Source organism: Aulonocara sp. 'chitande type north' Nkhata Bay, linkage group LG10 (genome assembly GCF_057382095.1).
Source record: "Aulonocara sp. 'chitande type north' Nkhata Bay isolate Kocher_YH1m ecotype deep benthic linkage group LG10, A_spYH_male_GT1.1, whole genome shotgun sequence".
In the NCBI taxonomy this organism is placed as follows: domain Eukaryota; kingdom Metazoa; phylum Chordata; class Actinopteri; order Cichliformes; family Cichlidae; genus Aulonocara; species Aulonocara sp. 'chitande type north' Nkhata Bay.
The window spans coordinates 32,949,261-33,017,879 of NC_141353.1; the positions used below are offsets into that span (position 1 = coordinate 32,949,261).

General features: G+C 40.2%; 2 protein-coding genes across 2 annotated transcripts; one reads left to right on the forward strand and one right to left on the reverse strand.

Annotated features, from left to right (window-relative positions):
• Positions 1–5,245: 5,245 nt before the first annotated feature.
• ammecr1 (AMMECR nuclear protein 1) lies at positions 5,246–33,834 on the forward strand. The gene is made up of 7 exons (XM_086309584.1): positions 5,246–6,812; positions 11,577–11,687; positions 15,173–15,287; positions 15,919–16,009; positions 16,128–16,224; positions 17,912–23,324; positions 31,812–33,834. Exons 1-6 carry the CDS (start codon positions 6,340–6,342, stop codon positions 18,024–18,026), a joined length of 1,002 nt encoding a protein of 333 aa, XP_086165710.1. The 5' UTR covers positions 5,246–6,339; the 3' UTR covers positions 18,027–23,324; positions 31,812–33,834.
• On the reverse strand, positions 32,694–55,911 carry tmem164 (transmembrane protein 164). The gene is made up of 6 exons (XM_086309585.1): positions 55,064–55,911; positions 44,335–44,384; positions 41,921–41,987; positions 40,210–40,288; positions 36,810–36,910; positions 32,694–34,107 (listed from the first exon to the last, which is right to left on the reverse strand). Exons 1-6 carry the CDS (start codon positions 55,499–55,501, stop codon positions 33,901–33,903), a joined length of 942 nt encoding a protein of 313 aa, XP_086165711.1. The 5' UTR covers positions 55,502–55,911; the 3' UTR covers positions 32,694–33,900.
• Positions 55,912–68,619: the final 12,708 nt, after the last annotated feature.

The window sequence follows — 68,619 nt, forward strand, 5'->3', positions numbered from 1 at the left end:
TGGCTGGAAGAGAAAGGTCATTACGCTGGGAGCCAGAGGGGGAAAACAGCTGAGTCCAGATAAAACGATGATGACAAGGTTTCTGCAGGGAAGACAGAGCTAAGCTGACAATAAGAGCAGCAGAAACTGGGGCACAGATTCACATTGCATTTATGTGTTTCTGATAATATGCAGTAACGTATCATTTTATGACAGTAACCAGTCCAACCAAACACATCAAGGAAATTTATTGAATGAATGGGACAAGTGAGCACATAATTGGACCATATGCAAACTTTGACCTCTGTCAATACTTGGAACTCCTTGGGTGAAGCATAAGCGCCAATAGAGCTTATCCTCACCAGCCAACACAGATGTCTGACTCAGCCCCACCCCTCCTCTGACTGAAGCTCTTGACCTCATATCACATTTTTGCAGTGTGATTAAATGAAATATAATAACACATATCAACCACGGGCATGTCCTATATTCATCCTAAGAATTAGCCACTATCCTGCCATTTCTAAAACCCTACAGTTACGACACACTGACAGTGCTATGAAATAGAGGTATTTTGCAATTGCTCACCATTAAGTGATTGTTTTGCTATTGAGTCGTTTGTCACAATATGTTGAAGGAGATTTGAGAACCAATGAATCCTTACTATTGATTTAAAAAACCAGAAAACCCTGGTGTTGCCCCTATACCTAACTCCATGCTTATGTGAATCATGTTCATCATCATGTCTCCTCTCAGCTGTGATCTCAGAGGCAAGTGAGTCCTGCTGCTGTGGGAAATTCCACCACAAGGCGTAATAACAACATGCCAGACAGTCCCAGCTCCCAGGAATAGAGCAGACAGTAAATGAATGGAACAAAACAGCCTAATCTTTCCATTTATATTCACATAATGATTAGTGCAGATACATGTATTTTTCTTAAAAAGGTAAAACTGCAGAGCCAGTGATAAATTCTCTCAGTGTGGGGGTTACTTAAAGCCATCACGACCTTGACAACAGTACACGCACTTAGACTGCAGCTAGAAGGGGAGGAAATTCAGCCTGCTTCCCCCTTTCCTGTTGCAGCTTCAAAAGATAATCTGGACGTGGTGGATTGCATTGCAATGACATCACCCGTGCCTCAGTTCCAATGGTTACACGAACAGGGTTTCAAAGAGAATACAGTCTGCTCAGCTGCACTAAGCTATGTGTACATACCAGCTTCATGCTCTACTGAGCTAAAAGCCCCATAATGGTGTTTGCCATTAACCACGGAAAGTTTAACATATGATCAAACTCATTTCTGTTTCACAAAAATGTATTAATAATTAAAAATATGCTAAATATCTGTTGAGTTGAGTAAACTTGAACAATTGCCTACAGAAATAAATCACTGAGATGTCAGCGAGATTAACTGACTGTGTAGAGGTCCATGTGACAATAAGTGAAATTATATGTTGCCACATAAGAAAACACAAGACAATTTTTACTTGCTTCATTTATTGTGTAATACAATAAATGCAGGCATCTGCATTTTTTTTTTTACTATTATTTTTCTTTTAAAACAATTTTTTACAACTGTTTTGTCTGCGCACTTCACATCATTTTTGAGTGCTTTCAGGAACCTGCATAGATACAAAATGTGAGTATATAATATGACTACATTTATATCCAATGTTAGGGTTACATGTTTTTCCCCATAAAAGGGACAACAGAAAAAACTAGCAAGCAATTCAGCCAAACAGGAAAATGGAAGCTTAGAACACTTAAAACCTGCAGTGCTCTGCACAAGAAAGCCTGTTTGGAGGCGAAAGCCGGAAAGGGATCAGTCAGCAGCACAGCCAACAATAATTAGTTGTACATTTTCAAAGAGGTTTGAAGCCTTATGCTGAGTCAGTCATGAGGCACTTTATGGGAGCGGTGTCTGTAGGTTACTGCTCTGATAAACAGAAATATGTCTGAACTTGACAGCCAAGGAGGTGAAGCCAAATCAAGGAAAATACTGTCAATGATAATATAAGTATAAGCATACTAATACTTTGGGCATAGGCAGCATTACAGAAATTGACATAAATTTTTTGGCTCTGGAAGAACCGAGGATGCTGTTGGGTTGCTACACTGGCATTGAACTGATGCTGACAGTAATATTTAAGGATGATATACTGATGTTTAATTTAAGCACATATGAAAATATTGTACTGTGTAATTATTCTTTTTCAGTGCTTTTGTCGTTACAGTTGGACTCTAAGGAACTTGACTGAATTTTGAGATTTATTTGCCATAAAAAACAAATAAAAAGACACACAACAAGCAAAGTTATATATGAATTTAGCTGATAATATTACTTAAATTATTTTTTTAAACTTTCTGTAGATACTATAATAATATTGTTTTGATTATTTTTCTTTTTTTGTTGACCATGGTTACAATAAAGTTCCTTAGAGTTTACTGATAACACAGCAACAGCAATTGATATTGGGGAATATGCCAGTGGAGTACTTATAGATTAAAAAACAGCCTTTGACACTGTTGAACATAAATGATTATTTTAAAACATACAGATGTATGGACATAAAAAACATGTGAGAGAATGTGAAATGCCAAACAGTCGAGGGTTAAGGCATGACACCTGGTTAAGAGAGTGTTAGTACCCGTAGCCATGTTTTGTAAAATGACAATGTTGTCGTTAGCTCTGAATATAGCAAAAATAGTTATCTTATAGGCATAGTATTATCATAGTGTTATTATAGTATTATGTGTTTAGTAGCACAAAAAAGGAACAAAGACTGAGTAACTTTAGTTTGATGTTGCCCCTCTGCTGTCTGTTCTCATATTTAGCAGACGACAGTTAGCTGTGTTGAACCTGCAAAACATCATCTTGGAGCTCAAAGTATGGATTTCATCTTATATCACAATCCAGCACAAAAAAATATAAGTCAAGTAATAATGTCACCAAATGACTATATAATGTTAAGGATAGCAAATGTCAAACTAGATGTTGCTGCTTATGTAAGTGAAAAAAAGACAGAAAAACACCTTAATCTGTAAGAAACTGCTTTCAGCAGCACCGTTTCCAGCAAAAAAAAAGAAGAAGAAAGAAAATGCTTTGGTAAGCCCACTGTAACACAGAACAAACAGCTGACAGAAAAAAAAGTCATTGGCTGCTGGAAAGTTAATCAGCTAAAAAGCCTAATATTGTTCTCGGGGTCTGATGGGACCCAAATCAGAGCTAAATTTAGCTCTGATGTGGCACAGATGTATCCAAGTAAATATGTTTTTCTGCTTTCATTCAACTTCACGTTTGTTGAATATTGACATTTGGTAAAGATGACAACTGTTAACTTTTTTAAAAAATTGCATTCATGTATTGTCTGGACATGGTTATTTTAGAATATAATTGATAATTAATTGCACTATTTCTGGGTTTTTGTGGGGGTTTTTTGTGGGGGTTTATTTTGTACATTTTAACTATTCAGAGTTAGAAAGTTGGCCAAATTGTAATTTTGTTTGAGTCCCTCAAATAGAAATTGTTTTGCCATATAAATTTAGTAATTCAGCTTTGGTTAAAACTGAAATTGATACACTTAAATTTAAAAGATTCTAAAAACTGTTGTTTATTCTGTTTGGGTAAATGATAATACAACACATATAAAATGGAATTAAATAAATTTATACTGACAAACATACATCTTTTTCTCCTTTTATCAAACACATCTTTTGTTCAAATTAATAACAAACAACTTAAAACTGGGGGGTTCCTCATGGATCTGTATTAGGACCATTCTTGTTCATTTTATGCATTAATGACATTGTGTAATTTCCAGATCACTACAAACAATATTATTTGCAGATGACACCAAACTTCTATGTTGTGATAATAATTTGGAACAACTTCTGAATGCACTGGGGAAAGAGTTAAGTAAATTAAAGATGAACATTTTAATTTAATGACCTGGTTGAGCTTAAAACTGTCCAAACGCACAAATATAAAGAATTTGTTTCAAGTTAGACAAAAACATCACGTAGTATCATAAAACTATATATTTAATAAACAAGCTGTAAGAACCTATGGTAAATATTTCAGTATTACAGTCAAGAGACTAAAACTGCGGAATAACTGCACAGAGGAAACAAAAACTTGCATGTCACTGCCTATGTTCACACAGCTGTATAAAAACAAAAAACAAAGAATATGAGGAAGAGCTGGCTTGGTAAATAAGTGGTTTGACTTCTCTGTTTTGCTGAGTTCTCACTGTGGTCATAATGATATTACTGTCGCCTGTTATTATTGTTATGTTCACATATCTATGAGAATGTTATATTTTTGTTCATTTTTGCATCATGGAGTAGGTGTTGATAAGACCTACACACAGGCAAAGCCCAAAATGCTGACTTTAATTAATTTGATCACATCTAAATTTTGCATGTAATTTCTTTACAAAGTACATTGTAAAACAAATGTAATTGAATCTGGTCAAAGCATCTAGTTAAAAATTTGGTTTTTTGACTCTGGTTCAAAGCAGCAAATGGTCTAAATAATACTTGTCTTAAATATGACAGACATCAGTGATCCCCCTTCAAATGAAAGTGAACCTAATGGCAGGTGTATTTGTGTAGCTGACTGCAAGTATTTTGAATATACGGGAGTGAAGGTGCTAATTTCACTGTCTACATCCTTTATCAGAGCCCGTAGAAAAGAAGATGTCCTTTCCCAACTGCATCTAAGCATTATTTCCCTCTGCTGTACATGCAGTGTTTAATGTCTACCCACTCCGTTCTTTATTGATATATTAATTCCTGACTGAAGGGCAGAATGGGAAGGAGGTGGGGTAAGAGAACGATTCAGGAAACACAGAACTCGACATTAGACGTGTGTGGATGTATTTATTTGTTTACTCTTCCAGGGTCCTGGATGAGATGAAGCCACGACATTTCTAGCAGCAGCAGCAGCCCCGAGAGCGGCCATATGATATGTCTGTGTGCCACATTTCAAATCGGCCACTCGGAATAGATTACATTAGAGGCAGTTTCTCAAAAGAACGTGCATCGGTGTGCGTAACTTTATCCGAACTCACAGCGCTGTGAAATCCAGACACTGTCAAATCAGTTTACAGCAGTCAGTCGGCTCCTATGCCTTTTATAACTTGGGGGGCGTCGGCACCGATACTTTACCATGCACGCACGCATATACACATACACACGCATGGACGTCAAGAGCGCGCATGCTTCCACGGCCCCGTGCACTTCTTCTGAATTGCAAATCTGATATCCCAGAAGCTACGCATTATGTGTAGCAAGTGGGCGCAACACGTTTTCTGAATCCGGTTCCGGTGTGCCGACGACACCGATGCCCGTGCCTACAGACTGATCACAGGGCTTTTACCCGAACGGCACCGAATTGTAGCAGCTGAGAGACGAATGCGGGGCTCGTCAAATCCAGAGGATTTCTCACGGCTCACGGACTAGAATGCTCTTCTCTGTGTATCCCCATGAACGGATGACAACCTCCAAACAAACCTATACTGAAAACTTTCAGCTGTCCGTTTGACGCGGGGGTGTTATTGAGATTTCTTCCCCCCTCCTTCTCACCAGATTCAAGAAAAAGGCATCATGCAGGTGCAAACTGTGGGCTAACGTTACTGATATGACTTGCTGGGCGCTGACGCGTTTCATTGTGCCATGACAACCCTGCATTGTCAGATGCCATTTTACTCTGCGCTATCCCAGCGTCTGGAATTCCAACATACTGGGCCTGTTGTGTAATTAGAAGTTCGTGAGGCAGTAGCAAACAAGCTGGTGCAATGAGGGGCTACGCTGTCCAAGACACTGTGCGCAATTTGTGCTGAAGCTTATGGGTCCTGCGTACTCAAGCTCCCGGCTTCCACTTGGAGAGGTGTGCAGCGGGGCTACAGCGCACTGGCTGTCGGCTTCACATCTGGACCGCTTGGCTACTGTCATCTGCGGCCTGTTCGGACCGTGCCCACCCTGAACTTGTGTGTTTTAAGGGGGACTGACTGTGATCTCCTCGGATGCGGATGGTGTCGTGTTAGGGAGAACGGGGGGCTATTAGGCTGGGAGTTGACGTTATAGGTGATCCACTGGAACACCGAGATCCAAAGCTGGACTGGCTGACTACTCGAGAAAAAAACTGCTTATCCCAGCTATGGATTTTCCGTAGCAAAGTCACGCATTTTTAAAGGCAACGCTAGGGTGACACTGCAGTCTTCTCGCCACATCGGTTATTTCGTCGTCCGACAAAAAATAAAAGAGTGAAAGTGGAGTATTGTCCGTCGTACGTATCAACGCAGTGGGATTTCTACGTCTGGCCGGCGTTCCCCCCCACCCTTCCCGCGGTGACGGTTATGGGTCGGAAGCGGTGTGTCGGTGCAGATTGTTCCAAGATGGCGGCCGGGTGCTGCGGGGTGAAGAAGCAGAAACTGTCGGGATCGCCCGGATCAGGGGGTCCCGGCGGGGTGGGGGCGGGAAGCGGGGTGGCAGGAACCGGACATTGTGGCTCGGAGCTGGGGATTGGCTCCTCCGCGACAGTTGCAGCGGCGGCGAACGTGAGCCGAGCCAACGGCCTGGGGGGACCCGGGGGTAACGTTAGCGGCAGTAGTAGTAGTGGTAGCAGCGGCACAAACGCTCTGTCCCCAGCCCCGGCCGGATATAATACATCCGGCCTCTCCCCGAATCTCAGCCCAGGACCTGGTTCGGGAAGTGGAGGCAGAAAAATGGTCGTTTCGGCGGAGATGTGCTGCTTCTGTTTTGACGTGCTTTATTGCCATCTGTACGGATACCAACCTCCGAGAACACCCAGGTTTACAAATGATCCCTAGTGAGTATTTTCTTGTCTGCTGTTGTTTGCTGCATGTCAAAGGCTCACTATGCTATTCTCCCAGAAAATGTATGTGGCAGCACGCTTCGTGGCTTCAGCTCCGGGTTCTGTTCAAACTGTCACTTCGAAACACCCTTTTGCTTCTCGTGAATTTACACCGAAAAGCTCGCGAATACAGCTTGAATTGGCCAAGTTGGAATATCGGGCCTTGTCGAAGAGACTGTCTACACTGGCCTGTCGCTAAACTAGCTGACCACTAACGCTACAGCGAATTTGATATAGTGCTTATAAAGTAATCTTTTATGTCACTGGATAGAGTGAAAGGTCACTCTTATATTTCCTGTTGGCACTTTGCGAAAGAAACCGTTTACAGTGCTGTCAGACGAACTCTTTAATAACACTGCTAACGTAAGCTAAGGGTGTTTGCTACTAGCTTTAGCTGTTACCAGCTAGCCACTTAGTCTAAAATCATAGAGGTTTGAACGAAGATAACGTCGTTGACTTTATTTTAGTGTAACACCGATAGCTTCGTTAGGTGAAACATACGACTCAACGTGTTAACTTTTAATATTTTGTATGTTAATATCAAGAATATTTTAAGTCGCCCTGAATGAACTCTGCTTTGCCACATACTAGGCTTAGCTTTGAGCTACATTAGCTTAGTAACGAAGTATTAACAAGCTTTTAGGAATTAAATTAATGGTAAATATGCTGAGAACCTCGGCTACCATGACTACGAAACCAGCCGGCGGGTTTCACAGCAAGTTTTTGTGTAGTGTGGACAAGACCAGTGTAGAAACACATAAAAATACCCGATTTTTGGCACCAAACAACAAAGAAAAGGTGGTGCTTGCTAAGTACTTAGCAGCACTAATCTTTGCTTAATTTAACCGGCGATAAAAGAAGAGCAGTGGCGGCGTTAGATAAATAGAGCTAAAAGATAGTTTAACTGTTTCGCTGTTTAACCATGCGAAGCATTCGTTGAACGAGGTGTTTTTTGTATTAATTGTTTAAAAAAAAATCAATAAATGTATGATTCCTGCGCCCTCAACCGAGACATTTTGTCTCCACCTTATGTTATAGCGTCTGGCTTGCGGTTGTTTAACCCAACATAAGCCTGTAAGACGGTTGTTTACATTGGCAGCCCTACCCAACAATTTCATTAACCATTATAAATATAATAGACCAGATGACTTTGAAATAACTTTTTGATCTTGTGTGATCATTACTAAAATAATGAGAAATCTTGTCTTTCCATTGTACTGTCACGTGACACAGAGGCATTCTTATCCCTTTAGACAGACAATAAATTACATTGCTGTATACATGTTGGGTGTATGCATGCTGTGGGTTGTTTGTATCTACTAGCTCAAACATTCCAGTGTTTATGGAAATCATTACCTACCATGGCAAACGGTCCCCTGTGTACACTGTTATACATATGTAACACACACACTGCTTTTTGCAAGTGTTTATTTGCATTTATTGTGTTGAATATGCAGAGATGCTGATTTTGACATCTTGACCTCTGAAAGGAAATCCAGCTTGCAGGAATCTTTAATGATAAAAGGGCATCCTCGAAGTCTGTCAGACATTTCCAAGTCTCTCTCAACTGCATGTCAGAAAACTGTAGGCAGAAATGCTTACACATTCAAATATACAGATTGCTCAAAACTCAGTGGTGGGTGTCACCTGACATGTCTCTGACAAAATAGATAGAGCTTGTTAGGCCAGAGTTTATGTTGCTAGACTTACCTAATGCACAATAAGCTAAATAAGAAATGCATTCTTGGTGGTAAAACTAAAAAATGTTTATTTTTCATATTTAAGTTGTAGTCATTTTTTTGCTCATTAATTCCAGGACTGCACTGACAAATGCAAAAATCCTTCATAAGAGAATTCTCCTCATGTTGGCCCCCATACTGGTCTTGCAGCCTATATAGGTGTTTCCAGTGATGATACACTCAAGCCCACATTTTCTGTTGTACCTCCCAATAAGAGACTATGGAGAAGGAAAAACTGTGAAAAAAAAATTAGTGCAAATTACTCCACAGTCTCTTGTCCACTCTTAGCAAAAAAAAACCCTCAAACATTAAGCGACATTGCGTTGGTAATCAGGATAAGTGCATCACTGCAAGTATGAGTGTGAGTATGAGTATTTGAAATGCCAGCAATGGGGCACAGACCTTGGTAAATCCCATATTTACTGAATATTTCCGTGTCCAGCAAAGTGTCATGCAGTTTAATAAATGGCGAGTATTTGGTGCTGACTTTCTAAATATTGCAGTAAGGGTATATTCTCCACAGCAGAACAAATTTACTGAAGTGATCATGCAATATTTACATTTGGGAGCCTCTCTTAAAGGCACAAATCTTGTCCATTTTTAACTCTGGCTGGCCAGTCTTTAAGGCTGAGCATTGGGCTAGGGCTTAACCTTCAGATTAAACCCAGACATGTACTCGTGTCTAGGAATGTAGCATGCTAATGGCCACACAGAAAAACTCCCACAGGTTTGAGCAACTCATGGTCTTGGGTGCCCTTGACATGCCCTTCTCTTGGGGCCATTGTCAGTTTGAATTATTTAAATGCTGCAACAATGCTGCTGTATTTGACATAGATGCACTGCTCTGCGCAGTTAGTCGATCAGCTCTGCAAAGTCACATTAGTTGTGATGATATCAAAATTTTGAGGGATAAAAATGTGTGTTCTGAAGACATAAACATGAGTTTGTTGTGTTTCCCGTGCATCCATTTCAATGATCAAACAACATTAAACATTGTCTGCATTTTTTTCTGTTTATCTAGTTTTGGATTTACAGCTATTTAGCATCCGCTTTAAATGTAATGAAATATTTGAGTGTATTTAAAATACATTTGCTGTATTTTTACTGCAAGGAGACTAATAAATTATGCCGTCCACCAGCTGCTCCCACAGTCATGTTAGCAAGGCTCGTCAGCTAAATTAGCTGACTAGCTGCTAGCTGACACAGCAGGAATATGGCGTGCTCGTGACTGTGACCGTTTTGTTCAGTTCTTTCAAATCATACCAGACCCTTTAGTCTGGGTGAGGTTAATTTGAAACTCCAGACCGGATGCTCTGTGCCGTTCCTGCATCTGACTTCCTGCCCTCACCATCTGGTTTGTGCAGCTTGACCCGGCTCCCATTAAAAATAGACTCGGCGTGTGTTGTTAGTAAAGCAGAGAGCTGGTTTTGAGATGCATCCATATGCGCTTTGGGAACTACACGCATAGTGGACCCCTAGTAGGAATGAGCAATGTTGAATGGGTAGGCATTGCTTAATAAAATGTTTTATTGGATACAAATTTTGTAAAAGTTTTGAAGTGAAGCAGCCACTGAAATTTAAGGTTTACAATTTAAAAAAATAAAATAAAATTAAAATGTAGAAATCATGCTAAGTTTCTGAGTGTACTGATCCACTGCGTTACCAGAATAAATGAATAATGGCTCCTTTTTTGACTACATTACCATCTAACGGAAGAAAATCATTCACTTCTGTTGCCAGCTGAAGCCACTTAAACTAGTTAAGTTTTAGTTTTTAAAATGTATTTTATTTTATTTTTTAGATAAATGAAACTTCATTGAACCAGGAGTCATTTTGATTTGTATAAAATATCATTTAAATGTTTTCAGATAAAACACACCCTTTTTTTTTCTTAGGCTTTGCGCATGTCCAATATTTTAGGAGTGAACTCAGAGATGCTGGAAAAGACTGTTCTGTCACTGAATAATTTGGCAGGGATATAATAATACTGTGAAACCTTTGTAGCTAAACTGTAAAAGTGTCATGCTGAATTTTGAATTGAATGCTGAATTATTTTTATCTGTACTTAGAATCTGACTGGTGGTTTTAATCTGGAAAGAGATCATTTGGAGCCCTACAGTGGCATGTGAGAATAAAACTTTACATAATCAAATGACTGTATATGATGCAATATACATATATAGTGTGTGTATATAAAATTTATGTATTTATTATTTTCTTTTCGTTTTTTTACAATGTGAAGCTATAGATGACAAAAAAACCCTTTAAGTATAGTGTTTCAGACACACATTGGACAGATGACAAAAAGGTATGCAGGGTAGATGGGGTGTGTGTTCTTATTTCCATAATTCTCCATGGGCCATACACCCGGTTTTGCATGGTTTTTGCCATGGACATGCCATGATGCCTTCCAGCATTGACTGTTGTACTCAGCAATGCTTGATGAATGTATGCAAACCAAAAGGAGGTGTGTACCTTTTACTGTCCTGTTCTCTGCCTAATGCACTTTTGGCTCCAGTGAAACAGCATGTAACTAAGTAATTCGGTGTTTTTCCACACAGTGAGTCCAATGAGGAATTTAAAAACAAACAAAAAACTTGTGTAGTTGGTTTCTTTTTTCCAGTATGTTTTTTGTTTTTTTTGTTTTTTGTTTTTTACCCGCTACCATAAAAGCTGGAAAATGTAGTAAGTGTAGAAAATCATTGTTTCAAAAAGAGATTTGGGTTATTCTGTTGTGGCTGGACATATGGCCCAGTGCTATGGGCTAAAGTCTTTGATGACAATTAATCCGTAATAATGTGAGACACTTGTCCCATTTCAGTCCAATGTGAAAAGGTCTGTCTTACTAGCTGCAAAAAACTCGGCGATGTGTACTTCTAATGAGCTTTTATAAGCCCTGAGTAGGCATTTCTCATCTTGTGTAAACACATTAATGTTCAACTACTTTAACACAGTATCTTGTTCGTCTGTTGTTTTTCAGCCCGCTGTTTGTCACATGGAAAATAGGCAGAGACAAGCGGTTGAGGGGTTGTATAGGTACATTTTCTGCCATGAATCTGCACTCAGGACTCAGGGAGTACACCCTTACCAGGTAAGCAAAAATGGGGACTCGCTAATTTGTGCTTCAGAGCTGCAGACCTCTGTCACAGAGAAGAAACATTCAGAAACGGCACAAAATGTTATTAGTGGGGAAAAAAGAGTAAATTGAAGTCATATTGAAGGTTATTTTTTTTAATTCATTTATTTTTTAAATTTCATTTGTGCTGCATTTTGAGTGGAACTGATGTTTGTCTTTGATTCCTGATCCTGGGGCTTGGAAAATATTCCACAATAATGTTCTTTAGTTTTCCGTAAAGGTTTGAATTAATGACATCTATTTGGGAAAAAAAAAAGTAGTGTGATTAAAGGACAAACATGAACCCTTGAATCCCAGGAATGCAGATCACTGAAGGGTGTAATAAGGAGAAGTCATCGTAGGCTTTTTGGAAAGACGTTAGTTCTTCCCCTCGGTTATCAGATGCCGAACACTGTGGACAGTGTTTTTGCTCCTATAGTAGACTTCCAAACACTGAGAGAATCAATGCCAACATGGACTGAAGCTGTTCTGGAGATACATGGAGGTCTCCTATCTTGTGACCACCTTTTCTTTTGGTATTAAAAACAAGCGACATAAAGATTTACCTTTGTCTAAAGAAGACAAATAAAAATACTGTTTAGGTTCTGAATGTGCAGTGCCACGATTGTGTTTGTCATTTTTCAAGCAGAATGCTACATAACCATTTATGCTCATGCAAAAATGCAGTTGTCTTGTCTCAGTGCAGGTGCCATAACACTGTCCATGCGACAAGGCTAAACAACACGAAAGTGCACCATTCACTAGCAGTTGTTAGGACATTTGTGCCACGCATCACTGTTCTTGAACTACACTGCCTGTGTGTGGTATGTGTTGGCATGTAATCTATCTCCATTAGGATCTTGGATAAGTTTAAACAGCTGGTCTTAACTGCTGTGTTGGTCTTTGCTAAGACGTGTCTGTAGAATGACACTCACATTCACCAAGTCTTAACTACCCCCGTTTGTGATGATTATGAATGACCAAAGCAAAAAAAAAAAGAAAAAGGCAAAATCGCTGAAAAAAGGCCTAAGTAGAGCTGGGCGATATGAGATTTTTTCATATCACGATATGTTTTTTTCATTTCAGGCGATAACGATATCTATCACGATATAAGCCAAATAACTATATTTGTAAGATTTAAATGTGCCGTTGCTCACAAGTAAAATGTGAAATAATCAGCAGCTTGTTTTTATTTAAATATTTATTTCCCATAATAAGTTCAACAGGGTAGATGTACTTAAGGAACATGAGACTTTTTCAGATAAATAAAAGGCAAATATTGCAAACTACACAAAAGACAGCCGCTAAAGCGTTTAAGTTTCAAAATAGAACAAATGAAACAGACTAAATTGTCAATTCCACTTAGAAACAAAATATTAATTCTAAAAATAAATCTTAGTTTGTTTTACAGAAGAACAGACAAAATTGACTAACTTTTCTCAATATCAAATAAACTGAGAACTAAAAGGAAATTCTCAATCTCTCCTTGTTGTATAGCTGAGCTTTTCAAACAGTTTTAACAGTTACTTTAGTCTGACAAAAGCCGAATGACGAATTAGCGCTTCCAGTCAGAGACTGAGGCTACGTCCACACGTACACGGGTATTTTTGAAAACGGAGATTTTCCGTTTTCGTTTTAAAAAATAATCCCGTCCACACATAAAGGCAGAAATGAAGGAAAACGCTGCTATGAACATGCCAAAGCAGCAGGTGGCGCTAGATTCCTAACCGTGCAGAAATGTTGGCCAATCAGAAGTCTAGAAGCCTCGGTGGGAAAAAGTAAACAAAGCTGGGGCATAGAAGCAGAACCGAGTCGTATGTGTGGACGGACAGTAACTGTGTGTATATGTAAGCATTTAAACACTGCAGAGAGTAGAATTAACAGTAACAGTATTGTAGAAATTCATTTAACCGAAACAATAACGTGGCGCAGTGTGACGCATGCACCAGTTTATTGTATTTCCAGACTTGCTTTCGGCACAATTTACAGTGCACGCTACTCTGTTTTTTTTGTCAGACTTGAAATAGCCGAAATACCTTCACACTACGGAACTTCTATGGCTCTTCCGTTCGACAATCTCTCCAGCATTGGAACCATCATCTGTTTTCTCTTCGGTCACGCTCGGTTGATTTTTCTAGTCGGCACACTCATTTCCTCCATTACGCGCTGGCTCCATTACCCGCTGGCTGCTTCCCAAACAAACACACGTGCGGCTTGGCACTTGTGCTGTACTAACAAGTCACGCGACGTGACGCTGCGGCTGTGATTGGTTCGGCTCTGCGCTACTTAATTTGGATTGGCTGACATTATTATTATTATTTATTTTTATTTTTTTAAGAGGACAAGAGCGGCGAGGTCTATCGCGATAGCTTAATTTCTCTATCGAGTAAAAGTTATATCGCGATACATATCGTTATCGTTCTATCGCCCAGCTCTAGGCCTAAGACAATTAAAAAGTGTGCAATCTGCACAAAAACTTGTCTGAGTGGCAAAAGATCAAGAAACCGTAGTGGATTAGGAAATAAATAGATAGAAAGTTGTTGGGAATGGAGCATCTTATGCTAAGCAAAAAATCATGGGAAAAGCGTCAGATCCTCCCAATCAATTCAAGAAAGGTGGGGTAATCAGACATATGGATCTTCCACTAGTGTTATCAGTAAACAGTGGTGTAATTCATGTTTTTGGTGAGGCTAAACCACCTTTTACTGGTTTTTGCCACTGTGGAAAGCAGCAGTACTGACCTGCTTCTGTTCCTTTGACATCCTTGTAGTATATACAGATAAATAGCTCATATAGAATTAAAACCTGTCAGTTAGCTTGTAAATGTTAAATATGTTCAGGAGATGGCTTTTCCTTTTCCTCAAATAGTCTGGTTTCATGAAAGGCAGTATCCGACATTCAACATGGCTGCAAGTATGCTTTATTACAAGCTTGTGCACTTGTATCCCCACTCCTAAATAGGCTTGGTTTGTTTATGGCCAGTCGTAGAAGAGAAGTTGAGTCACAACTAAACGGTGCAAGTGGTGTAACTGAGACTGCCTCGATTATACTCTGTTGTGGATGCGGACAGCTGGAGACCCGATGGCTAAATAGTCGTTCCTGTCATACTCCTTTGAAGAACGCCACCTGAGGTGCATGTGCAGTTGATACATTGTAATGTAAATTCTCTGTGGACAAGTCAACAAAAACAAAACAGGCCGGCTGGCCATCCGAATGGGTCTTCACATTCACTGTCTGATGAGGAAATTTATATCACACAGACTTGTGGACATGGAAAGTCCACTAGTCGTCCCCCCCCCCCCCCCCCAAAAAAAAAGACAAAACCCCCCCCAAAACAAGCAAAACATATTTCATTCTGTTGCAAAGTGTGCTACTATATCTGTTACATACCAGCACCCTGCATCCCTGTGCTGAGTCACCTCTTGTAATGCTGTTTTGCTTTTGTACTTTGATGTCTCCAGTGCCCTTAAAGACAGCCGCTTCCCCCCTATGACAAGGGATGAGCTGCCTCGCCTCTTCTGCTCAGTGTCTCTTCTCACCAACTTTGAAGACGTCGGTGATTACCTTGACTGGGAGGTAAGAGATGTTATTTGCTTGAACATGGCTGAGCACAGGCTTTTGCCCCCGCACTTTTGTGGTGCTTTGCAGCTTTGATGCAGACTCACGTGCATCTCATTCTTCAAGCTATTATTGTACACGAATGTGTCCACACGTTATTTCTGGGTTTGTCACTTGAAGGCATACCCAGCATTCTTGAAGTGGCAGCATAGTTCTAAAGCATTGTATTTATAAAAGAGAAAAGTCTGCTTTAAATTAAAGTTTTCTGGCTTTCAAAATTGGATTAGTTTGATTGGGTGCTGTATGCTTTTCCAAAACATCAGTAGATGTCTTTACCAGCTGTTATCTGTGAAAATAAATATGATTTGGAGCTACAGTTTGATCAATAGTACCATTTTTTAATTGTAGTTTTAATTTCCAGCAGAAGACTGAAAATTAAGAATAATATGTCAACAGAAAGGAGAATATCGTGTAATAAACTGGAGCTTCAACCATGCAGTACATTCCATTTAGATGAAAAATGTAAAACAGATTCCATCATTAACTTGGAAGTGCATTTTGAATGGAATAACCTGTTTCTCCACAGCTCTGTCTTCATTGGATGAAGAGATTTATAGGGATTTATTTTTGTGCCTGTCTTGAATTCTAGGTGGGTGTTCACGGTATTAGGATAGAATTTTTCAATGAAAAAGGATCAAAACGCACCGCCACCTACCTACCAGAGGTTGCAAAGGAGCAAGGTAAGATCTTCTTGTGCCTCTAACAATCTAGCTTCCTCTGCTTTTAATAAAGACTGAGTTGTATTGAACAGAGTAGGGAATATGTGGAATTGCTTTTCACTCCTTTTACTTTAACTAGGTTGGGACCACATTCAAACCATAGATTCCTTACTACGAAAGGGAGGTTACAAAGCTCCCATCACAAATGACTTCAGGAAGACCATTAAGTTAACCAGGTAAGATTACATTTAATTGATTGAATTATCTAATGCTGAAACATTAATGCGTCACTGCTGTACTCTGTTCTTGCAGCACACTTTCATTTAGATCCTTTTACCTGACGTGCACAAGGCTTAACAGAACCAGCACAAATAGTTGTATACGTCAGTGTGTCTGGATGTACCTATGTGCATATGTGAAAAGGCATATGTTGAGTCTGTTGATTAAACCTTTTGTGGCTCTTGAGGAAACTATGTGCAAATGTTCCAGGAACTGCCATGCCACTTTTGTTGAGGCTGAAGTGAGACAGTGGCAGGCAAAAGAAGAAAACCCAGGATGTAAGAGATGGGTGTAACCACAGTGACATCACCCTTTTGTTATGTGAAGTAATGGTTTAAAACCTTAGCTCAAGGGGCTTTGTCCAAGGGTTTTTTGTTTTTTGGACAAAGTTTCAGCTAACACTATCAAGCTGCATCCAGTTACTGTGGCTAGCTGCTATTTACTCTTCAGTAATATAAAAATCAGGATCATAACTTCACCAGTAATGCATTCTGCCTTGCACTAGGCTATAAAATATTTAGATGTAAATATAAAATATAAAATATACTCTGGTATAAAACTATCAGTTTGCGGTGACTCATTTGCTTTTAGAGCTCCCATTAACCTCCTAAAACCCAAACTCTTTCATGACATGCATTTTGAATTTTTCTTTGCTATTTGGATTGATTGGGACCTGATGAATGTAAAAACAAAGAATTAGCAGATTTATTTTTTTTTAACCTAAATTTTGTATTTTCTTGTAGAGAAAAATGTAGTATTTTTGGTCTAGACATCCCAAAATGTGATGTCCACATATGCGGACACCAGGTCCTAGGAGGTTAAGTGAAATTGAAATTTCTGGCTGCAGTTTTCGTTGCTACTTCGTGGACACTAAAAAAAAAGACTCTCCTCTGCTTGAATATCCCTTCTTGAGGCCACATTAGCCCTCATTAGCATAACACAGCTAAAGTCCATATTGTAGACTGTATTAGCAGACTGTATTAACAGAAGTGCTAGAAATCTGTAATCTTTTAATGGCCAGCAAGGGTTGACCCCTGGTGGCAAACAAGACCAGTTGTACTGAAATATATGGAAAGATGTCCCTGACTTTCCTCAATCTATATCCTCAGTAAATATCTTCCTGTTTGGTCTCAGTTACTAGTTAAAAGCCTTGCTGAATATAACAGGATGTTCATTTAGTAACTTATGGTCCCCTTTAGTAAAAAAAAGAAAGTTAATGTATGGTTTACTGCAGTGTGTGCACTGTCTGTCTCTTTGAGTGATACTGATGTCTGGTTTCAAAAAGCTAAGATGGCAACAGTGGAAATGCTGAGCTTGAAGTTTAGAAAATGTTCACGTTGCTAGCCAACGTGTGATGCACATTGCCTACATCCATCTTTTATGTAAATTTTGTTTTAAACGTAATTCTTTCCAGGAAGTTGCATCATGGTTATTGTATGAGTCAGGTTTAGTAAAAGAAATCACGCATACAAGTAAAGTATCATCTGTGGGCCTGCTGCTTTAGTTTTGATAGCTACTGAACATGCAGCCTATTTTAGCACTGACACTGGACTGTATATGAAGAGCAAAGTGAGAGTGATCATGACTCTCCTAACACTGGATTAGAGCAGTTAGCCATCACAACACATCTCTTTTTGTCCCCAGGTACCGTAGCGAGAAGATGACGATGGGCTATGCAGAGTACATCGCCCACCGCCAGCACCATCACTACCAGAATGGCATTGGGCACCCTCTACCACCCTACAACCATTATTCCTGACAGCGAGCCGCATGACCAATCATTGGACCTCTCCGCGGACCTTTTCCCAGGAGAGCCCGCCCCCTCCTGGTCTAGCTATTTCTACTACTGTACCATTTTATGATGATAGTTTCCGTTGCCATGCTGGCCGTCTCCCAGACGTTGACATGGCAACGGGTGGCAACGAAGCGTTATTTGATTCTGACAAGAAATCCACACGTTTCCTTTTCTTTGCCTGTGGTTACGTTTTTGCAGCATATGTATTCCTATATCTGAAACCCCCCGTTCATTCATATTTTTGGAAATTTAATCAAACGTTAGATTTTATTAATCTTTTCAGCGAACCTAATCAGGTGTTTAAGTCTGTGGATGGAAGGAAGTCTCTTCGAGTGGATTAGTCTCGCGCTTCTGTTGTTTAAGCTTTGCTACAATTTTTACATTTACTAAGAATTTTCTTTTTTTCTTAATCTTTACGTTAACCTACTCTTAAACATGTAACACCATGTAGCAAGGCAACTGCAGTTTTCAAAGGCTGTCGTCTCTTCTTGATTCCTCTCAAAAAAACAAAACAAAAAAAAAAGACTGAGGTTTGTTTTAGCTTGTAAACTCTTGTAGTGTTGTAGTTGGAACTATGTATTGGAATATGTATACTCCAAAGTATAGATGGTAGGATTGTGGTGCCTCTTGACCAGCTTTTGCTGGCAATATTTATTGATTGAGCTCACAATCGTGTGTGTGATTTCTGTGTGTGGATATAGACATTGGTCTGCCACAAGACAAAAAACTAGTAGAAATTGGATGATACTTAAAGATTCCCCTACAAAAGAGTTTGGAAACCTCCCCCTCTGAGTATTTGTAGTGTTTTGGTGTGGAAGCTCTAAACCATGAACAGCTGTGTCCCTTATCGGTTTTAGTTTTAATCATTTTTTTTAACTTCTTTCAGTTTAAAGTAACTGCTGGAGGAAGCCATTTTGTCCAGGGATAATCGTGTCACAGTGATTTATTAATAAACAGTGTAAAATTCTCTGCATTGGAGAGGGGGAGCGGGCACAACTACAGGTCCCTACAGAGGGGAGGAAAAACACCCCAAAAAGCATGGCTGAGTAATACTTAGATTTAAGTTGAACGTATGTGTTTGTTTCTGAGTTTACTGGCAGGGAGTCACTTGACAGGGACATGCTATAACTACTCAAAGCCATAATGTCTTCTCTCTATTCCACACTTTGTAGTCCGTTGTTTGGTTTTGCATTCTTTAACCTCTGGTAGATGTATCAAGTCTCCAGCTTCTGAATGCAAAACCAGTTTCGAGACAGACCGCATCACTTGATATACTTGTCAAACCAGGTGGGTTTAGTCATTTGCTGAATGTGCTGCATGTTGCCCACGCTAATGGGGAAAGATTGTCTCGTCTCTTTACATTATAGCTAACAATGGTCACTCGTCCACAAAGTATTATGTATCAAAGCTGTCATTTTGATCCATTGAAGACGCACAAAGGAAGTGATCTCATTACCATGTTTGTGTCATGTAGACGTTCATGTCATTGTGCTGTTTAGAAGTGCAGCCAGTCAACGTAGTTGTTGAAACTGCACTACTGCCATTCTGCTCCGGTACTTTAGTGAGATCCCATTGATCCTGTTTGTGTGTCCACGGCGCTAGTAACGTTTTTGTCAGCTTGTATGGGCAGTCAGGTTGAAGCAAACACAGTTGAATTAGTTGGAACAGATTCTCTGCACGGGGCTCAGTGGCTCGCAGTCGAGGTCTACGTATATATGAAAAAGCCTACACATAAAGACTCAACAAGCCATCTCCCATCCAGATATTTACTTGCTGTGAGTCTCATCCGCACACACACCTGGATAGTTGGCTTTACTTGTCAGAACGTTTGAGTCTTGGAGGATCGTCGTGCGGGTCGCTTGTTTCGGGTTTTAGTTCGCTAACTGGAATTTTTGAGAGGTTCTTGTTACTTGACCAACATCTTTCTTTGTAACAGCCTTTACTAACTGACAGGTATTTTTTTCTTTATGCAAAAATGTCAAGGGCTTTTGGCACTCCATCCACAGTAACCCGAAATGACCCAGATTTCAGTTGTGTTGCCTTAAATGAATGATTTAAAGAAAGGAAAAAAAACAATGGACCAGTAGATGATGCCCTGAGTGTCCCTCTGTCGCTCTTCTCTTTTCCATCATCACACCACAGCGTAGGAAAGAGCCACATGACGTTTTCCTGCTTTAGAATGCCAGTGCTCTCTCTAAGAGGGCAGCTGGATGCCCGCAGCCTTCAGTTTTTTCACCCAGCTGGCGAAAAAAAAAAAAAACCCAACCCCTGCTCTTAAAGGTGACGTCAGCCGCTGTGGTGTTCAAACTGCGTCTCCTTGTACACTACATGACGAGGAGGAACAGCCAGGTGGTCATTTCCTGGTCCATTTAAACACAGCACAACCTGAATTTTTCTGCTGCAAAACCAAATTGACCATGCTCTTTTACATATGTCTTTGTATACACATGCAATGTATTTTGTTGCATGTATGTATGAGTATGAGACCTATGGTTTTATCCATGATATGCTTGATCTATGGCTTACACACTCTTATTAACCATTAAGAGATTTAAGACAAATATGGTGCTATCTGACCTCATATTGGGGTGGTCACATCTCGTGACTGGTCATGCGGACTCATTGATCATATCATACTTAAAGATGATACATATAAGATTTTCTCTTTAGTACATTCCTGTGAAATGAGTCATGACGGCACATTTTAATACCGAAGTATGATAGTCACCAATTCATACAGTAGCCCCCAGCAACCTCTGCTTTCACGAAGTTCACTGTGGGTTATTTTGGGATCAATTCCCTATGGGAAATACGGAATATAGTGAAGAAGGAAAAGTCCCAGAAGCAACACGTTACAGGGGCTATGGAATGTACTGTCTGCGGTCGTCATTACAATTTACCAGTGATATATTAAGAGAAAATCTTACATGTTTTACCTTTACTATCCTTGATATATGCAGATCTGTTCAACAGGTGTTTTTATTTTGTTTGTATTTTGTTTGTTTTTGTTTAGTTTTTTTCCTACCAGTGCAAGTCAACACCCCTTGCAGGTTTGAAAGGACAAGAAGTCACAAGTTAACCTCATTCCCCTTGATCGCTCCCTACACTGTGGCCCAGCCTCATGGCCTAGTTTGTCAAGGTGTGTGATGTATGTCGTTCGGTAGATGGTGACAGTAGTCGTGGTCGTCTTTAGCCTCCTCCTGCAAAATTTGATGCTGTTTTTTTTTTTTTCTTCTTCTTCTTCTCCCTTTTCTTTTTTTTAAAAGAAAACAACAAATCCTTAGTTTTTCTTCTAGCTGCTGAATCGTTTGACCTCCTCAAAGAGTTTGAGTTGTTGACTAGTGAACAATCCTGGTTTTTTTTTTAGTTTTTTTTTTTAGCCACGTTGAAGGAAAGCATCTCCTAAAATGGGACGGAGAGTTAATATTTTACGTAAGGACACAGAAAACAGTCCTGCTTCTGTACTGGTTTAACTGTTTAAAGCATTAATACCTCATGGGATCTTATGGAACGACATTTGTAGTTTGTCTGTAGCAGATTGTGTTTTGGTTCCATACCAGGGTTAGAGTTCAGCCTCAGCATTCCTTGCGTGGTCATTCTCATATTTCGTGGAATGCTCAAGCTCGTGTTACCTTCGTATGTTTGACTGAACCAAAGATGCCAGCGGCCATGCCCAAATGCTGCTCTTCAGGCCTGGCTTCCTGTCCTTCCAAAAAAACAAAAAAAAAACAAAAAACCCTGCAATTGACAAAATGTTTTGTCTTTTTTTTTCTTTCTTTTCTTTTCGTTTGTTTTAAATGTGCGATTTTTCTCAACTGTTTTGACTTAATAAGCAACTCAATTTTTCAATGATTTTTTTTCATTGACTCTATCTCTGAAGCCGTAATTGGCCTCAAGGATGGTTAAAAATGGTTGCAAGTTGTTGTTACTTGTTTTGTTTTATTAATATTATTATTATTATTACTATTATTATTATTATTATTATTGCTATAATTTTCAAAAATGAAAATCCCATGGTGTGCCTCCTAGCTTTATGGGTTTATAAATGTTTTTTTTCCCCCTAAAGACCAGCAGTTATACTTTGTATGAACTATGGATTTATTCCTTATTTTTTATGCCATTAAAGATGAAAAAGCCTGTTTTCTTTACTCTGGACCCAGTAGCTGCACTGGTATACAATCGCACTGATAGATGAATTTAGAAAAAAAGAAGAAATGAATCAATAATAATAATAATAATAATAATAATAATAATGATAATAATAATGACAAAAGAAATAAGAACTACAATAAACTTGTGTTTGAGAGTTTTATTATAAAAAAAAAAACCTAAGAAAAAAAAAAGGAAAATGACTGTTTTTGTACATCAAAATAAATTCTTTTCAAAGGAATATTTTGGATCTAGTTTCAAAATTATTTTAGTGGTTTTCTATGTTCTGAATTTTTGAGACACTGACTTCTTAAGACGTGTCACTGTACAAAATGACTTTTTTCTGTTGCAGTGGCCTGATGGGCTGGGAGGGTTACCTGGTGTAACTCCTCATACCAACTTTTATTTCATTTCTTTAAAAAAAACAAAAAAACATTTTGGATCCTTGTTTTTTTCCTTCTGCTTTAGTAACTTGACAAATTGTTGATGGAATAATATGAACTGGGAACTTCAAATCCAACACCTGTAGAGCTAGACCCTTCCTTTTTTCCTATTGAATAGCTGTTAGTGTGACAAGACTTGAAATGGGCATTTATTATGATAGTATGACTCAATAAAAAAAAAAAAAAAACCATAAAAAAAGAAATTAGCAAAAAATTGCAAAAGACAAGTGTGGGGAGGGTTGAAAGAATATATATAGATGGGTTATCTGAGTATGTAAGCAATGGCTGTGAAGATCATGTAGTTTTAAACATTGTTACCTTTTAAAATCATTTATTCAATAAAAAAAATTACAAAATCAACTTGAAAGAGAACGTGTCATTCTACTTTCTTGCAGCATGTACACTAAATTAGCTAAACTAACCTCCAGTATCTTCAGCTGACTGATGGTGGTCTAAACTTTATATTACACCTATGCATTATGCTGTTTGGACAGTTACAGTTTGTCCTGCTTTAATTACGTGTTGAACTAATGTATGCCTAAACATTTATTTTTCAGGGAACATGGTCCAGTTTAAAGGCAGCATGGGCAAGAGTCCGGTTAACTTGTATGGTCTTCAGTAATGGAGCAGGATAATATTTGGTGTAATTGGCAGAACAATGTGATCCCCCGTGAGTGTTCTGGCATCTTATTTTCTTTTTAAACACCAAATTTGCCCTCAGCAATTCTCATTGTTTTGCATTGTACATGGAGGTTTCCCCTAATGAAAACTGTGAATGGTATGTTTACTAAGAGCACATTATGTTTCCTTTACCCTTGCTGTGATGGGGTGGAGGGCAATTTCCAGGCAAATCCTCAAAAAACAAAATCCATGAGATTCACCACAGTGCTGGAAACATTGCTCTGAGATTTTGGTCCATGTTGACACAGTTGTTGTACACACATGATACAAATCTACTAATGCTGCGGATCCCAACGCTGCTCTAGTGCAGGGGTGGGCAATCTCAGTCCACGAGGGCCGGTGTCCCTGCAGGTTTTAGATCTCACCTTGGGTCAACACACCTGAATCACATGATTAGTTCGTTACCAGGCCTCTAGAGAACTTCAGGACATGTTGAGGAGCTAATTTAGCAATTTAAATCAGCTGTGATGGATCAAGGACACATCTAAAACCTGCACGACACCGACTCTTGAGGCCGAGTTACCCCATTAAGCCATGACTAATAGCCTGAACCCTTGATATAAGACTTGATGGATTCATGCTTTCACTGTTAACACCAAATTATTACCCTACCATCTGAATGTCGCAGAAGAAATCACGACTCACCTGAGTAGGCAACGTTTTTGCATTCTTCTGTTGTCTGCACCTGTGAGATCTGTAGCTTCTGCTTTTGCTAGCTGACAGAGGAGTAGTGGCTCATCTGCTTCAAGGTTTGAGAGGCTGTGTGTTGATTCTCCTCTGACCTCTGGCAACAACAAGGACATTTTTAACCCAGAGAACTTCTGCTCACTCTTTCAGGCCATTCTCTGTAAACCCTAGAGATTGTTATGTGGGAAAGTCCCAGCTAGATCAGCAATTTCTGAAATACTCTAACTTGCCAGTCTGGTACCATAAGCCATGTTCAATGCCACTTAAATCACCTTTCTTCATTCTAAAGCTCAGTTTGAACTTTGGCAGGTTCTCTGGTCCATGTCTACCTGCCTGTATGATTGGCTGTTAAGATTTTGTCGTTAACAACCAGATGACAATGTATACCTAATAAATTGGCTGTAAGCGTATGTGAATTGGCCCTTTAAATTTTGATCACATTTCAATCCCCCTGTAGCCTCATGTTAGTATGCAGTGTTCTATCAGTGCTTTTCTATAATTATTCAAAATGACTTCAGGCAACACATACTTTTATGATGTTTGGATTAGCAATGGAGCATGCTGGGTACATGCTGAGACAATGGGCTAAATGAAGATGTGATATTTCTGGCTCCAATAATTTAACGCAAAACTGGGCCATATTTGCATTTTGCAACCACTAGGCATCGTGAAATGATCCAAAGCTCAAATTATCAACACAATCATAACTGCTTTTTTAAAACTTAAGTATTTCCCTGAAGTCCTGCTGTGTTGTACCAGGGTGTAAAGTTCCATCTTTGCTAGGAAAATGTGCGCCAGATCACACTTTAAAACCCAAGAACAATGTGGTAATCATAAAATCAGAGCCAATCATGAGGCAGATAGATTACATCAGAACGCCACTTCAGGTTTCACTCCCACCTGGCAAAAACAAAACTTTGGGGCTGCAGTAGGCATAGTCTCACTATAACTGGCCAGTTGAAGGCAGGAAAAGTGTAGTCTGGTCTCATAAATCTCTATTTTCAATTCAGTTCAACTCAGTCGTATTTATATAGCACCAAATTAAAACATCAGTCACCTCAAGATATATTACAAAAAAAGAGAAAACCTCAGCAATAAACCCCGTATGAGTGAACACTTGACAACAGCGGGAAGGAAAAGCTCCCCTTAACAGGAAGAAACCTGTGGCAGAGTCAGGCTCAGGGAGGGGGAAGCTATCTGTGGTGAGGTGAGGAAGACAGGACAATAGACACACTGTAGAAGAGCCATAGATTAAAAACAACTAATGATTAAATGCAGTGCAAACTTTTTCAAAAGCCTAATTTTAAAAGCAGATAATTACTGTTGAAGCATCAAGATTTAGCTTCAACAGTGCAAATTCATTGACTGTGCCTTGTGCTAACAGTGTAGGCAGGTTATGGTGAAATGGTGCAGGGTTTTCCTGGCAGACTCTGGCCCCTCAATACCAATCAATCGTGATTTGAACGTTATTACAGTCCACACATGCTGAATTACTACTCTGTAAGCTTTTATCTTTTAATGAATACCTAAAGCAGGGGTGTCAAACTCAAATACACAGTGGGCCAAAATTCAAAACTGGAACAAAGTCGCGGGCTAACGTTAATATTTATTGAAAAAAAAATCTTCCTCCAGATATAAGAATGAATCTTTTCTTATGGACTCAAACAAGCTTTGCTGAAAAACTGAATATGGAACAAGCAAAGCTTAATACTAAACAATATATATATATTAGCTGTATAATACCAGCAGGCCAGCTCTAATAGTAATTTGGTATGGCTTTGCGGGCCAAATGTAATTAGGCTGTGGGCCAAATTTGGCCCGCGGGCCAGAGTTTGACACCTATGACCTAAAGCAAGTTAATACATCATGTTGTCTTCAAAAGGTCTCACGAACATACCAGTGAATTCACTGGACTTTAATGGCCTCCCCACATGTCACAACATGTGAATCCCTTGAATATCTTTGGGATGTGGTATGAATATTGTACAATCTGCTCAAAACTAAGGATCCTTTGAGCAAAAGGAGCCTCTACCCAATATTAGCATTATGTTCCTAGTAAAGTGTTTAACAACGACTTAAAGATATCTATCTCAAAAATATGTGCCACCAACTTGATACGCAAGGTGTAAATTGAAACTGTGTTGTCTTGTTCAAAGCATGTAACAGCTGGTTGCTTCAACATTAAGAACAGAAAACTTGACAAACGTGGCATTAATGTATTGTAAAGCTCACAAATACACAAGTATTATTTTCATAATACACTACTGTTGGCATCAGTTTGTCCAATCTGCATGTTTTCTTCATGCTTCTTCAGTCTCTGCATTCTCTGGGTTGCCACCTTGTCATGGGCAGGGAGCTTGCGTGCCATAGGGACACTAAGAGCTGTGCCTTTTATGGTCACCCATGATGGACAGGTTAAAGGGTAGGAGCTTGGAGCAAGGATTGATTCCAGGTCGAGACCCTTATCCTATAAAAATTATTTTGAAACAGAAACATCAATGGTAGGAGGTGGTCCGTGTGCCTCCACCCTAGAGAGAAGGGTTACATCTCCTGTGTCTAGGTGCGGCTTGCCCATCTGAGGGCGGGGGTACCTGGACCTGGGATATAGAGTATGTTTGGGGAGTGCGACTGTCTGTGCAGTGTCTATTTGTGTCTGTCTACACGTTGGGTGAGTGCCGAGTATTTGGTTGTGCATATGGGGTGGGAATGCACGTTTGTGTCCGCGTGCGCCTGTTCGTCTGTGTCTATATGTCAGGTTGGGTCTTAGACTCAACCTCTCTGGGTACATCTCAGGCCCTCTAAAGTACGGAGGCCTATCTCCCCTCACCACACTCCCTGCCGGTGGCTGATGCCCTCAGACGCGTTGGTGTGTTGGTGGTCCTTGTCGTCTGGGGCTGGGCGCTCATGTATTTACCGGCTCACTCCTGGTGGCCGATTGGCGGGGCCTGGCGCCTGTGGCCTGGCTGGGCCCCTTCCGGGGGGTGGGATGCCCTCGGGCCTCTGGGCCTGAAGCTTGGTCCTCTCTGGCACAGCTGGCTGCCAGCAGAGCCCGCGGGCACGCCACTGCAACCCCCTCTGGCCTCTGCTCCGTAGCTGCGGGGTGACCTCTCCTTTGGGGCTCTACTCAGCTCTTCCCAGGAGGGTGGCACGGATCCCCCCCTTTTGGTGGTCCTCCTCGGGTCCTTGTACTCTGGGGCCTCTGGATATCTGGGGCCTGGATCTCCTCCATACCTGCTTCATACCCTGGTGGACGGGGCTATGGCTCCCCAAACTCCCTAGCAGATCGTTACATGGAGAAACCTTTGGAATACAAGCATGCTGATCCACACAGGTATGCACACAGGTGTACACACGGGTGTTCACAGACGCGGACTACAGCTTTCTTGGCTGCTGCCTCAAAGCACATTGTGCGCTGTCTATCTTGCGTGCTGCACAATAGCGTTTAATATTTAGTATCTACTGTTATCTACTGCTAGCTAGTTTATTGTGATGGTGCTGTTTTTTATTATGTTGCTCTTTTTTTGTTTGCTTTCTCTTCTGTTTTTTTTCTCCATACACCTGATCCATGTGTTTTTTTGTTTTTGTTTTTGTTTTTCTTTCTTCCCCCCCTTCTCACCGTCTCTTCTCCCCTTTGGTTTTCTTTCTCTCCCTCTCTTTCTTTCATTCTTTCTCCCTGTCCTAACCCCCAGTCATGTCTGTCCCGTTTGTAGCAACCGAAAATAAAATAAATTCATAATTATAATAAAGGTCAATCAAATGGACCAATATGGCAAGGCCATGATGATCCACTTGGTAAAATAAATCCGCTTGGCATCTTTCTTGGCCTTAAGACAACAATTCTGATCGCTAAAGATCCAAACGGGACACACAAAAAAAAAAGAAACATCAATGGTAGAAAACTCCAAGACTCTAAGATGGGCATCTGAAGAATATGATGCTGTGTAATGAAAGCCAGGAGTTCTTGGAAGCCACAGGACCAAACACTCTTTCTCTGACACCCTAATTCGTGGGATATGGAAGACTGTGTACCAGAGTGGGAAGACTACACCAACAGGAGTAGAAATGCAAAAGTACAACATGACCCTGCTTGGAATGAGTGAGAAGATGATGAGGTTGGATTGGGCACATTCTATGGAATCCAGAGCATTACCAGAGAGGCCCTGACATAGAACTCCTCAAGGGAAAAGAAAGAAAGAAAGGTCAAGCTACACCTCCAGGCAAACTCCCAGAAAGTGGGCCTTACTTGGAACCAGCTAAAGGCAAAGACTCTAAATAACACCCAACAACAGATCTTGTTGATGGCCTGCACCCTATGGGATGAAGGGCTGAAACATGCATAGCTAGTAACAATTTTGATCTATCCGACACTTCAACTTCAACTTGGACATGTAACTACCGAATTTTGTAGAAATAATTAATACTCCACAAGAATTTATTGAAATAGCATGGCAAAAATGTTCACTTTTCTCCATTTATTCAATACATTATGATGAAATACCAACAAAATGATTGACATCCACATTAGCTTTGGTTGCACTTGTATTGCTCTATAACAAGCTATCAGTTTACAATAAGTCAGAACGCACCTGTTTAGCAGTTAGGTCAGTACAGCTAGCATGACTAGCCTTTTAATGCAATTATTTTTAACAGGATCCAGTACAGTGCAAATGTCTGCAGCCCCTCTCATTTCTCTATATTTTGCTCCAAAGGACACACTTTCAATTTTTTTAAGTGGCCTAGAGCAGCAGTTCCCCTGACTTTCTGAAGGTCTTTTTTTGGACACGGCTTTTCTTTGTACCTGACCATTTCTAGAGGAATGTTTTGCTGACCTATTAATCCCTCAAGCATAAAAAAATTCGAGGGATGAACCAGTGTTGTGCCTAAACTTAACTGACAGCTTAGCAAAGAACCAGCTTTAATTTTATCTTTAGGTGCTAGCAACCAGTCACAAAAACACTTTTGACAGGCACAAAATTGTATTTGTACACTAAGGTGATTCTGAGCATGGTGTGCAATGTCTCCCTAGAAACTGAGGAAACTGGACATTACAGGAAACAAGAAGAAGTGGTAGCATAAATTCTGTTCAATTCAATTTTATTTACATAGCACCAATTCAAAACAGCAGTCACCTCTGGCACTTCAGCTGATCCGTCTATGGTTTGTTGAAGCCACATGAGAGCTGGTCACATGCGTAGAGCGGCCATGGCAGTAGTTTGACTTGAAACGACTACTTTAAATTCTAAATTTTGACTCTGACTTTTTCTCAAAATTAACAATAATATTATTTTTCCTTAATCTGGCCATAATACTCCTTTGTATCTTTGAATGTCCTTCGATGAGCCGGGAGAACTATTCCTAAAGGCTACCTAAAGAAATTACAAGAGAGCTTGTCTAAAAGAGTTCAGGTTGTGCCTAACAATGTATTTCCAAGTATGTTGGCACATTTCAATAAATCCCTGCACTGATATCCCATTTTCCTTGCAAACTGTAAAGAAATGTGGGTCAAGACTTTTGCATAGCACTGCATATGCTATAATTTATACTAATTATATATAGGAAATACAAGTCAAACTAAGCATCTCTGCAATGAGACATAAAAGCAGCGCTATGCGGTTCTCTCTGTTGTAAAATGCATGTAGAATCTACACTATATTTAGAAAGTGGATATCATTATTAATGCATCATCTGACAGATTTCTATATTTGTGTTCTCATGAAAATAAATCAAAAAAAAAAAAGCAAATGTGTGTGTGTGTTAGGGGTTGTGTGGAGCTGTGAACATAATAAGAGATTTCACATACTTGCTCTACTTTTCTACTATTTCTCCCACCGAAATGTCTGAGCTGCACTCCCGTCACAGTGTATCTGAAAATACTTGTTACATGACACTTTGGGGCTAAGAGCTCAGAGACAGTTGAGTGGCTCAGTCTGCTGCCTGCATGTAAGCACACGTGAACCCTGGCGTGAGGTCAAATCTGTCCGACACATCACATTCTCTCCTGAGTCTGCCTCCGGGCTTCCATCTGCCAGAATAAATGATATCGGTGAGTGAGGGAAATTAATGGTGGTGGTGTAAATGCAAGAAACGCCACCTCTTTCAATTTCTCTTGGATTCATTTTCTATAATTCGGAGCAATTATTATACGTCATGTGCCAAGAGTTACAAAACGTGCCATCGAGTTCCGTAATCAACCGTAACAAATCAAAAAGTTCCCTCCTTGGCCGAGCAGTATGTTACTTTGCTTACCAGTATTTCAAGGAGAGCAACGTGTATTGGAATCCAGCGTCTCTTTGCAGCCACTGCGGTGGTTTTAGATCAACCTCCACTCTTGACTGTCTGGAATCATGAGGTGCTACAGGCCCGTGAAGACTCTCTGCAGCTCACTTCAGTCAATATGCTGCACTTAAAGCTTTTTACCCTGTCTGGCCTCAGAGAGAACAGCCAACCGTAACGTACAGTGCTGAGGCTTGAGTGCTCATGAGTCATGCTGCAACTTGGCAGCAAACGGATTTTGTAGTATATCTGAAGGTCTTATTATCTGAAGAACAGTTTGACAATTTAGGACAAATTCATTCCCTTCTTGCAGAGATGTAAAATGAGAAGAAATGAATTTTGTGGTCTCCCTATTTAATCTTAGCCTTCAGTTGGTTTGTGATGATGGCTTTTTAACAAAAAATAAAAAAATTTTTTTCCCTAGTTTGTAGCTACATGAATTGAGACTTTGTTAGTAACTTCTTGTAGCATAGCACCACCGTCTCTGACAAGCTCACTGTTTAGGATTCTCTCTCAACTTGGTTTGATATTTGGTTTGAATAATCCAGTTGGTTTTTGGCTGTGGTGTTCCCTTTTATACTGGCTATGTTACTACAGTTTGTGCTCAGTGTATGAAACGTGTGTGCAACCCTTATTAACAGGCGCAACAATAATAGGGGCAGAATGTTTGATGGATGGCTGTCCAAATTTAATCTAGCATGTCACTGTTTGTTGTCGAGTTGTGCTTGCTGCCTGTCAAATATGCTCCTATGGATATCAAGGTTGCAGAGAGAGTAACAGACAATACTGGTGGGACTGGGAGAAAACCGGTTTTTAAAATAGGCCGACGGTGGTTGTCAATCTTGAATCTAACAAGATGAGTAATTTGGTCTTTGCCACCTCCATCGCTCATTTCTAGTGAGCTTAATTAGATCAGCTCTTAAACTTTGCGGTCTCTCTGTTCTGTCTGAGTTTTAAGTCAATTCATAAAAATAATGAACTTAGTATGTCATGCTGGGTAATTTTTTTTCTAAAAATAAATAAATTCAAGATATTTGACAAGCATATTACATCCATTTTTATAGTCTCCCATTGTCAGACAAAAGCAATTGGATAATTGATGGGTAAGTAGGGCAGGTTCAGACCGGTTCCCTTGTTATTCTATGAGAAATTAAGCAGATAATAGAGTTGATCCAAGTGATAAATGTGCAATTTGTAGCTTTTCATCAAAACTCTCAATATGATGTACGAAGAGATACGAGTACAAATGAGGGAGGCCCTCATAAATTAAAAAAAAAAAAAAGAAAAAGAAATGTAGAAGTGGCCAAATCAACAATCTGAAACATTCTTGCAAATAAGAAAAGCAGTGAGCAGCTCACTGTAAGGTCACAGAAGAACTACAGTATTCTTTCATTGGTTCAGAAAAACAACATCAACCAAATCATGAACACCCAAGGACACTTTTTAGACTTTAAAATTGTCTCAGTGTGAAATCAACACATGCCTAATTCATTCACTTCCACGTCTCCTTTTTCAGGGTCGCGGGGGGCGCTGGAGCCTATCCCAGCAGGGTACACCCTGGACAGGTCTCCTGGACACACACAACCATTCGCACTCACACCTAATTTAGAGTTTCCAATAACCTAACCCCACTAACTGAATGTCTTAGGACTGTGGGAGGAAGCCGGAGTACCCGGAGAGAACCCACACAAACACGGAAAGAACATGCAAACTCCACACAAAGGCCCTGGCGTGATGGTGGAATTGAACTCAGCACCTTCTTGCTGTGAGGCAACTGTGCTAACCACCGTCCTGCCCCATAAATGTGAAAACACGGTGTAAACCGCTCCAATATAAAGTCAGATTAGAATGTGGCAGACAAAAAGAGTCTGCACAGTTAGTTCTGCAAAAATTCCTAAAAAACTGATGCAAATTTTGTTTTAGCCAACCTTAAATTAAAGCTAAAAGTCTCTATTTTCATTACACTTGATTTAAAATCCACTGTGACAGTGCACAGAGGAAAAACTTTAAAAATATGTATTACAGTTCCAAAAAACCCCACAAAAAACTATGGACCTCATTATCAGCATGAGCGCTGTGGTGTGAAATCCTGAATTATAATTTATATTGTTTGAAGCAGGGCATTTTCTGCAGTGTAGAGCTTAGATACCTTTTTACTTCCATGCTGGCTGCATGGCAAATCCTCTTAATCTTCTCAGCTCTTTGTAACAATATGCACATTTCCCACAATGCCAGTCTATTTGGCGAGCTCCAATTCATGATCACGGTATTAACGGAGACACAAAGTGGTAATATCTGTTGGTCGTCAGCAGAATAAAGTCAGATTTAATACTAACGCAAGCAACATGGTTAAAAGGCAAAAAATACACGCTTAAACATACACACAAGGAGAACTGTGATGAGCTACAATCACCTTTATTTTCAATACAGCACATACACTCAAACTGATAGAAATACAAAAGTTCCTCTTATCCCTTCTTTGCAGTGAAGTTTAGAATATGCTACAGTAATATACACACACATCCCTCATATTTGAAATGATACATACCATGACTGACATCTTCTAACTTATCAGTTAATACTTCCTTTCAAACGGGCCATGAATAAATGACCCACAGTGACCTGATGCAGAACATCAGATGCATTTCTTAAAATACAAACTGGAGTGTGGCTCGTTACAGTTGCGGTGGAGAGAATGGATGTTTTGTAAGATACATTAATCCAACCCAGAAAGACACTTTATCTTGGGAAACACCGAATTCCTCCCACTCGAGATTATACCTCACTTATTATGGTCTAACGGCACAATAAAACAAAGACTAATAAACAAAAAAACTCCTTCACAGAGATAATATTAACATCCCACTGTAGATTTCTGGATCCTCTTTCACTGCTTTGAGTCGCAGTCTGTCCCCTGATTATCACAACTGGAATGATCTGAACAAGTTGGAGACAGAAAGGCAAAAGAAACCTCCACGGCGATGCTTTCATAACCCGCACAGCCGTGGAGTCAAGTGGGAACAGAAGAACGCCAGAAAGCTTTCAGTCGTAACAACACTGAGAGTGTCAAACAGAAATCCTCACGCTATACACAGGCAGTAACTTTTACAACTGCTCAGATTTTCATTCAGCTCCAAAGTTCAAGTTTGAAGCAAATAAACTCGCTAACATATGATCTAGTGCAACTTTAAAACCCCCCCGACAACAATCAGAAAAGTGTAACAGCTGGAGATCAGTAGTGACATTTGGGTGACCCCTATTTTCTGTCCTCAAAGCTTAAAAAGAAGCAGCTGGAGTAATTGCCACAAATTCGCTGACATATTTCTGAAAATAAAAAACAAAAAACGAACAAGGGCTAAAATCTGGCCAACGCCACAATTCTAAGTGCCAGCTTTAAAATGCCCGGTACGTTTGTGCATGCAAGCCAACTACAACGCTAAAAGAATGACACGAAGATTCACTGGCCCTGAAATGCTCGCTTGTTTCTGTGAAACAAGTCTTAAAAGATGCATTAAAATGTTGATTTAAAAAGAAAGACACTGTAAAAGCAGGCATTTGGAGTAAAAGGAGTGAAAGGCTAGGTCTGAATGCACCTTCGTGGACATTCAGTCAACTTTCTTGCTGCGCAGTCTGAGTGTGTCCAGCAGGTATCTGCAGGCGGTGCCGCTGTGCTGCGAGAGGAGTGTGAGGAGCTTCCCGTGGATGAGCGTCAGCAAGGTCTGGTGGCCCGTCGCCCAAACCCGGTACCAAGGGCCGTAAAATGGATCGGACACAGCCGGGCAGAGCATGTTATTCAAGTTGACCTCAGTCGCCTGGAGGAGAGCAGAGACGAGACAGAGTAAGACCTAATTTGATGCCAATATGAATCCAAATTTATCCAGTGGATAATTCATTATTTTAATTTTTTTAAGCAAACATTATGGTTGACTTTGCTGTACATATCTTTACAATCATTCTCTTCCAATAGATTTCAGCTCCAAAAAGCAGACACCTAATTGACTGATGTCAGACTTCATTGCCTGGAAATCCTCCATGACTTATTAACCGGCTGTTGAATGAGTCGTATCATTGTAATTACTAAAGATTTTCAGGGGTTTTACAACCATTTAGTCAGCACATGCTAGAAAAGACAAACATCAGCACTGTGGGCCTTACAATCACAATTCATTGATTACTCTGTACTATCATTTTTCAATCAAGCAGCTACTCTCTGCCCTCTTTGTGCCAGAAACACCCTGGAACTTAAAGCTGATGAATTGCTTTGTTAGGGAATAATGCTGATTTGCATCCAGCAGAAAATAAACTGAATGTTGGTCCAAAATAGGAGATCAATTTGGAGGCAACAGGCTGCATAATTTTTTACTATAAACTCTAAAGTTGTGAACAAGCCAAACAGGGAGCATCAGTGGATCATCAATAATTAGGTGTTAATATCTCAGGATTTATGACTAACAATATCACACACACACTTTGTTAGGTACACCCGTTCAACTGCTCATTAATGCAAATATCTCAGCCAATCACGTGGCAGCAGCTCAATACCATTTAGGCATGTAGACATGGTAGAGACAATCTGAGTTCAAACGTAGCATCAGAATGAGGAAGAAAGGTGATTTAAGTGGCTTTGAATGTGGTTGTTGGCACCAGACTGGTTGGTCTGAGTATTTCATTAACTGCTGACCCAACTGGGAATTTTCCCACGCAGCCATCTCTAGGGTTTACAGAGAATGGTCTGAAAAGAAGAAAATACCCAGTGAGCAGCAGCTCTGCTGGTGAAAATGTGTCATTGATGCCAGAGGTCAGAGGAGAATGGCTGGACTGTAGGTATTCAGCAGAGCATCTCTCAACGCACAGCATGTCAAACCTTTAACCGGATGGCTACCACTGCTGCCAGCTAAGAACAGGAAACTGAAGCTACAATTCTCACGGCACAGCAAAATTGGACAGAAGATTAGAAAAACGTTGCTCGGTCTGATCTCTTGATTTTTGCTGTGTCATTCAGATGGTAGAGTCAGAGTCAGACTGTGGTTCAGGCTGCTGGTGCTGTAATGGTGTGGATATTTTCTTGGCACAGGTGGGGCCCCTTAGTACCAAAGTGAGCACGATTCAAACACCACAGCCTGCATGAACAAGCCAAACAGGGAGCTGACCGTGTCCATCCTTCTATAATCACAGCGTATCCCGTAATCTGCTTTCTTCAACAATGAGCTCACTGTACTCACTGGCCTCCACAGTCACCAGATCTCAGTTCAATAGAGAACCTTTGGGATTTGATACAACAGGATATTTGTATCATCTGCAGCAACTGGTACACAGGTTGTCCTTCCTTGAAGAATTTTGATAAGTATTACCAACAGCATGCTGACAACAGTCCACATGAAGCTCTGAGCCTGTGCTGTCACAGTTTGGCCCTCATCGCTCAGAAGCCTACGCCTGCCAAATTTTCCTGCTTCTATTACAAATAAACCTCACTCTTCCCTTTCTACCCCAGTGACACCCTGTTTAGTTTATTTTTATTACTCACTTATTATTTTTAAGAGTAGTATAAAGGAAATGCACCTACAGTTTGCTTGTACAAGCTGGTATAAAATGATCTGAATCAGCTCTTTCGGTTTTAATATTTACTTATTGTAAATTATTTATGTGAAAATTTAAGTATTAACTTTGTAAAATGGGAAAAAGAGGTTGTTTGTTGGTGTTCATAAGCACGTCGCATGTTCAGAAACAGGCCTAACATGTGTGCATCACTGTGGGGACCAGTTCAGACATGCATGGATTAAAAACATGACAATGATTATACCTGCTGTCTCTGTTTAGCTGCCTGCTGCAGACCAATCCAAAAATTGGCAGATGATTAACTATCCAGGACATATTGGGGGAAAAGTATGCATGTTGCTCAACGAGAAATCATCCAGAGTACTTAACTAAGCTCCATTTTATCAACTGCAGTGTGTAATGTTTTTTAGCTCTAGATAAAAGGCCATAATTTTAAATCCAAATATACATTTTCTTCACTTTTAAATTGACCAATAGTTCTCCTCGTGTGGGTTTTCACCCATAGTTCAAAGTTATGCGTGTTGGTCATTTTAAGTTGGATACGAGAGTAAATGGGTGCGATAGTGTTGACCTGCTCAGGGTGTACCCCGCCTAATGTCAGCTGAGACAGGCTCCAACCCCTCCTATGACAGAGTGGATGGGTGAATGGATGAACAGCTCTAGCTACACTGTGAACTCTAAACAAAAATATCTAGTATTTTCACAAGGGTTTGCTCATTAAGCTTAGACCTTAACAGTCTAGGCCAATGCTGAAATACTTTTTTCCCTCTGTACCTGTGTAACTACTATTTTTTAGGTTTATGTTATTATTTTTTTTTTAAAAACAAAAACCTACAATTTCAGTTTGTTTGTTTTTTAAATCTTAAAGCTTTACCACAACTTTATGTCTAAGGCAGTGATGGTGTAATAAAAATATAGTGAAATAGCACACAGTGTCCAGCAGAGGGCTCCATCTTACCAGGCCAAGGAGCTGCAGGAAGGTGAAGTGATAGAAGAACAGGATGCCTGTAGAGAGCACAGCCCACCACATATCTCCCAGAGGCTCAGGCTTGTACACACCTGCAAAAAGAAACACTTTGAGTTAAAGAGACAGCAAACACACAAAATGTGTCATATGTGCCAGTCCTGGCCACCTGTTTGACGACATGTAAACTAGAGAAGAACCAAAAGCTATTTCTATACACTTCCTCTTTTATGTGTCCTTAACACGTCAGCAGAGTTCATAGAGAGAAAGTGGAACCACAGAAAAAACAAGAAACAGGATATGGTGTCAAACTGGCTTTTCCTGTTTGCTCATTGCTGGCATTCGGAGGACAAGTACCAGGAAGTCGTATCAAATGTGCTCTAATTGTACAACCTTAATTCTGAAGATATTGGCATGCTGTAAATGTAATGCAATTTAATGCTTTAAGCTGCATTTATGAATGGGACAGAAATTAGGCTCTGACAGGATCATTCCTGCTTTTAATGCAATGCACACTGAGGGAATGACAATCACAGGTTTCCAATATTGGTTTTCTGTGTTCTTTGCGCACAGAGATTTCTTCAGATTTTCTGAATTTTTGATGATAGAGATGCACTGTAGATGAGGAACATTAATCTGAAATGCAATTTATCGCAGAATGGAGAACCGCTGCCCATTTTCACTTTTTGTTGTTGCCATCAAAGTCAAAACGAGCTAATATTTTTCACATGTAAAATGTGTGAATTTAAAATGTGTTCTACTGTGAAGAAATTACAGCTTTGAGGTCTGCAAACCATTGCATTCTGCATTCATTTATATGCTAAACAGCATCCCAACTTTTCTGGAATTGGATTTGCATAGGCAAGAAAATAACCCCATCTGTTGAGCTCTACTGTTACATTGCTAATAAACATGATCAGGCACTTCTATTCTATTACTGGGTTACAAGCTTGAAAATTTGCATCGATGTCAGTTTTACCAGTTAAACAAGATGAACTGTCATCTGTGCTTACAGATCAAGGTTTGAATAAAGTTGAATAAACGTTGCTCCCACTGATGTCCTGCTTTAGACTCACTCATTTAGTTCCTTTTATCAACCCCTGGGTTTTAACAGCTCAGATGTCTTCAGTAAGAGCTGTGCTCATGTTCAAATCTGTCTGCATTCACAACACGTTGCATAAACAATTTTTAGGAACCATGTTAACTAGTTTACTGAGATTGGCAAAATCAAAAAGAGGCACACAACAAGGAAATAAGACTAGTTAACAAACTAGAAGTGAAACTTCCAGAGAGTAAACATAACTGAGTGTGGATCACCATGAGCTACAAAAAAAGGCATCACTCACCAAGTCCATAATCAGAAACTATAACCTGGTCGCTTTTTTAAACCCAAGTCCATATCCAGCTTTCAAAGGCTCTCTATTGTGCTTTACTGAGCTTTCAATAATGTCTAATGCATAATAGATCTACTGTTGCCAAATAATCAAAAAATTAGTCCAATAATTCAGTTAAACTTTAACTAATACAGTATCAAATCATAACAATAGTGGCCTCAAGCTTTACGCTGTAAAGTAAAGACACTACAATAATGCAGAGAAAAGCCTAATAATCAAAAAAGATTACCCCCTATGGGCAAGCACTTGGCGACAGTGGGAAGGAAAAACTCCCTTTTAAACAGGAAGAAACTTCTGGCACAAGGCGGCTCAGGGAGGGGTAGGCATCTGCCATGACGGGTTGGGATGGGGATTGGTGGTTGGGTTCAAGTGATGGTGTGTGAACAAAATAACTGTCAGTGAATTTTTTTCAAAGTTGTGCAGTCACATGGCTTGGACACACTGGTTTTTCCCTTTGTGCTTACTTGTAATTGTCCACTAAGTTTTACCACAGACATTGTCAGTCGGGACACCACATGGACAAGGGGGACAAAGTCTTTTAATCTTTGAAATTCAGGTGTTTTGGCGCCTATTACCACATACACAAACACTTGCAGAAAAATAGGTTGTTTTACAGAGCTCTGTACTCGCTCTGTTGTAATACGAAGCCACCGTTGCAACAAGTCAGTGTTTGAAATGTCTGGGAGGGATGAAATTTCACAGTTATCTGTAAAAGGTCTTATTGCATCTAGGAGCGACAGAAACTTCAGCCCATCAGAAACTTCAGCCCATGCCAAGCTACAGAGTGGGGTTCACAACTGTTGAAATGCACTATATGCAAAATTCACCAACACTCTTCTGACACCACTGTTAATTTTGTTGACCAATGATTTTCGTCATAGTTTTTGTCCATGACTTTTATCATCGGGCGAAAATAAGAAGATGGCTAAATAAAAACAAATGTAGGAGGGCAAAAACTATGATGAAATGTACTGACACTTCAGTGATTAAACATTTTACGAAAATATTCTGGAGAGATGCAATTCAAATCAGACATAATCAAGTTGTGTTGAAAGAAAGGACAAGTTTGGAAGTGATCTCCTTGTACTGTAAAGTTGGATGAGCACATTTGATCTGCCCCTGTGTGTGTGTGTGTGTGTGTGTGTGTGTGTGTGTGTGTGTGTGTGTGTGTGTGTGTTTGTTTTAATGGTCCAAATAGGTCCCAACTAAATCAAAATTTGCTGTCAAAATTACATGATAACTGCAGAGTCCCAAACCTCCTCTGACATTATCGTCAGCACAGAAACTGCAGTTGGTGCTTCGTAGTATGGGTTTCTCTGACATTAAGCACCAATGGCAGTTCCTATAGATGTAACATGTAAGAGGTGCAGTACTTTCAGCCATAAGCAGTATGAAATCTGCTATATAGAGATTGAGCAATTTAGTAGTACTGTTTGAAAGTTAGCTGTATTAAAGGGCCTCCTGTATATGGTTGTATGAGACTCCTTTTATGTCATCCAGGTCATTGTAGTCTAAAGAGCTAGGTTTTTATAGCGGGTTCACCCGAAACCTTGGCTGATTGTGACCTACACCCCTTTTCACATCTTGGCTCGTGTGATTAGGTGGAGGATCAACAGGGAGTTCATGACCCTCTTGGGGGGACACTCCCCTAGGACACATGTTAAATCTGGGATTCGACACCATTTGAACTTTGAACTGAAGAAGCTTCTCGGATGAGAGGTGAAACGTCTTCAAGCAACTTAAAGAAGTCCAGACGCTTTTCCTTCCAAGCTCTTTAGAGAACTCCTTTTAGTTAAACTGGTTTTATAGTTGCTCTTCAGTATCATCTATGTAAGTGGAAATGACCAAACAATCTTTCATTAACAGACACTGAACAGACAAAACAAAAAGCTGGTATCCACAGCATCTCAAATGACACAGACAAAAAGTGAATCCATCCATGGAGATATTATCACTTTGCTCGGCTGACATGTGAAAAGTCAGAATGAAGAAACACCTACCTCCTTTCCTGAAAAGATAAACAGGCACCAGGTACATCATGGAGTGCTGGATGTAATAGATCTCTTTCTCAAATGGCAGCTGAGAAAATGAAAAGCAAACAAACCATTTTAATTCTTTTACAGCACCCAGATACAGCAGAACAGCCCCCAACTTGCTCTGGGCCCTGAAATCTTAAAGACCTGTGGCCTCACAGTCTCCAGCTATGCTACTGCTTAACAAGCAACCATGACAGAACATTACCCAAGTGAACAAAGAGATGGAAGAACAGCAGGTACACCGTCTGTCTATTTTAGCTGCCTTTATAAGGCACCTTTCTTCTAAAAATGTATGGCCTCATTAATGATCACTGTCATCATACAAAATCTATAATAATAATAATAATAATAATAAAATTGTATGAAACTTGAGTGTTTACAGCAGTTTGAAGTTGGAGCTTTCGTTTCTCAGGGATTACGTGTACATATGTTGACCATGTTTTTTTTGTTTTTTTAAAACTGGGTGGAGTGGGTGGAGACGAGTGTCGCGGTGATTTGTGAAAGAAGAATGGCAGCAAAAGTGAAAGGGAAGATTTACAAGATTGCAGTCAGACTTGCTATGATGTCTGGTTTAGAAACAGTGGCGCAACCAAAAAGACAGCAGGAAGAGCTGCAGAGCCCAAGATAGATGGATAGTTTAGAAACAAGTGAATCTCATGGACATTTTAAAGACAAAAGTTAGAGAGGGAAGGCTGAGATGGTTTAGATATGTGCAGAGGACAGATGCAGTGCAAATATTGAACAACAGATGCTGAATATGGCTACACCCTTTGTTTGTCCTGCTGTCAGGCAGCAGGAAAAGGCAAAAGAGAAGATTTATGGATGTAAAGCAGGAGGACATGTAAAGGGTTGGTGTGACTGAGGAGAATGGTAGGAACAGGCTTAGATGGAGACAGATGATCCACTGTGTCGACCACGAAAGCATAATATGGGTTCCCTTTAATGGTATAACTCAAGAAACACATGAGATCTTTGTCCACAGTGTTTTTTTTAATTTACAAGTGACTGATGTAAACTGCCTCTTTTCCTGTTGGTTGGCAGGCACGTAATGTTCAGGGTGCAATCATAGTTTACTGTGCTCTGTAAGAAATACTGACATAAAGTTTATTGATGTTATAAAATGCAAAACAGCTGTGTAAGCCTTCATTCCCTGCTTGAGAAAAACAAGTTTATCTGATAGGGAACTGCAGATATGGCAGAACAGCTCAGCCTTATTTCTGTGAGAACTGTTATAAAAGGAAAAGCACTTAGTCTTAATGGCTATGCTGGGGTTTTTTTTTTAAGTTTAAAACTTACCAAAGTGACTTCATTCAAACAGATCAAGTTTAAATTTGTGAAATATCTCCTGCACCCACTCAAGCTGCGCCTTGAGTGAGTCAGAGCTTTCAATTTTAATTCAATCGTTTTATACGGCGCCAAATCATAACATAATCATCATCATAGGTCTCTTTACACAGCAAGTTCTAGAGCTTACGATATTATAGAGGAAACCAATGATACCTGCACAGACACAGTGTAGTCTTTTTCAACACAACATCGCCGTTCCAGAGGTAAGTGATAACATTCGTTTAGCTGCTCAGTGAGTGCGACACTTAACCTTGTACACCTTGGAGACCTAACAAAGGCTAGAAGAGGGCTGCTCATAAATGAGATCTGAAGATCACGGTCTACTTACCAGTCTGGTGTTGACTACAGGGAACATTAAAGCAAGTAATGCACCATTCAACATGTGGACCTGCAGCCTGAAAACAATAAAAATGTCAGACATTAAAAATACCTACAAGGTCACTTGCTATTTACCTAATCTGTGTAAACCTTTCTGAGTCATGTTAGTTTCTCTCCTGTCCTTCTGGTTTCACTTTGCTCTCTTCCCTCTCCAGACACAGAGCAGCGCAGAGGAGAGAAGTTACCGGGGTTGAGCTATGGTTAAAACAATAAAGGCTTTCTAACAAGTGTGAGTCTGTCTAAAGCATCTCTTTCAGATTTATCATCAATGAAAGAAAAGAGGAAAAAACAGAATAGGAGAGGGAGGGAAAAGGGCTGTTATTACTACACTCCCCTCTTGACTTCTGCAGGCCATTTGCCCTCCCCAAAGCATTCAACCCATAGAAGACTCTGCCACTACTGACATATGAATCAATTCCAGCTGATATAAGGGACAGAGGAACAGGTGGAGGACAGCTTAGATTCTATCCCATGTTGCCGAAAACCAATCAGACTCCTCCCTGATGCTGTTAGCAGCAGCTGTCTCTTACTCTTTGTCAAGGTCAGTTTCTTGTGGGAGCGCTTATTGTCTAAAGTCAGGTCAGTAAAGTTTCAGGCGATCACTCTCAAAATAAATTTGCTTTGATGTCACGATTTAACAAATCAGTGCATCCATCTACTCATTCAGACTAATTAGTATAATTTGGTTTGAAGCTTTTAGTTGCACCATCCAGCGCACACATATAGCCTATCTGCTCCTAGTGGGAGCTGCGATGCTTATTTAGTAAACCTGTATAAATAAACCCAGCATAAGGAAAAATGTGTCTTTTGAACTAACATTAATGTTAAGAGGCTCCAAATACAGAACAGAAGCCAAGGAGCATGTGTGTCAGAGTGTGGAGCTCCATCTATCTCCTGTGACTGCTCTTTTTGTCAAATGAGCCAAAATAACTGTTGTGACAGACGAGGTCGCCGGGAAAACAGCAGTGCCGAAGTAATGCCGCTTCAAATAAGTCCGGCTGTCACTCTTCTGAAAAGCGGTTCATTCAAATTCAAAATTTACAAAGCGTAACGAGCATTAGCGACCTTATATTTTTCCATCACTGTAATTAATTGCATGTCATAGGCCAAGACCTGAACCTCTGATACTGTTGTAGCGTAAACTTCTACTTTATGTAATAACTATTTAATATGACGCTGCTCCTGCTAATTTTACAATTTTTATTTGGCAAGTACAGTCCAGTGGTTGTTGAACTGCCTTCATACATAAAAGGGATAAAGATGTAATCTTAAACATAGATTTACCATTTGCTACTGCAGGAGAATCTGAGCTTTACACGCAACAAGCAAACGTTTCCAGCAGCTACTACTTCACATTACAGAAAGGTACAGTGACTGTTATTGTGAAGCAGTCACAGGAAATGTAGCACATCAAAAATGTCAAATATTAAAATAATAAAAAAGGATCTATTTTAAACTTGTTATGTGCTGTGCTCATTGCAGGTAGAAGACCAAACCCTCTTTGGTGGGCAGCAGGATTAGTTGGGGCATTCTACATGGCAGTCACTTTGAAACTGTAAATGTGGTGAAATAAACTTGAGGTTTGCATGTTTCAGTTAGTGGGCCTGGTTCCACACCACCATCACAGAGTAAAATGCCATGTTTACACAAACAAATGACAAGCGCCTCGAACAAAAGGCCATGACTCTATTTCTTACATAAATGAGACAAATTAAAATATGTTGTTACGACAACAAATGAACTAGCCGACTATGTGAACGAACATCTTGACCTGGTGGATAAATAATGTTGGCAGTTCAGTAATTCTTCAAACGATTGGATATTTATTGGGGCATGTTTCACATTTCTATCCCATGTAAGAACCAGCTTTTTGTGGTTTCATAAAGTTGCTATGACTCTGTACACTGTGTTCACTGTGAGGCTCCCATGGGCTACTGGAACAGAAAGTGACCCTGCTTGTATTTATTTCTGAGTAAATCCCACATCGTGTTCCCACCGGCAAAACCAGAGTCATTTCTGCTGAATAATTAACTGCTCAGACCGGATGAGTTGTTGAAGAGGAGACTATAAACCCAAATACATTACTATACAACTGCTTACTATGGGGGAAACCAATAAGTAATTACAATCAACGTCAACCACAATTTGGATTATATGAAAACAAAAACCATGAGCTTTGTCTGCCCAGTCATTAGACGTTACATTCAGCAGGACAAGCGGCTCATATGGCAGTCGTGGCCTTTCTACAGTCTGCACTAAAAAACTCTATATTTTGCCAATTCAGACCTTTAAAGTTTAACTTAAATGTAGACGACAAGTTGAAAACACTAAACAGGAAGAACCCAGGAGTGCACGTACGCTCACCTGAACACAACCATAGCTGTCTTACATGGCGGGCAGGCCAGCAGGAAGATCTGTTGAGGAAAGCAGAGAGAAATGAGCAACGACATTATTGCATTAAGCTCATACGGTTGTTATGGAACAGCTCGAAGGCTTTTAAGAGCTTTCAGCTCCGAGTTCTGCAAGAGAAAATGAACTGCTTTAACAAGTTTGTGCTAACACAAGAGCAGAAGCATTGAACAGAACATCCCAAAGGCAACTGTGAGGTCTCCTTAGTCCAAATTAAGAAAAAAAAAAATACATAGAAGAGGTTCAGACAAGAGGATAGGCCCACAATTAGGATGGAATTTGAGGCATTAGAGCTGCTGGGTGTTGGCACTAATGAGCTGATTTCATGCTAAACAATCTCAGTTCACAGCTCACTACTTGGAAGTCAGCTTTCACAAGAAAAGGGAGGCAGCATTTGAAAACAAAGGTGAAGTGACTTCCTGATATATTTCCATTGCCAAAAATGATTTCTACCAACAATCTGACTTTATTCTTGTAAAGGAGAGTGGATCAAAAGACAGCCTGCAATCTGTGCATGGTGATTGGGCTACTGGGCCCCGAGAATAGTTCAAACAGGAATTTGTTCAAAACACCATCTGACACACGAAAACTTAGTTTGCCTGAAGGCTGGAAACAGAATTACAGAAAAGAAACTGACCCGAGATTCATTCTCCAAACACACAGTTGATATATTTGGTTTGTTTTTTGTTTTAAATGCGTCTCCGGGATTGATCTGTGGCGTGCCTATCAACTTTATTAATCTGCAGCGTGTGTGGGACTATTAAAAAACACTCAGACTTTCATAGTTATATTTACATCTTCAGTCTTTTCTACATATTTCCCCCTCATTCTAACACGTGAGTCATGTTTCGCGTTTTAAAACACCACAATAAAGTCACGAGAAGGAAACAATGCGTGAAAATGTTTTGCCGTGGATAAAACGTGCTTGCCAAAGCTGACAGTTTGTTGGTTCCTGCAGATGTCATTACTGTCAGCCTCCATTGTAAACAGGGGTTGGCAATACGTTGCTGGCAGTTAAACGTTGTCACTTTGATAATTTATCTCATGTCTGAGCTATCAAAGCAATTAGACAACGTTCTGCAACTTGGAGCCCTCAAGTCTCTCATTTTAAATGAATAAGAAGTCGTTATAAAATAAACATGCCATAGAGTTGCGAGCTATTATCAAATAAATGTTGCATATAATTGGTTGTACAGACTATGTAAGGTTTCTTTAGCTCATTTCAGTCTCATATGAACACTTCTGTGTCAATCAGTTTTGATATTGTGTGACGATTTAATATTTTGCCTGAACGTGGCAGTGATGCCGTCATTTTCTCCATCACCTTTCAGCCAATCACCAGTTTATGGCACCTGTTAATCGCTAGTGTAACGCTACCCTTTTGGCATTAGTGTCACTTTACCCTCTGATCCTTTACTTATTTGTAACGGCTTGACCTTGTTCACTTTTTGCATCACAGAATCAGAGGAGAACATTAAATTTGCCTTTCTTATGTTTGTCACTCCTTGCTTGACTGTTAGCCAGAGCCTTAGGGCAGCCTTCACTGCAAAATATTGTTTTATTTGAACATTAATGCCGTGAAGGATAGAAGTATATAATTCACAACATTCGCTGAAGTATTTTTCTTATAACGACAACTTCCACAGTTTTGCAGTACGAGCCAACTAAGAAAAAAAAAAAAAAACTGACAGTCAACATTCAGCAAATAACATTAACATAATATCATAAAATGTCAAATGTTATAAAGGGTTGTATTTGCACACATTTTTAAGAGAAGTAAGTGGATGCTTTTCTGTATGTGGCAGCAGTAAAGGTCTTGGCTCCAGCGGTGCCATTAGCTCTACTTTAACAGCACACAAGAGAATAGACTCAGAAATGGATTTCATGCAAATTACTGAGCAAGAAGATTTAGCCCATAAACACTTCTGATTGTTGACTTTATGCAAGCAAAAAGAAAGAGAAATTCATGTGGTCATGCCGGCACTCCAACCTTGGACGGACACTGATATTCCTCAATCAAAATAAGTTGAGTTCATTTGAAATTATGCTAAGGTTGGGTCTGATCCAAGAAGCATTCAGGGAAAGATGTTCTGTGTTAATTCAATTCAAAATCCCACTTAAGCCTATAACTAGGATTGATCTCTGGGTGGGACACTGGCCCAAGAAGTCATGATCCTATTTATAGGTGAGAAAGACTACTTAAGTGTAATCCAGTGACTGCTGTATATTTTCAAAGAAGTCCTGGATTAAAAAACAAAGAAAGGAAAAAAAAAAAAGGTATAAAATCTGCTGTGATGCAAGTACAAAAATATGCAAATCAGGTATGCACAGTAAAAATTAGGTGTCAGTTAATGCCAGATCTGACGTTCATTTTTTCACTGAACAAACTAAAAGGTACAGAAATGAATCATATTTGCGCTCTCTGAGAAAGGCCATCAATTAATAAGTAGGTACTAGATATTTTTATTTCCTGGTTCAGGAAACGCAGTTCTCTCCCGTGCGTCGTCACTGGCATGTTCTTCGATGCTCATTGAGTTAATTGGCATTGACAGGAAATGACTTCCTGATTGCTGTGAACATTGACAGAGTTGTGACCATGAACCTTCCAGGAGGCGAGCTCAGTGACAAAAGACAGACTGGTATGCAGTGTGAATTTCGCTCTGCCGCTGAAAGCAAACAAACTGGGCTGGTTAACTATTTAGCGTGCTGACGGAATTGTGTGAAGCAAGTTTTTCATAATTAATATGAGAGCCTGTTTTGTTACCTGAGCTGTAGGATGGATTAACAAGGCTGGAACTGGGTCCACTCCTCACATACACTGAAGCTAAAGCTGGTGAAGCTAATCTGTAATAAGTCCAGTTTGTTCTTTGTGGTCTATTACACAGTTTACAGCTGTAGGATTTCTCTGCAGGAAACACATCACACAGTGCGTCATGTGCTCAAAAAGCAACGCATTGCGAGTGGGTGTTTTTGTAGTCGTCAACCACACTAAAACATGCAAACCTCAACCACACAAGTGCATCAAAATGCTCCCATATCATAGAACCCTTGTAATTTTCAAACCCATGTAATTCTGTTAGAAATAAAAATACCAGCATGTCAGATTTCACTCTAAAATGGGTTCATTCATCATATAGTGAATTTCAGGGTGTGCAAGAAACAAAGAATTGCTAAAAGAGTCATTTTGACACCCATAGAAATCAATGAAAAATGCTCATGGCATCCTTGGTTGCCTAGCAACAGGTTGTTTGTTTAAACATATTTTGATATCAAGGCCCTAACGTTAGCCAGAACTAGCTAGATGAAGCAATTGATAGGATTAACATACAACGAACTATAGGTAACTCCATATTTGATATTTGATATTTAAGTGGATGAGCGGAGAACCAGGCATGTTGCTGTTGGCTGTGCAGAGCAGCGGTGCACCCATGGCTAAACGGAGCAGAGTGTCCACAATGTGGAGAACTAATATGAGGAAATAAATATGACTATGTAAATAAATGCCAGGGAAAGGGTCTAGACTGCAAAGAAAGCTCAGAGCACCAATAATACCGCCCCCCCCCGCCCCGCCAACAACAACAACAAAAACAACAGTTAATAGAATTATCTCCACTTGTATAATCACAGTAATGAGTCAAACCAGCCTTGATGCTCTTGTTGTACTAATAAAGACACTGTTAAGTCTAACTGCTGCTTCTCCCTATTAATTTTACAGCTGAAACACAATTTTATCTCAAGGTACAGCTTGCTGGAACATTGTGCCCCAAATATTGTCAGGTTCCTGTTGCCCTTCTACTAGCAGTGGAGAAGGAAAAGACCAGAAATAAATATAACAATAATTAAGTAGTGTTGACTCGAAGCATTTTCTGGAATTACAGGGAGTAAAAGGGAAAGCAGTCATTCAACAAGACAAAATAAATAAAAAATTTGAGAACATGACCTTGCAGACAAATATAGTTCAGCATGGGCGAATATGATGGGGACATTTAAACTACCTTCACAGTGTGTACCAACTTGTGTCAAGGTAAGGGTACAGCTGAAAGTTGTTTGCATAGAAAGATAAAGGAGTTATTTATAGATTAAAATACATCATTGCTAATAAGTCAGACTTCCTTTTAACGAGTGCAACCATAGAGTGACATGCCGCAGTGTTTCGAGTGCGATGCACATGAGTAAACATACTGTGATGCTCAGGGTTATTGCGACAGCTGCTACATTAAATGTGGCTATACCTAACGATGAGGCCGATGATCTGTTATAATGGTGCTGATTATTTTTGCCATACACAGACTGTTAATACTGCGATACATCCATTTATAGGCAGCCTACGCGCATCCATTCAAAGCTGCTGCAGAAATGCAAGATACCTGCTTTGCAGACAGATGACTTGACGTTTCCTGCAGCCGACGGCAACATTTATCACGTGCCCACGTGATATCTGTTAGCTGCGAGTTCAGCTGTGCCTGGCGAGATCTACAAGGGAAGAAAGTTCACTTGATAAAAGAAGGTCGTGTGTCTTTAACTTGTGGGAAAAAAAAGAAGAAAAAGAAAAAGGGAGAATCCAGTGGCAGGCGATGCCTCATTTGGACAGCGTATAAACGTTACACTGTATGGATGTAAATGCCTTTAACCTTTATCCCTGAACACTCATGATGACAAGCAAAGAGCTCAGACAGAATCCAAGGCTCTACGCCAGGGGTGTCAAACATAAGGCCCAGGGGCCAGAACTGGCCTGCCAAGACTCCAATCTGGCCCACTAGAAAATGTGAAAGAGGGATTTTAGACTAACTGTATTTTTTAAATAGGATTTTTTTCCTACAGCTTTTCCTACTGATAAAGACCTGCATGGCCATTTATAGTGCACTGAAGTAACAAATAAACATTTAAATAACATAATGACTATTTAGTACATAATTTTCCATTTTCAGAGCGAATCCACTGTCTGTGAATTAAGAAAAACTTGGATACCAACATTTTTGGTCATTTTACACAGCTTAGAGCTACAGCTCAGAAATGCTGACAGATTTCTTTCATTTACAGCAGAATTTCTGTCATGTAGAAAACCAGACTTGTTATTAAAACTGCACTTTTTTATATGAAGATATTTGTGGGACTTGCTGTGTAAACACTTTCACTCTAAATGTTTCACTGGTTTGATCCACTTAAGGTGATAGTGGGCTGCAGGTGGCTCACGTACAAACATATTTATGAGGGAGAGCCAATGAAAAAACTTCTTTATGTCGATAAAAACAGAATGGCTTGTTTCAGTTTCAGACAGCAGAGGGACCGCACCAGAGTTCAACACAGAATCTATGTAGAACATACAACGTAACCTACATAAGCGGTTACAAGCATAAATGTCAGTGCTGGCATTTGGTAGTTAATGCCAGCACTGACACTACCTGTCAGTGCTGGCATTATACGTGATGGAAACAAACAAAAATAAATGCTGGGACTTTTCTCCTTCTGGGTTCATGGTGTTTTTCATTCCCCATTGAAGTGTAAATCAGTAAGGTCGGACTGATGAACAGTTTGCACAGAGGTCCATCATAAGCAGAACACAGAACTATGAACCTGGAAATTTGTATAATAGGTCTTTTAATAGCTGTTATGTTCAAGCTCTTTGTTCTTTATCTTTGTGCAAGCTAGTTCTGAAATCTAGAAATCTATAAAACGGCAGGGGAAGTTCGTACTGTCTTCGTATTAGCACCAATAGCAAGCCATAGAAGAAGCATAAAGTGCGTGCCCCTCCATATATCGATTTCTCCAACTTGATATACCCATTATGTGATTTAGTTGTTTATGGAACCACACCCATTTCCGCTGGCCTCAAACGGAAATACACGATAATAAACTGATCAGTCGGGAGACCCTCAGCGTGCCACGATGACTGCTGCGGTACTATGTGGTGGAAAACGTACGAAAAACCCGTGCTGCTGGATGTGAAGCACTCAGTCATCACACACTAAACTCCATCCCCTGTGGGGCTTTCTCACCTTGATATTTGCTCATACTTGCTGCTCTGTAAAAGCTCCTACTGACACCGCCTCTATTCCTCCACCTACAGATACTATCAGAGGGGTAGTTCTAGATTGGGTCCGGAGTTATTTAAGTGACAGAAAGCAGTTTGTGAAAATAAATGGTGGTTGCTCCTTATGTATGGACATTGCTTGTGGTGTACCCCAAGGGTCAGTTTTGGGTCCAAAATTCTTCAACTTGTACATTAACGACATCTGTAAAGTGTCCAAAGTATTAAAAATGGTTCTCTTTGCTGACGATACAAACATTTTTTGCTCTGGTGATGATCTGCAGAATTTATTGGAGGATATGACTAATGAAATAAGTAAAGTGAAGTTCTGGCTTGATAAAAATAAATTATCATTAAATTTGAATAAATCTAAACTTATGTTATTTGGAAATAGTAGTTTAAATACAAATGCAAAGATTCAAATAAATGGTGTTGATATTGAAAGAGTCAGTGAAAATAAATTTCTGGGGGTAATAATAGATGAAAAACTTAACTGGAGAGCTCACGTAAGATATATTCATTCCAAAGTATCACAAAGCATTGCAGTACTAAACAAGGCAAAACAGGTATTCGACAGAACATCACTTCATATTCTCTACTGTTCACTGGTTTCACCACACTTAAGCTATTGTGCAGAGGTCTGGGGCAATAACTATAAAACCACATTACATTCACTTTTTACTCTTCAAAAGAAAGCAATTCGAATGATCCACAATGCAGGTTATAGGGAACATACAAACTCACTATTTTTGCAGTCTGAAATATTGAAAATTGACGATATAGTGAAATTCCAAACAGCACAAATTCTATTCAAAGCAAAAAATAAAGAACTGCCAGGTAATATTCAGAGTATGTTTTTTTTGAAAGAAGGAAGTTATAATTTAAGGGGTTTTTGTAACTTCAAAACAATGAAGGTACGTACTACAAGAAAAAGCTTTTGTGTTTCTGTTCATGGAGTGAAACTATGGAACAAACTGAATATGGAATTAAAGCAATGTCCAAACATAAAACTGTTCAAAAAGAGTTATAAAAATATGATCTTCTCGATCTATAAAGAAAAGGAAAATATTTAAATTAAGTGAATGTCTCTATTTAAAAACAAACAAACAAAAAATTCATGATGTGATATTATAGTATATAGTATATCAGAAATCTGTTCACTATTTTTATTACAAATTATATCAGTAAGGAAGCTGACTAAATATTCACTGATAATTTATGGGACAGGGGTGGGATTAAATAAGTGTATACTTCTTCCCACTCCCTTTCAACATGTAAATTAATCAGAATGTTTTTTTGTATGTAATTTGTATAGTATATTTTTTTTCTCTCATTTCTTTTCTAAATGTACTTGTATATTGTTCACATGTTGAAATAAATTACCAATCAAATACTATGACTGTGCCAACAAGCACCACATTTTCCCAAAGTCGCATTGCTTTGTGCTCGGAGAAGGAAAATATCAAACTCACTAGCACACCAAATTTGTGTTTTCAAGAATAATGCCAGTCCTCTTCAAAATGTGGATTTGGTTAACAGTCATGAAAACCAGCTGCTTGCATAACAACACTGAAAGGCACGCAAACTGACGCAGTGTAGCAACGAGAGGGTATTTTCTTTTCAACAGCACAGAGGTGGTGTTCGTTCCTCATTGAGTGTACTTAAGAGTGAACTGAAACTCACTATTGTTTCCAGATGCACAGCTTTAACAAGCTCAAATGAGACAGGAAATAAATGGGTGCTTGGAGAGCTCTGCATCCCTCTTTAGATGTTTTTATCTGAGGTTTCCATCAGGCCTGAAAGGGATTAAAACCACACCCATATGCTAAAGATGCAACATGAGGAAAGTGTGATCACGATAGGAGCTCATGCATGCATGAAACAAAACAAAGAACAATTAATAAGCCACGATTTCTTTAGAAGAATGTTCAACAAAGACAGCCGAGCCCACAGGCACTACCTTTAATAAAGCAAGAATGCAGGAATGCATGACGCCTTCTCTTTTCCAGCTTTTTTTCTCCCCACATCAGATTCAAGCTCCAGCAAGCACGTGCTACAAATAATCAGTTGGTGCCAGTGTCAACACCCCCTCACCCACCCCTCCTCTGGATGGGAGAAAAAAAAAAATCTATACGCAGATGATTTTCACAAGTTGTGAAAGCTGTACAACTTCCTTTTAAAACCCATTTCCTCATTTGATCACACCCCTTTTAACACCAACAACACATACACTGCTGTCCATCTCGCCCTTACATCAAGGACATTTTACTACAGTCAGTCAATTTTTCATCACAGCCAGCAATTCTTCAGTGTCCGCTGGTTGTCATGCTACCTCCCTGAAACCTGAAAAATCCATCATCATTGAGCACATCAGCTTTGCTCTACTCTTCAATTTTCATGATGACTTGTCACATGGCAGTCATGCACCATGAAGATCAAGCAGTCTGCATGTGTAAACAAGCAGGTACTGCATATTTTGACTCATGATGGGGCGGCTGTAGCTCAGGTGGTAGAGCAGGTCATCTACTGATCGGAAGGTTGGTGGTTGATTCCTGGCTTCCCCTAGTCTGCATGCCAAATATCCTTGGGATATAGGGCTGCCACAAACGATTAGTTTGATAGTCAACTAGTCACCGATTATTTTTGGGATTAGTCGACTAATCAGATCATCATCCATTGGACGTAAAACTACAGCTTATTGCACCAGCAGCATCTGCTCATATAACTATCATTAGCTTACAGCTTTAAGTGTTTAAGGTCTGTGCTAACTAAAAATAAAGACAAGATGATAGTTTATTAAATTTTAATGAAATTTGCAGATTGTTTCGGTGAAGTTTAATAAACTCCTTGCTATCTAAAATATACCCCAGAATATGGAGCATCTCACACTTCTGATAATCAGCTGTCTGCTTGATATTTATTCAGCTGTGTAAAAACTATAACTTTAATCTCAGACAAACTGATTTACTCAGGAACAAATAAAATACTAAAAAAAAAAGCCAAACAATAACATTTTAAGTTATCTAAGTGACTCATATATATTTAACCTGAGTAGCAAAAGACGGCGGTGGGTTTGAAAACGATTTGCGGGGAGTCCGGTGTTCTCGCGGCGCTAGTGAGCCTAGCCCCCGGCTCGCTAACGAGCTAGTGGGTAACAGATGTCTCCGAAAACGTCGGAGCGCTTTTGAAAATATGTGGTGTCCTGATAAACTGAGCAGATATTTGAGGTTTACACAGCTAAATTCTCGCCTGAAAATATGTTAAACGTTTATTTTGTGACCCAGAAAGAATAATAAGAGTAACATTAAAACTAACTAGCTGCCGCCATTGTTGGAAACTGCGCTGGGCCGCGCTATGAATTCTGGGACACAGCTGCTTCTTCTTCTTCTTCGGGGTTTAACGGCAGCTGGCATCCTTGTATATGCAATGCTGCCATCTTCTGTTTCAGTCCGTTATTACACTCTTAAATCCTGCCACTTATTCCTGCGTCTTTTGTGATCTTACAAAGCTTCAAACGACGCTTCGACTATTAAATCAGTCGTCGACGATTTTGATAGTCGACGTAATCGTGACTAGTCGACAAATCGTGGCAGCCCTATTGGGATATTGATATTGCATTAAAGTTGTCTATTGAAGATGTTCATTTGAGGATCCTTCCATTATGTTAACTTTTATTACAAGTACGGTCAGAAGGATTTCATACACATTGCATATTTGTGCTTATTTCGAGTTGATGTTCTCCATGGTTTGTCTCACTGCTCTACATTGATTGATTTCGCGACAATACTAACCCCAAATTGCTCTCCGGTGTATCCATCGGAGTATGAATGTGTGTGAATGTTAGCTATAAAGCACTTAGAAAAATGTGCTTGTGCGAATGGGTGAATGCACAAGTTGAGTAAAGCGCTTTGAGTGTTCAGATGAGTAGAAAAGCGCTACATAAGAACCAGTCCATTTACCATGATCTAAGTGTTATTTAACACATAAAAGCAAAGACACAGCTCCCTAATGCTGATTAAAGAGTTTGACATCGACCTCAGGCTGGAATTGACCTCACCGGCTTACAGGCTGTTGATACAACAGCTTCATAAAATAATATTCGGAGACAAAGAGGGGGACAGCTCTGGTTTCACAGCCAAGGAATGAACTTGAGATGTCTTCTTTCGTGGCAGCACTGGACCAACTCCCTAACACACGGAACAATGATGTCCAAACAAGGCTCAAACTTGTACTTTCTTACCGAATTTCCTGTGGTTTTTAGAATCAATTTGCTTCTATTACTTTATTAAAAAGCTTTAAATGTGCTACATATATTAGTTTATAATTTCTTCCCCTGTTCTAAGCCTCGCATGGCTCAATAAAAAGCATGCTCATGTATCTCAAGGCGCCATAAAGCCATTAAGAGACAGTGATTGCAAAATATCGATCAGGGTGCTCCACCAGAGCTGGAGATGGGTGAGATCAGGTCAACAACCAGTTAATGAAAACAAGGGCTTCGAAGTCCAGCCAGCACACTAAAATTTATACCCCATCAACCCATCAGCTTTGAGAGGACAGCTCGGAAGAGAAGATGACATCTTCTAATAAATCCCCACTAGTCATACTCGTAATCCTAAAGGGCACACATCAGCTCTTTCCCTCCAGTGTCATGCTTACCTGCACCATGGTGACGACATGGCAAGGATTCAGCAGATATATCAAAGTCTTGGTTGCAAACTTGAAGCCAACCTCCACTCCGAAAGTCATGCACAGGGTAACCAGCAACAGGTTCTTGCCCAGACTATCCTCCTTTGCCCTTATGCAGTCTTTCCCGGCTACTCTGAGCTCTTTGGAGATGTTTATTTTCTTCAGTGCCACCAGAATCTCCACCAAGGAGATGAGGACGATGACCAGACTCTCGCTGATGCGCTGCTGTGGAGCGAGGAAGGCAGCACACTCGGGGCCCCCGTTGCCCTCAAACTTGGGGTCCACCCCGCCGTAGATCCAGTCCAGCAGGCTGTATATGTTATATCTGGACATATTCCTCTTCTCGTGTTGGAAAAGATACGAACAGGATGGAATAAAAGACGCCACACCGACCTCTTGGCGAAACATGAACTGCAAGATTTGCCTTTCGCAGCTCGCCTCGTGGTCGACAGATAGACATGTATAGACTGCCGCCCCGGTTCGTCTGAGCTAGCTAAACTACCTCATCCACAAACGGAGGAGGAACTTCAGCTAGCGACAACAGACAGCCGTAGTCAAGATTACCAGTGGATGCTGCCGGTGGTGGTGGTGGTGTTAGAGGGTGCTGCCAAGCCTCTCTTCTTTCACGTTCCTCACACACTTCGCTCGCTAGCATGGACAGTTAAACTGTAGTCGGCATCATACAAAGCAAGCCAGTGCGCTGGCTATCAGCTCTCAGACACATCAAGCTGGAGAGCTGGTATAGTTAGCATGTGTTAGCAACAGCGCCGACAGCCGTTAGGTAGCTAGCTCATCTACCGAGCCTTACTGAAACGAACAGGTATACATTATAGATTTGACCCCGAGTTTTGCCTTACAGGCTCATCACAATGCTAAAGGAAGATAAGATAAGATAAGATAAGATAACCTTTATTAGTCCCACACGTGGGAAATTTGTTTTGTCACAGCAGGAAGTGGACAGTGCAAAAGTTATGACGCAAAAATTAGAATACAATAAGAATAAATACAGTACACAGCTGTACAGAAGGAAGCCGAAATATAAATAAATCTTACATCCAAAATGAAAAAAAGAATGCAGTTTTCCTCTTATGTGAATTTCCAAATTAATCGATACCATGTTCAATTATATGCTAATATTAAAGTTCGAGATATTGATGTCTGTATATCTAAGCTATGTTGTTACGTCTCATTAATCACTTGATGTTCACAGGTGATATTTACGACTGTTTGAATGTGCAATTAAATTGTAAAAAACTCAAAAGAAACTAAAAAAAAAAAGTTTGAGTGACCCGAGGAATTAACTTGGTTCAATGAATATACACACTGCCTGAGTCTCTCTTCTGAGGGCACATAAAACAGTCTCTTCTTTGACACACGTGACACTTTCCGATGGGGCGTTCAGGGAAAATACGGAAACCTAATACTAAGCATCTCGTTGCATTTGGGAGAGGAAAAATTTAGCAGCCAGTCAATACAGGCATAGTAATGTTTCTGTTTAAGTCTCCGTTGCTTTATCAGTACAAATCACTAATGCTTTCAATTCAGTTCTATTTAACTTTATTTATTTGGCACCAGTTCACAAAAATAATCCCCAATGTGCTTCTTTTTTTAAGATGAATACCAGTCATGATCCTTATGAAAAAGCACTCAGAAAGTGATAGTAGGGAAGAAGAGATTTTCTTGAAGTGTAAGAAATCCATCAGAAGCTAGTTCTGCTACCAAACCATCTATTGTAGCTGGTTGAGAATGACGGGAATGAGAAGACACCAAAACACGAGTACAAGGACACAAACAAGAGAAAATACAATCTATGTGCGTGAGAGAGAAAATGACATGCTTTAGTCATATATCAACACTTCTCCACAAGGGCAACATCTAGGCTAAAAACAGCTGTTCACTTAAATGCAATTCATACATATACAGTGGGGCAAAAAAGTATTTAGTCAGCCACCGATTGTGCAAGTTCCCCCACCTAAAATGATGACAGAGGTCAGTAATTTGCACCAGAGGTACACTTCAACTGTGAGAGACAGAATGTGAAAAAAAAAAAAAAAAAAATCCATGAATCCACATGGTAGGATTTGTAAAGAATTTATTCGTAAATTAGGGTGGAAAATAAGTATTTGGTCAATAACAAAAATACAACTCAATACTTTGTAACATAACCTTTGTTGGCAATAACAGAGGTCAAACGTTTACTATAGGTCTTTACCAGGTTTGCACACACAGTAGCTGGTATTTTGGCCCATTCCTCCATGCAGATCTTCTCGAGAGCAGTGATGTTTTGGGGCTGTCGCCGAGCAACGCGGACTTTCAACTCCCGCCACAGATTTTCTATGGGGTTGAGGTCTGGAGACTGGCTAGGCCACTCCAGGACTTTCAAATGCTTCTTACGGAGCCACTCCTTTGTTGCCCGGGCGGTGTGTTTTGGATCATTGTCATGTTGGAAGACCCAGCCTCGTTTCATCTTCAAAGTCCTCACTGATGGAAGGAGGTTTTGGCTCAAAATCTCACGATACATGGCCCCATTCATTCTGTCCTTAACACGGATCAGTCGTCCTGTCCCCTTGGCAGAAAAACAGCCCCATAGCATGATGTTTCCACCCCCATGCTTCACAGTAGGTATGGTGTTTTTGGGATGCAACTCAGTATTCTTCTTCCTCCAAACACGACGAGTTGAGTTTATACCAAAAAGTTCTACTTTGGTTTCATCTGACCACATGACATTCTCCCAATCCTCTGCTGTATCATCCATGTGCTCTCTGGCAAACTTCAGACGGGCCTGGACATGCACTGGCTTCAGCAGCGGAACACGTCTGGCACTGCGGGATTTGATTCCCTGCCGTTGTAGTGTGTTACTGATGGTGACCTTTGTTACTTTGGTCCCAGCTCTCTGCAGGTCATTCACCAGGTCCCCCCGTGTGGTTCTGGGATCTTTGCTCACCGTTCTCATGATCATTTTGACCCCACGGGATGAGATCTTGCGTGGAGCCCCAGATCGAGGGAGATTATCAGTGGTCTTGTATGTCTTCCATTTTCTGATGATTGCTCCCACAGTTGATTTTTTTCACACCAAGCTGCTTGCCTATTGTAGATTCACTCTTCCCAGTCTGGTGCAGGTCTACAATACTTTTCCTGGTGTCCTTCGAAAGCTATTTGGTCTTGGCCATGGCGGAGTTTGGAGTCTGACTGTTTGAGGCTGTGGACAGGTGTCTTTTATACAGATGATGAGTTCAAACAGGTGCCATTCATACAGGTAACGAGTGGGGGACAGAAAAGCGTCTTACAGAAGACGTTACAGGTCTGTGAGAGCCAGAGATTTTCCTTGTTTGAAGTGACCAAATACTTATTTTCCACCCTGATTTACGAATAAATTCTTTACAAATCCTACCATGTGGATTCATGGATTTTTTTTTCACATTCTGTCTCTCACAGTTGAAGTGTACCTCTGGTGCAAATTACTGACCTCTGTCATCATTTTAGGTGGGGAACTTGCACAATCGGTGGCTGACTAAATACTTTTTTGCCCCACTGTATGAGATCATATGATTGTTGGAGCTTTCTTTATATTATTGTAGGGTCTTTACCTTACAATATAAAGCAGCTTGAGGTGATTGTTGTTGTGATTTATCACTATATAAATAAAACTTAATTAAATTAAATTGAATTGAACTGAACTGAATTCATGCAGTTATTTGCCATCTTTTCAGCTCTCCATGTAAACCCCACCAATGCATGCCACCAAACTTTTCTCCATCATCTCATATCTATGGACAAGAAAGGCCAGAGGAACATAAAGGCTATATGATTAAAATTATAATGGGACCAAAATACTGCCTTTCGAAAACCAGGTTATTAAGGATGAGGAACAGGCTCATGAAAGTCCTCGGAGAACTCATTTGTAAGCTGCTTTCTTTCTTCCTTGCTTAGCATTGAATTTCCATTCTAGAAGAGGGTAGTGACGTCTGCACTCTCCTCACTAATTGGTTTGGAGTGCACTTCAGTGTAGCAAATATTTTTCACAAACATGCAAGGAGAGACGCTGTGGATTGGATGATGTCGTGGGGATTGGATGAAAATGGACTCATAAGGCAAGGAAAGAAAGAGCAGTAAAAATAAGACCGGGGATGAAACTAATGTGTCTCCTAAGGTGCTCGCTTTGATTTGCATGTACTTACTTTTTTTTTTTTTGCCATAGCTTGGTGGCATGTTTGACTACTTGTAGTTGTGGCCAAAACTGCTTCCTTGTGGAAAATGGAAAGGACGAGCACTGGAGGTTCATTTGAAAAGTTATGACATAGATAAGATATAATTTCTTGGTTATCTAATTTCCTGACATCAACAGTGAGATCGCATAAGGAAGAAAAGATATGAGTTAAAACCAGTTAGAGCGGTATTACAGCACCTGCATAAAATCATCCTGTATACTAGAGTGCCATTATCTGATCATTCATTTCTACTCCAGCTCTGTTTTAGCCACATTTATCTATCTTTTATTATTATCGGAAAAGCCACGTAAAAATGTAACTAAGCAGTATGGAAACAGGTTGCTGTGGAGACAGGCTTCTATTCAGGTACCAGAGAAGCTGCTCACATTTGATAAGGCAACTCGGCAGAGCCTTTCTCACAGTGCTGTCCAGGAAAATAAACTGGACCCAATTTTCAACATCGTGAAAAGGGTAATACAGTATGTTCTCTCAGTCCCACGAGGGAAAATGCTCTGACTCAGTTTACAAGCTACAAAGTCCAACAGGCCTCGCTTCAGGATGTGGAGCAGAGCGGAAAGAGGGCTAAAGATCAACTGGCCTCCTTGCACGTGATCTCAAGGGGAAAAGAGTGAAACGTTTTCCTGGCTTGAGATCAGAATCAGAATCAGGATCAGAAAGGGTTTTATTGCCAAATGTTGAGCAGGTTTACAACATTAGGAAATTGCTGCGGTACTTAGTGCAAACATACTGTCATATAACGCTTAAATAGACATAAAAGAATTAAAAGTGCTAAGTAGATAGAGTAGATAGATGCTGAACACCTCAAAAAAGAAAAAGAAAAGAAAAAGAAAAGAAAAAACAGTCAGATAGAAGCAACTTAGTGAATCTAACCCTTTAGGCCTGCTGGAAAGAGATCATTTAGATGAAACTAAGATGAGCAGGAAACAGGGAGGAAAACAGAAGCCTGGCTTTTGTTACAGAGAAAATGGATTTCGGGACTGTTAATGCACCTCTTCTTATTTGATGACTCAGGTTCAAGGCTGTGTGGGTACACACAGAATATCAAAGCTTAGGAAGAAAACTGAAAAGAATATTTTTGGTCAGAAGCTTTTTCAACAAAGCTGCCATTTTAACATTAGCCTGAGATTTACTTTGCACCGCTAAACACATGTTTTTCCTCTCAAGGTTCCCTCCACGATACATTATCTGCAAAAAGAAGAATTTGTGTACCGAAAAGTCTTTAGAATTCGGACGCTTTAGGATTTACATGACAGTGCTGTCACTACTCAACCTCATTTTAAAATATAACACGGACTGTCCTATAAAAGCACACACACAGACACATAACATCCTGTCCCACTCTATGCTATCAAAGCCATTTGTAATGTCCTGGATCTGCGCATATCGCATCGCTTTCTCAACAAAGCAAGTCCTCATTTCAGTTTCACTCAGACTACAGTTTAAACTTCTTTCAAAAAGAACAAGCAGTTTCTCGGTGTTGTCAGTGTCACCAGGGGGCGATGTTACCATTTCCCCTGCTCTGTGTGGATTCACTCCACATGAGGCCCTTTTTCTTCTTCTTTTTTGTTAATGTTTGAAAAAGCCTCACTTTACTGAGAATCCCAACCCTCTTAAAAAGAAAACAGGCCAATTGCTTTTATAGTTCTGGCTCCTTAGCTGGTTAATGTGCTTTAAGTGAAAAGACTGCAAACAGTATTTTGTTGTCTTTGAATCATTTTCACTTTGACAGAGAGAGCTTGGAGCCAACTCCACACTGTGCAGCTGCCAAACCTCATTTTCAACTCCCATTATAAAATTCAATTTATAGAAATAATTGTAAGACATTTCAGTTTAACATGAATTATCATTCCATTTGGATTCTGCTTCCTACATTCTGTGTCTATGTGTTTACAATTCATGTATATATGTTTAAATTAGGCTAATTTCCTTGATGAGCTGGTTGGCATTCATTTCTTGCAGCAGTCTCAATTTTGCATGCACACAGAAAGAAAGAAAAAAGGGGGATCAGACATGGCCAGCTGTGCCCTCGAGGTGATGGCTTCTACATGAACAACAGATAAACAGTTTTGTGACTCTGTGTTTGTGTTTGGCAGAATAGTGAGAAAAATCAATGGACTCCTGAGTGGGGAGGCCTTGCTTTCATAGGCCTGCTCCTCCTCTTTGCACTGCAGAGCGGGACTCAGTCAAGGATATTAATCTCAACATCAGTCATGCATGGGGAACACCCCACGAGGTGAATGAGCCTGCTCATCCATGCATCTCCTGGGGGGAGGTAGGGGCGCTTAGAGGAGGGACTGGAATGGGTAAATGCGTCAGGGTATCATCTCAGGAGATGCCATGTGGGCCGACTTGAGGCGCACAGTCAATGAAACTCAAACCGAGGCAGATGCTGGCACCATCAAAACCCAGCGAGCCACATTATAATGTCAGATAAAGCTGAGAAATGCACAGTTCAAACTGCGAACAGCAAAGAACAATATGTGTGGGAAATGCTGCGCTTTATTTCTCTTATATGTAAATGTAATTCCTCTGCTTGCAGCCTAATCCTCCAGCCATCCCTGAAAAGCCACACAGGTAGTATTATAATTCAGGGTTCATTTTCTCATTACCGCCAATATGCCACAGTTCATTTTCTCCTCTCTGCCTCTCTGTTTAAGCCGTTCGAACTGCGTTATCTTTCCAAGGACGAATGCAGCTGTTGAGCTGTTTCCTCTACGAGGATCCTCCACACTGACTGCAGGGCATCTGAGCTTTCCACTCTGCAGTTAATCTAATGTACCGCAACTGTCAAGTGTGCTAACAGCTACAGAAACAGGCCAACATAGTTCATTTTTACCCGCTAATCGATACTAAAACATGGGCAAAAAATCATGGGGCATAGGAGGGGGATTTGAAATGAAACTCCCAGCGACACGGTACAGCAGAGCAGGGGGGAGCTTTCTCACCCAATCCATATTGCTGCTGTGGTATCTGTTCTACAAGATCAATACATTTCTTAAGAAAAGGTAAAGTAATAGCAGAGATTTCAGAAAAGTCTTGTTATGTTTGCTCTGTAAGTCAGAGAGTAAGAACTCACTGGGTATTGTTACAGCTGTCTGCAGGGGTTTGGTTGACTCAGAGCGGTGCAGAGGAGGGGTGGGGGATATACATGCAAGAGCATTCGAGTAAGGGCAATAGGTTTGTGTTGCCTTACATGACAGCAATCTCTGCATTTCTGGCCATTTGATAAATAAAAGTGTCCACTCTGTTTGCATTATAAAAGCACAATTCACACACACACAAAAAAGGACAAACTTTATCACAATGCTGATGGTTTTCCTTTGACTTCAGCTCACGTCTCTTATGTGTCCAGTGTCTCAACTTCATTTAAGACAAGTAAACAAGGCAACTTTTCTCCAAATCAAGTTTTCTTCCCTTATCTTTCCTGTGGTCGTGACATATTTCTTTCCAGCCCCGTTCCTTATAGTCGCTCACAGCGTGCAGCCACGGGGACTTTAACTCGTTTCAGCATCAGCAGAGTGCAGCATCACAAGTTAAAGCCAGATGAACAGCCTCATTGCAATCTTTAGAACAGTCCGTCTGCTTTTATATGCTTGATAAATCATTAGAGATAGCGAGGCAGTCTCTTCCCAGGCAGATAAAATGACAAACCATCAAATGAGACGCCTGAGAGAGAGAGGGGGGCTACGTTTTTTTTGGAGGGGGACAATTTTCTTTATGGATAGATTACAGTGAAATGTGTCACACACAGGCATGTAATAGAAAATTACAGCTTGTTTCATGGACATCATAGTTCAGTATTATTAGATAGGACATTGCGTAAAAAAAAAAAAATTAATGTGTGCAGCCCATCTGACCTCTCGGGATAAGCTGATGTTTTCATGCTGTGACTTTAGCATATTGATGAAGACTTTTCATACTATCATTACTTTGCAGGGGGTCCAGGCCCTCCAAGAACATAGGAGTGAGTCAGAATTTGGCACTACTTGATACTAATTTTTTCCAGCATATTTGCGCCCTAACGACTTATAAAGTACCGGAGATGTCTGTATAAAATTATCAGGTCTGAAGCAGGAAAGTATTAAAGAAAATTTCAAATTGCACTAGAGTTAAAGAAACAAGCACTGGTAGAAGATCAAAACATAGGTGCAAAAGGAGACCTTTGAAATGCGGCACCTTATTTTGACCAGCCATCTATGGTGATATGACCCCTGAAAGTTTAGCCAAAATAATATTAATAATTAAAAAACATTTTCACCAGTGAACAACAACTGGTAGCACCTGGTGCTATTGCAGTCATAACATATGACATGATATTGTTGTTAAGAGGTGGCTGGTTTTCTTTTCTTTTCTTAATTTTCTTTTCTTTAATGTGTTTTTCAGCCATGAGAGTTTCATGTGCTACTAATAAAAATTGGGCCACCCATGTAAGCATACTTCTTTTCTGGTAAACACAAACCATCGAACGCTCCATAGTAGAAGAAACTAGGCATGGATAGAGGCAATTCCAGCATTACTATCACTTGTATTGCAAACAAGCAAGCTAATTAACAACAAAGCTACAAGAGGCAGCCCTGAAACAGCCTTCAGGCAAAGTATCTGCCTGCAGGGTTACAGTACCTAAACTAATCACTGAAAAGCACCAAGTGCCAGCGGTGTCTTCTTCAGTACAAACCGACGAGCTGAGCTGACGTTCTGTAACTGAGAAAAATGCTAAAATTGCAAGGTGTGACTGAAGGTGGATGAAAGACATCGAAGCTGATGTAAAGGTTCGATATTTGAGTTTCGCCTCACACGTTTTGTTCACAACCTTTTCGTAGAAAACCTACATAACAATTAACAACAAGTCTTAACAAGTCTTTACAATGACCCACTGCCACATGGTCATATTACTGTACTGTGAATTTTACATAGTATTAGGTATGTATGAAGAATTAGTGCCCTGTATTAGTTACACCTTGCTAGTACCATCTTGGGCCTTCTTTTGGCTTTAATTCTTTGTGGCATGGAGTCAACAAGATGCTAGAAACATTGCTGAGAGATTTTTGTCCATATTGACATGATAGCATCACACAGTCACTGCAGATTCATCAGATGCACATCCATGATGTGAATCTCCCATTCCACCGCTTTGGACTGGATGGGTTTGAGATCTGGTAACCCTGGAGGCCATTTAAGTACAATGAATGTCATGTTACTGTCTTGTCGTCTTCAGGAAACCACTTTGACATGATTTGAGCTGTGTGATATGGTGTGTTATTGTGCTGGAAGCAGCCATGAGGAGATGGGTACACTGTGATTATAAAGGATGGATACGGTCAGCAACAATACACAAGTAGGTTGTTGTTTTTGAATCATGCTCAGTTGGTACTAAGGGGTCCAGAAAGTGCTAAGAACCCCCCCCCCCCCCCCCCCCCCCCCCACACACACACACACGCACACACAGCATTACGGCACCAACAACAAAGCAAATCATTGATGGAAGGCAGGAAAGCGTTAAATTCTGACCTATTACTATTCAAATATTGCAGCTGTAATCAAGAGTCAGGACCAGATGTTTTTTCCAGACTTCCAACTTCTAGCCTCAGTTTCCCGTCCTTACCTGACAGGAGTGGCATTCGGTGTGGTCTTCTGCTGGTCTGTTCATCTGCTTCAAGGTTCACAGATGCTCTTCTTTTTTTTTTCTTTTTTTTGGTTTTTTTTTTGTGTCCCGTTTGGATCTTTAGCCATCAGAATTGTTGTCTTAAGGCCAAGAAAGATGCCGAGCGGATTTATTTTACCAAGTGGATCATCATGGCCTTGCCATATTGGTCCATTTGATTGACCTTTATTATAATTATGAATTTATTTTATTTTCAGTTGCTACAAACAGGACAGACGTGACTGGGGGATAGGACAAGGAGAAAGAATGAAAGAAAGAGAGGGAGAGAAAGAAAACCAAAGGGGAGAAGAGACGGTGAGAAGGGGGGGAAGAAAGAAAGAAAAACAAACAAAACACCTGGATCACCTGTATGGAGAAAAGAAACAGAAGAGAAAGCAAACAACAAAGAGCAACATAATAAAAAACAGCACCATCACAATAAACTAGCTAGCAGTAGATAACAGTAGATACTAAATAATAAACGATATTGTGCAGCACGCAAGATAGACAGCGCACAATGTGCTTTGAGGCAGCAGCCAAGAAAGCTGTAGTCCGCGTCTGTGAACACCCGTGTGTACACCTGTGTGCATACCTGTGTGGATCAGCATGCTTGCATTCCAAAGGTTTCTCCATGTAGGGAGTTTGGGGAGCCATAGCCCCGTCCACCAGGGTATGAAGCAGGTATGGAGGAGATCCAGGCCCCAGATATCCAGAGGCCCCAGAGTACAAGGACCCGAGGAGGACCACCAAAGGGGGGGAACCGTGCCACCCTCCTGGGAAGAGCTGAGTAGAGCCCCAAAGGAGAGGTCACCCCGCAGCTACGGAGCAGAGGCCAGAGGGGGTTGCAGTGGCGTGCCCGCAGGTTCTGCCGGCAGCCAGCTGTGCCAGAGAGGACCGAGCTTCAGGCCCAGAGGCCCGAGGGCATCCCACCCCCCGGAAGGGGCCCAGCTGGGCCACAGGCGCCCGGCCCCGCCAATCGGCCACCAGGAGTGAGCCGGTACATACATGAGCGCCCAGCCCCAGACGACAAGGACCACCAACACACCAACGTCTGAGGGCATCAGCCACCGGCAGGGAGTGTGGTGAGGGGAGATAGGCCTCCGTACTTTAGAGGGCCTGTGATGTACCCAGAGAGGTTGAGTCTAAGACCCAACCTGACATATAGACACAGACGAACAGGCGCACGCGGACACAAACGTGCATTCCCACCCCATATGCACAACCAAATACTCGGCACTCACCCAACGTGTAGACAGACACAAATAGACACTGCACAGACAGTCGCACTCCCCAAACATACTCTATATCCCAGGTCCAGGTACCCCCGCCCTCAGAGGGGCAAGCCGCACCTAGACACAGGAGATGTAACCCTTCTCTCTGGGGTGGAGGCACACGGACCACCTCCTACCATTGATGTTTCTGTTTCAAAATAATTTTTATAGGATAAGGGTCTTCTGTGTACTTTGGAATCAAGTGGGGGTTTTTGAGCTACTGTTGCCTTTTTATCAGGTCACAGCAGTGTGACAGTTTGTCTTCTGACCTCTGGCATCAACGTGGCATTTTTACCCATAGAACAGCAGCTGACTGGATACTCTTTCTTTTTCTTTTTCAGACTATTCTCTGTAAATACTTGAGATGATTGCACAGATAAATCCCAGCAGATCAACGGTTTCTGGATCCAGCCCACCTACCACCAACAACCATGCCATGTTCAAAGTTACTTAAAACACATTTCTTCTTTATTTTAAGTTATTATCAATTTGATCTTCAGCAGGTTGCCTTGATCGTGCTGCCATGTGCCTGGCTGGTTAGATATTTGCAGTAAAGAGCAGCTGACCAAGTGTGCCTAATAGAATGGATGTTAGTAAAGGTCAACACCAAAGAAAGTACTATACCCTATTGACAGAGCTACTTACATTTCATTCATATGTTGTTTGTAAAGTTTTTTTGTTAGTAAAAGAGAAATGTCACACTGTGCCTGGTCTTCTGCTTGCAGTGGACAGTGAATCATTTTTATACTGATTGTTCCAATCCAGTCATTTTCAACAATTTAGTTCCTTTTTCTGTTCCAAAGTGAGTTGCAGCTAACACCAGTCTTTGCAAAAACTAAAGTTAATACTCATGAGAAGCCACAGCTATGGCTCCAAGATAGCAAGCTAGTACCCTTTATTGTTTCAAGGCTATTATCAGTAATAAAGTTCAATATCTCTATGAGTGTCAGAGACACCACGATAAATAACAGTAAGGAAGATGCTGAAAGCTGATCGAAGTATGTATCAGTCCACATAGATGCTTTTCCAACCGTCTGACAGCTGTGACAGTGTCATTCCCAGGAGATATGTATTTAGCGATAAAAGTCATGCAGTAAGTCATATTAAAAAACTGTTTTTTATAGAACAAATTTGCTGCAGTCACAAACTTGGTTCACAGGCAGTTACTTCAAAAAGTAAGAAATATTTTTGCGAGGTTTCCAGTTTACATAAGGATATCTATGATATCTATTCCTCCATGCATGGCTGAAGGTGTCTAATGCATGAAGAAGTGACATTTTAACTTGTCCAAACTAATTCATAGATATCTTTAATTCAATAATAGTCATCTGTAGGCTAATGCAAGTAGTGCTAACAATAATTAGCACATTCATTTTTTTAGTTTTTACCCTAAGCATTTGCATTATGGATACGTGGCCTAAATTTGTTTAATCATTGCAGATAGTTCATGCTGATGAATATATTCAGCTTGGATATGTAGCCTGAAACCATTTCATCATTGCAGATATGTCATTTTAATAATCGTATTAATTTGGGATTTTAAGTTATGTCAACTAAATGTAGCATATTTGTGATTCATATGTTGGTTTAAGTATTTTTTTTTAAATGCTTTAATTCAATTCAGCTTGTTATTACGCATAAAAACTAGGTAACATCACATAAATGACAATCCATAGCATCAATAAAAAATGAAATAGAAACTAAAGGGAAAATAATAAACGGTCATTTTACATTCATAGCCTCATGACAAGAGTAAATAGTTAAAACATATAATAAACTTAGTATAACACATTTGCCTATACTGCAAGTGTGGCATTAGGGTAAGTGACCCATCTGGTGCCATTAAAATGTCTATGTTATATGTGAAAATCTGCAAGGAGGTTTTAATAAAGCACCAATTTTCCCTAATTTACTGAACCAGGCAGCAGGCAGGTCTCTGTTCCAGCCTTCCATACTGCCCCTCACTGAGCAACAAGAAGGAAGATAACCAGCTCTGGTTTGAGTCATCTGGATCTTATTAAGCTCTTGGTTTGATACACTGGACCAGATTGCTGAACACCATTCAAGAAAGTGTAAGAGCACGCTCAAAACGCCCCTATTAATGTCAGCTAACCATGAAAATTAAATGTTGACACCCAGTAATTTGGTGTTTTTAACCTGCTTCCACCACATTTAGCAAGAGCGCAGATTTGTTTGAGATTTTAAACTCGTGGATAACAGCTTTAGTGACCAGTGGAAATGATTTTTGATATCTAAAATTCAATTCTATAGATACTGCTATATTTCAGCTATCACACACCCAAGGAAATGGTAGACAACATTCAAAGTAGCAAACACATATTATTTGGTGCGTTAAATAGCAGTTGGACAAACAAAGCCAAATGT

Coding starts and splice junctions, on each gene's coding strand:
- ammecr1 (XM_086309584.1), top strand. CDS start 6,340: ATGGGTCGGAAGCGGTGTGTCGGTGCAGATTGTTCCAAGATGGCGGCC. Junction 15,288..15,918: donor GTGATTACCTTGACTGGGAG/GTAAGAGATGTT, acceptor CTTGAATTCTAG/GTGGGTGTTCACGGTATTAG. Junction 16,010..16,127: donor AGAGGTTGCAAAGGAGCAAG/GTAAGATCTTCT, acceptor TACTTTAACTAG/GTTGGGACCACATTCAAACC.
- tmem164 (XM_086309585.1), bottom strand. CDS start 55,501: ATGTTTCGCCAAGAGGTCGGTGTGGCGTCTTTTATTCCATCCTGTTCG. Junction 44,385..55,063: donor ATGTCGTCACCATGGTGCAG/GTAAGCATGACA, acceptor TTTCCTCAACAG/ATCTTCCTGCTGGCCTGCCC. Junction 36,911..40,209: donor TTATCTTTTCAGGAAAGGAG/GTAGGTGTTTCT, acceptor TTCTTTTTGCAG/GTGTGTACAAGCCTGAGCCT.